General features: G+C 36.3%; 5 protein-coding genes and 1 long non-coding RNA gene across 6 annotated transcripts in view; 1 reads left to right on the top strand and 5 right to left on the bottom strand.

Annotated features, from left to right (window-relative positions):
* Window positions 1–20,369: 20,369 nt before the first annotated feature.
* Window positions 20,370–23,137, bottom strand: LOC104119459 (uncharacterized). Its single transcript, XM_009630976.4, has 2 exons — window positions 21,814–23,137; window positions 20,370–20,859 (listed from the first exon to the last, which is right to left on the bottom strand). The coding sequence occupies exons 1-2, from the start codon at window positions 22,252–22,254 to the stop codon at window positions 20,737–20,739; spliced, it is 564 nt and encodes a 187-aa protein (XP_009629271.1). The 5' UTR covers window positions 22,255–23,137; the 3' UTR covers window positions 20,370–20,736.
* LOC104119460 (meiosis-specific protein ASY1-like) lies at window positions 22,716–28,622 on the bottom strand. The gene is made up of 13 exons (XM_070194080.1): window positions 28,608–28,622; window positions 25,360–25,488; window positions 25,168–25,278; window positions 25,008–25,059; window positions 24,878–24,910; window positions 24,681–24,805; window positions 24,582–24,594; window positions 24,317–24,391; window positions 24,094–24,203; window positions 23,599–23,749; window positions 23,290–23,504; window positions 23,014–23,098; window positions 22,716–22,903 (listed from the first exon to the last, which is right to left on the bottom strand). Exons 1-13 carry the CDS (start codon window positions 28,620–28,622, stop codon window positions 22,716–22,718), a joined length of 1,302 nt encoding a protein of 433 aa, XP_070050181.1.
* Window positions 28,623–29,407: 785 nt separating this feature from the next.
* LOC138891413 (uncharacterized) lies at window positions 29,408–36,402 on the bottom strand. Its single transcript, XR_011414222.1, has 3 exons — window positions 36,257–36,402; window positions 29,567–29,691; window positions 29,408–29,464 (listed from the first exon to the last, which is right to left on the bottom strand). It is a non-coding gene; the product is annotated as an uncharacterized lncRNA (long non-coding RNA).
* A 10,223-nt stretch (window positions 36,403–46,625) lies between these two features.
* On the bottom strand, window positions 46,626–47,201 carry LOC138905558 (uncharacterized). The gene has a single exon (XM_070194079.1). It carries the CDS (start codon window positions 47,199–47,201, stop codon window positions 46,626–46,628), a length of 576 nt encoding a protein of 191 aa, XP_070050180.1.
* Window positions 47,202–49,906: 2,705 nt separating this feature from the next.
* Window positions 49,907–52,555, bottom strand: LOC104085383 (mitochondrial outer membrane protein porin of 34 kDa). The gene is made up of 6 exons (XM_009589395.4): window positions 52,388–52,555; window positions 52,086–52,153; window positions 51,284–51,394; window positions 50,961–51,047; window positions 50,665–50,873; window positions 49,907–50,443 (listed from the first exon to the last, which is right to left on the bottom strand). The coding sequence occupies exons 1-6, from the start codon at window positions 52,434–52,436 to the stop codon at window positions 50,137–50,139; spliced, it is 831 nt and encodes a 276-aa protein (XP_009587690.1). The 5' UTR covers window positions 52,437–52,555; the 3' UTR covers window positions 49,907–50,136.
* Window positions 52,556–61,317: 8,762 nt separating this feature from the next.
* LOC104085382 (probable pectate lyase P59) overlaps window positions 61,318–63,739 on the top strand; it is a 2,859-nt gene continuing 437 nt past the window's right edge. The window contains exons 1-4 of the mRNA XM_009589394.4: window positions 61,318–61,669; window positions 62,104–62,357; window positions 62,448–62,597; window positions 62,699–63,210. Of these exons, the coding sequence (XP_009587689.1) occupies window positions 61,470–61,669; window positions 62,104–62,357; window positions 62,448–62,597; window positions 62,699–63,210 (1,116 nt within the window). The 5' untranslated portion in view covers window positions 61,318–61,469. The remainder of the gene's footprint in view (window positions 61,670–62,103; window positions 62,358–62,447; window positions 62,598–62,698; window positions 63,211–63,739) is intronic.

Here is a 63,739-nt window from a genome sequence, read left to right as displayed (position 1 = left end):
CTCGGCAGTAGATAGATGCATCTATGGATCGTGCCGCACGTCCCTCGGTAGTGTACACGTCACTCTGGATCGGGCCGTACGACCTCGGCATAAATCGTGCTTAATAATAAAAAAAATTACACGATGCTTTGACATCTTATTGCAGCTTGTGAAGATAAATGAATTATTGGGAATTATTAATTATGAAAGAATTATTTATTTCTTCTTGTTAAGGAAATTATTGTTATTTACATAAACCATGTTTATTTAAAAGTATTTATCTTAATGTTATGACCCATAGTGAGTGTCGAAGTCGACCTCTCGTCACTACCTCTTCGAGATTAGACTTGATACTTACTGGGTACATACTGTTTATGTACTCATGCTACACTTGCTGCACTTTTTGTGCAGGATCTGAGACAGGTGCTTCAGGTGGTCCTTCCGGCGCGCACCCCCGATATCCCGAGGCCTAGTGGTGAGCTGCTTCCTGAGTTGTTCTGCAACCCTAGAGTCTCTCTCTCTTTGTATTTGTGTTCTGTCTATTATGTTCAGACAGTACTTGAAAATTTTGTATAATCTGCTAGATGTTCATACACTTGTGACACCGGGTCTTGGCACATACACTAGTAGAATTATGGTCTTGAAATTATTATTTTGGTTTTTTATCTATTTAGACTTTCTATTTTTCTTAAATCTTGCAAGTAAGGAAAGTTCAATTACTCAAAATTTTATTAAAGGAGGAAATATATGTTTAATTCACTAGTTGGTTTGCCTAGCGGTGATGTTGGGCGCCATCATAATCTATAGGTGAAATTAGGCCGTGACACTTTCATTGACCTTATGAGTGAACTAGTTGACCCAAATATCAACTTACCTGGTTATTTCTATAAGGCAAAGAGATTGGTTTCTAAGTTAGGACTTTCTTCGATGAGAATTGATTGTTGTGAAGATGGTTGCATGTTATATTATAAAGATGATGCAAATTTATAATGTTGTAAATTCTGCGAAAAGTCTCGTTTCAAGTGGCTTTCCAGCGGGAATATGGTCACTGTGAAGGCGATGCATTATTTACCTCTTATACGTAGGTTAAAGAGGTTATATGCGTCGATGAGTTCTGCTTCTCATATGAGATGACACTTTGAAAATAGAAGACCACCTGGTGTTATGTGTCATCCTTCAGATGGAGAAGCTTGGAAGCACTTTGATAGGACATATCCAGATTATGCTAGTGAACCAAGGAACATTTGTTTAGGTTTGTGTGCGGATGGCTTCACGCCTTTTTCTATATTCGCGACACCATATTCATGATGGCCTATCTTTCTTACACCTTATAATCTACCACCTGAGTTGTGTATGACTAGTCCATATATATTTTAAAATTGTATTATCCCCGGTCCATGTAATTCAAAAAGTTTGATTGATGTATATTTGCAACCTTTGATTGATGAGTTAAAACAGTTGTGGTATGATGGTGTTGAAACATATGACATATCAACAAAGCAGAATTTCAAATTGCGTGCTAATTTAATGTGGACTATTAATGATTTTCCTGCGTATGAAATGTTGTTTGGGTAGATGACTGTTGGGAAGATAGCTTGTCCTTACTGCATGAAAAATGGTAAAGCGTTCACTTTGAAACATGGCTGAAAGCAATCATGGTTTGATTGTCACCGTCAGTTCTTGCCTGATGATCATGAGTTTAGAAGGATGAAAAATGCATTAAAAAAGAATAAAGTCGAATATGATTCGCCACCTCCGATACTTTCAGGTGAGGAAATTTGGGAAAGAGTCCAGAACTTCAGTAAAGTTACTGAGGCTCCACCTTCTAGATTCCCCGGATATGGTGTTACTCATAATTGGACGAAACAGAGTATATTTTGGGATTTGCCTTATTGGAAGGATAATCTTCTCCGGCACAACCTTGATGTCATGCATATTGAGAAGAATTATTTTGACAATTTGTTCAACACAGTGATGGATGTTAAAGGTAAGACAAAAGATAACCTGAAGGCTAGAATGAACTTACAAGAATATTGCAAGCGACCTGAAAATTATACTTGCAGACATCGAACAATGGTAATGTGTTCAAGCCCAAAGCAAGTTACACATTAACTTTGGAGGAAAGACGACAAATTTTTGATTAGGTTACGAAATATAAGATGCCTGAGGGTTATGCGTCGAATCTGAAAAAGAGAATAGATATGGAGGTAGGGAAATTGAGCCATTTGAAAAGTCATGACTGTCATGTTTTTATGGAGACCTTAGTGCCTATTGCATTTTGTGGTTTGCCTGAAAGAATCTGGAAACCCATCACAAAGACTAGTTTATTTTTCAAAGACTTGTGTTCTACCACCTTAAGGGAAGAAAACCTACTTCGGATGGATCAGAACATTCGTGCAACTTCTAGTAAGATGGAAAAAATATTTTTATGTGGTTTCTTTGATGTGATGGAACACGTTCCAATCCACCTTGTACACGAGACACAACTTGGAAGGCCTGTTCAATGCAGATGGATGTATCCCTTTGAGAGGTAATATTATAAGTTTGATGTAATATTCTATTTTATTTGAATGTTCTTGGGTAACATGACATTATGTAGGACAATTGGCAAATGCCAACAATTTGTTAAGCAGAGGAATAGGATTGAAGGATCTATATGCGAAGCCTATCTTGCAAAGAAAACTGCACATTTTTGTTCTTATTATTTTGAGAGTAACGTACCATGTTCTAAGAATAGGCCCAATAGGCACACTGTAGAATGTGTGAATGATCCATTATATCCACCAATGTCCATATTCAATCAACTAGGCCGATGTTCTAAGGATGTTAGAAAGAGAAGTTTGAGTGATATGGAGTATATGTCAGCTACAATTCATATGTTGCTAAATTGTCACGAAGTTGTACCATTTATTAAGTAAGTATTGATTTATTATCAAAATGTAAAGTTTACTGTGATTACATATTGATGCAACTACTAAAAATATTTGATGTGTCACAGTCACTTCGTGGGTCAATTTGGCCATGATACTGTATATACGAGTTTTGATAAGTGGCTCAAATAGTTTGTAAGTTTATCCTGATAATGTTCTTCTAAAATTCTCGCTATATATATATATATATATATATATATATATATATATATATATATATATATATATATATATATATATATATATATATATATATATTTGGTTATGCTAACTTATAATTTTTTAACACTATGTAGGTAAATAATCCAAATAATGGTATAAATCAATTTTTGAAAGATATATCTTGGGGACCTGGACACAATAATGTCTAAGTACTTAGTGAATGATTATAAGTTTCATATAGAGGATTGCTCTAAAAATACAAATAGCAACAACAACAGGGTGTGGGTTCAAGGTGGTGATGGCAACCAAATTGGAGATATTGATTATTATGGTGTGGTCACAGAAATATTACAACTAGAATATAAAGGTTGGCCATATAAGAAATTGATATTCTTTAGATGCAAGTGGTTTGACCCAAATCCAAGAAGAGGTACAAGAGTACACCACCAATACAACATAATTGAGGTTAATCATATGAGGGAGTATGATCGCTATGATCCTTTTATAATTGCACATAACGTTAGACAAGTGTATTATGCTCCTTATCCATTGCGGCGGAATAAGTCTGATTGGTGGGTTGTAATCAAAAGTAAGCCTGTAGGTAGGATGGAAGTCGAAAATGTGTTAGATGTTGCATATCAAAACGATATCTCAAGTGTTCACCAAACAGTGGACGATCAGTTAGAAAATGATTTGGAACATCCTGAACGTATATTGGAAGAAGTTGATATAAATGAAGTAACAATTATAGAAAATGAGGAGGAAGAATCATCTGATGAAATTCAAACAAGTGAGGACGAGGAATTCTCGGACGAGGAACAATACGTCGACGAGGATTAAAAAGTTGATTTTTTAAAGCACTCCCATATTATAACTAGTTTCTTATATGTTTCAATCTAAATATGTATTATATTATGTAGATGGCAGGCAAGGGTCAAGGTAACAATGACCCTACTAATTCTCGGGGTCGAGAAAAGGCTAGGAAGGGAAAGAGGAGGGTAGAATCTGGGGATAATAATACTCCCTATTTTCCACCCTCTTCAGAGATGCCTATGTATTATCCTCCACCACACCGCTATACTGAGCTGCTACAACATCACGAGGCCTACACCTTCATCTAAACACTAGGTCTTCCATCACAGGGCCATAGGACTATACGTCCGACATACAATCGAGCTGCCTCAACACCACACGGATCGCATCCCTACATATCACAGCCACATGGATCGCAACCATCCATATCACAGCCACTCGGGTCATATCCATCAGTATCACAGCCATATGGATCGTATCCAGCTATGTCGCAGTCACATGGATCCCAACCATCTTCATCATCGACTCCATCTATTTTAGGACTTCGCCTGCGAGACCATAGCTCTGAGCCCCTTACACCATCTACACATGCCTCTGATACAAATGCTGAGGATGATGATCCAGAGGTAGTGCATTATTATTGCTATGGCAGGATCATCATAGTCCCTGAGGGTAACGAGTAAGAGTTATTTGTTAGTTTTGCGTTTATTTTTTATAATGTTTTTACTAATATATTCATATATTTTTATTGTTAAATTGCAGGTTCAGGCCGAGTAAGAAGACTATGAATATAATCACCAATGCGATCAAAAAGCTTTATGATGTCCCTTATGCGACTTGGACTGATTTCCCATACTCGCAGAAGGAGCAAATTTTCAATCAGTTTAAGGTATAAATGTTCTTTTAAGCAGTTTAATAATTTATATTATGATGTTTCCATCCAATATTTAACTTTTGAAATGCAGAGAAAGTGTGTATGGGAAGACCGCTATAGCAAGGAAGTGGCTCAAAGTTTTATCATAAAGCCCGCAAGAAATTATCGGATCATTTCTCGGATGGTAGAAAGAAGAACAAGAGGCCTGACTGGTGTCTGCAGTATTTATGAGATGATTTGTTAAGGCAATGGCAGACCGAGGATTTCTTACAGAAGAGCGAAAAAGGAAAGAAAGCTCGCTCATCCGAGAAAGGAGGCTCCTTGCACACTGGGGTGCTATCAGCATCGGGACAATAAGAAAAAGATTGGTAATTACTTAAATTATTTTACTTTTCTAAGTATATCAATTCTATTTATTAACTAAATTAATTTATTTTCAGGAAAAGAAGTATGGGCATCCAATGAGCCATCATAAGCTATTCAAGGAAACGCATATTTTAAAGAGGATGAAAGAGGGGGATGGAGATAGGTGGGTCAAAGAACGGGCAGGGACTGCATATGTAAGCTTTCAATTTTTTTTAAGTGTTATAATTTACTTTTATAAGAATTTTTAAATACTAATTTAATTTAAAATAATATAGGGTCGCTACCAAAGTAACATGGAGGAATTCATTCGTAGTCAGCCAGATGGTGAATCGGGTGAGCCAACCCAACCTTCGAACGGGGATGCTGAAAGAATATGGTTGGAGGCTGTTGGCGGTCCAAAAAAGGGGAAGGTATACGGGCTTCCTAAGAAACAATTCCATCGCTATAGGTGTGGAATGTAAGGAATAAGGACTTCCTCACAAGGCGAGGAACTTAAAAGGGAGAGCCTCTCGGCTATACGAGAGACAGTGGCAAAGCTTACATCCGAGATAGAAGCGGCCAAGGAAAGAGAAAGGCTTAGAGATGCTCAATTCCTTGGTATGCAAGCTCAGATCAGAACTCTCCTTTCTACTAGAGATTTTCCATTGCCCCGGTCTCGTGAGTCATCGCCAGAGGCTCGGTGCTACGACCCAAAATCTCACCTGTCGTGATGGCGCCTATCTCAATACTAGGTAAGCCGACAATCTCAATAAACCACCATATCTTTTAAGTCTGAAACATAATAAATTAAATTCAATGGAAGAAATCTCACAAATACAGATATAAACACTCCTAAAACTCGATGTTACTAAGTACATGAACATCTAATATGAATACAAAGTCTGACTGATAAAACATTGTCTGAAAGTATAGAACAGTACAATAATTGAAGGAAAGAGAGACAAGGTCAGCGGATGCCAAGTAGTTACCTTGATAGTCTCCAACTGGTAACACACTGAGGTCTAACAGTCGCCGTGTCCGGAAGCACCTGGATCTCCACACGAGGTGCAAAGTGTAGTATGAGTACAACCAACTCAATAAGTAACAAGACTAACCTCTGGGCTGAAAGTAGTGACAAGCTCCGCAGGTACAGTCCAATACATAAATAATGGTACAGAAATGTAGGCACACTTTCAAGTTCAACAGTTAAACTCAGTACAAGCAAAATAGATCAATACTGTATGATATGAGGAATGCGACATCTCAATGGAAAGACCTTATATACTACTGATCACTAATCATTCGGTCACTCGGTACTGTTTATGGCCAATCCAGCCCAGGGATATTTCATCCCGTATATATACACACATCGACTGACAGTCAGTCACTCAGTACCATATAAGGTCAATCCAGCCCTGGGAAATTTATTCCCAAATATAAATGATACGGACAAGATCCATGTCGAGGGAAATTCATCACAATATAAATAAGTAAGGCAAGTCCATGCCCTGAGAAGTCCATCCTGAATATATAATCATCTACGCTCACTGGGGGTGTGTACAGACTCCGGAGGGGCTCCTTCAGCCCAAGCATGATATAAAGCCGTTATGGCTTACTGCAGGCGGGCAAACCCGATCCATAAATATCCTCACAATGGATGAACATGATTGAGTATGAAATATATTTTTTTAAAACAATTAAATTTAACAGCAACACAACCCTGTGGGTCCCAAAATATCGGCACGTAGCCTAATCATGATCTTTAATACGAGTCTTAGCTCAATTTCCTAACACATGGAGAATATACGAATAATAACATGATTCTTTAATTTTACAACTTCACAGGTTTTATTCAAGTCATAATTTCTATGGTGCACGTCCACACACTCGTCACCTATCGTGTGCGTCACCTCCAAACAATTTATATTACACCAAATTCGGGGATTCATACTCTCACTACTAAGTTTAGAAGTGTTACTTACCTCAAATCGTATAATTTCTTACTCCACTATGCCTTTGCCTAGCGAATCGACCTCCAAACTCCTCGAATCTAGTCGTAAATAATTTGATTCAGTCAACACAAATTATAGGAATCATTTCCATATGAAAATACTAATTTTTCCAATAAAATCCGAAATTCAACTCAAAAATCGTCCGTGGAGCCCACGTCTCGAAATCCGAAGAAACTCTCAAAATCCGACAACTCATTCAACCACGAGTCCAATCATACTAGTTTCACTCAAATCCGACTCCGAATCGACATCCAAATCTCAAAAATTCATTTTATGAAAGTTTTACAATTTTTCTCCAAGTTTTCATCTCAAAATAATAATTAAATGATGAAAACAATGATATATTCGTGTATATTGACCAAATCCGAGTTAGAATCACTTACCCCGATGTTTTCCTTGAAAATCTCTCTAAAATTGCCTCTTCCCGTGCTCCAATTTGTCAAAAATGGAAAATGAGATGAAGTCCCATTTTCAAAACTAAAAGTTTCTGTCCAGGCGTTCCCCCGGTCGCGGACGCGTGCCCCAGGTTGCGTTGAAGGAAACTAGATACAGGCATCAGAAAAATTCCAGCAACTGTTTAAGTCCAAATTTCGATCCGTTAACCATCTGAAACTCACCCGAGGCCCCCTGGACCTCAACTAAATACACCAAAAAATTCTAAAATATCATACAAACTTAGTCGAAGCCTCAAATCATATCAAACAATGCTAAAATCACAAATCACACCCCAATTCAAGCTTAACGAAACTAACGAATTCCAACTTCTACATTCGATGCCGAAACCTATAAATTCAATTCCGATTGACCTCATATTTTGCACACAAGTCATAAATAACATAAGGGAGCTATAAAAATTTTCAGAACTGGATTCTGACTCCGATATCAAAAAGTCAACTCCCCGGTCAAACTTCCAAACTTAAATTTTTATTTTAGCCATTTCAAGCCTAATTTAGCTACGGGCTTCCAAATAATTTTTCGGACACGCTTCTAAATCCAAAATCATCATACAGAGCTATTGGAATCATCAAAACTCTATTCCGAGATTGTTTATACATAAGTCAATATCCGGTCAACCTTTTCAACTTAAATTTTCAACCTTAAGATTAAGTGTCTCAATTCATTCAGAAATCTCTCCGGACTTGAACCAATTACCCGACAAGTTACATAACAACTGTAAGGAACAAACTGAGCAGTAAATAGGGGAACGAGGCTGAAATACTCAAAATAACCGACCGGGTCGTTACACTCGGCATCCACATGATCGTTCCTTCCGTCCTCCCCGTGATCGTTCCTCCCGTCCGACCTGTGATTGTTCCTCCTGTCCGACCTGTGATCGTTCTTCCCATCCTCCTATACCGTCTTGTAGATGAAAGTTCATCAGATGGTGATGATGTTGTAGAAAACATCCCTTGGTCAATACTTTAATATACTTTGAACTAGACTAATAGAACTAGTTTTGAATTAGATTGAACAATTTTGAACTTGTTGTAATTACTTAATTTTTGCTTGGTTTTGGATTGTGATGTTTAATTGAACTTTAATTTGTTAGTTTTAAAGTATTAATTGGATGTTTGGTTGTTGTTGTTGTTGTTGTTGGATGTTTGGTTGGATTTGTGGTGAATTAGGGGTTGTATGTGGTAAATTGGTGGTTATTAGATGTGAATTGGAGGTATTGATATATTGTTTTTATTTGGCAAGTGGTGTAGCTACCAAAACATGCATTTTCTGCCTAAATTAATCCCATAAAACCGACCAACCTTGGTCGGTAACTAATAAAAAAAATTAAATTACAAATTACCGATCAATGTTGGTCGGTTAATGCACATTGAATTTCCAGAAATTCACCATTACCGACCAACTTTAGTCGGTAAGTTGCCTGCACTGTCCTGTTTACCGACCAACATTGGTCGGTATTGTTAAATTTTAATTATTTATAAAAAATATATTTTTCAATACCGACCAACATTGGTCGGTAAGCAAAATTAATAAATTTAAAACACCGAACAAGTTTGGTCGGTAAAATTAAATTATTAAAATAAAATTCCGACTAATGTTGGTCGGTAAGTCAATTAAATTGTCAGATGGTCGTGTAGAGCATACCGACCAATGTTGGTCAGTAATTTCCGACCGTCTTTGGTCGGTATGCTCTTCCGACATTCAAAATATCGACCACACGTTAATGATTGCGTTTTGGACGGTTATTGGCTATTACCGACTTTGGTCGGTTTTTGTGGACGTTTTTTCCCGGATTTCTAGTAATGAAACTTTCACATACATTTCAATTTCACTTAAAGGGAATCATTAACTAAAAGCAAATTAAACTTTTAAAATGACCTTTAGAAAATATTTGCGAAGACCTAAGTCATCACTATAAAAGTCGGGCTCATAAATCTTATGACGTTATATGTTTGCATGTCTAAGTTGCTCCGACACGGCAGTTTGGTTGTCGCACCCGTGTCGACACGATACTAGTATGAGTATGGATATGAGACCTGAGTCTCTTGAATCAAAATTTATAATATTTTGATCCGGACTCCGCAATGGATGGTGGATCGCGCACGTTCTGGTGAAATTACTGGAAAGGAGTAGCAAAAAGAATCAATCACGTTCAGGATTTAAACAGAACGACCTGAAATTGAATGAGATTCCTATATGGACTTTTTCCAACTATTAATTACACATGGCGAAGTAACAAAACGATGTCGTATGCTGGTTCGGGAAACGTGTGAGTTGGTAAAGCTTTGTTTACGATCTATAATGAGAAATAAGAGAAGGCTGATAAAGAGGCAGTGGAATCTGATATCCCTCACTTCCACGTTCCCGCTTATTATTGTTATTATTATTATTATATATTTACTACTGCATAATGATAAATGGGGGTGGGCTTGGTGGGTTGAATGCAATGCTTGAAGTTGAAAAGCAAATACAATACGTAAGGCCAAAGCCCAAGACTTCCTGATCTCAAGCAACAGTGTACTTAACTTTTTTTAATTCTTCCACATGACATGGAAAAGGGGCCATCTAAACTAGACTTGTATTTATCTGTTAAATGAACTGATAAGGAAGGGGCAGGTAATGTGAACTTTTCTAATCGTGTCAGAAATTCCACTCGCATACTGTCCATAAATACCCGCATTTTGCACAATGTACATTCATTTAATGTAACAAATAGGCAAAAATGCAGTGATAGCACTGTCGTGTATACAAGTAAACTCCTTTCCAGAAAAGTTGCTCATCCGCTAATTTAGGAATGAAAGAGGAACAAGCAGATATAACGTAGCGTTCCTAATAACCAAGCTGATAAAAGATGAATAAGAAAGCAAAGGGCATACGTTGCTTAAAAAGCATAGCAGTAGAACAACAATCATCTCCTCGTCTTCAGAAAATTATAGTATTCCCAACCTTCTTCATTTTAACTTCAAATTGCTGGCCTGCTAATAGCCTAACAGTACCATTACAAGAAGCCCTTTTAACCATAGCTATCAGCAATCTCTCCTAAAGCTTTTACTCCTGTGATACATTTCATCATCATCCAACCCGTAGCTGGCAAATGTGGCGCTGATAATGCAACCAAAGTACATTTAATGCTGTATATTAGCTAATTGGTGTTGTTGTCCTGTTTCCATCCTTTTTCTTTTTTCTTTTTTTCTCTTCTAAACACAAACTATTTGAGAAAGTAATATTTTGCATTTGTAAAACCCAAGCCTCTCCCGCTTGCATTCCCTGGTTTATGATGCATGTATGGACCACAAAACCGATTAAACTTCATACCCGTGGAGGATTTTCATGAGATTCTCATCAATTAAAGGATGGTAAACACCAACAACTGCAGCACCTCGCAATCTCAATAACTTCGTTCTAGTTCCTGTTGAAGGATCTACCATGACAATGTAACCTACCTGCAAACCTCCAAACATCACATTCGCCTAGAAAAGTTTATGTGGAATTTATGATAGGCATAACACTTAATTCAGTAAGTTTATGATCTAAAAAAAGATAGTAAACCTACAACAAATCTAGGATACACTAGTCAAGCTACTGTTTTAGTTTTAAGCTTTAGGTCCTCAGAAGTATTAATCTGCCCCCATTGAAGTGTCTTAATTTTTAGTTTAGGTTGTCACAAAATCAACTCCACTTTCATGGAGACTTTTTCTCTCATTTGTCAATACATTTTCGTCGTGCTATAATCAAACAGAGAATATTAGAACCACTTTTATTCTAAAAATAGTCAAAATTATTCAAAAAATTAACTTTACCTCAGCTTTCGGACACCCTTTCATTCAACTAAGACAGAATCCAATTTTCCCCTTAATAGTCGTGTCCAAAACAATTCAGACACCTAATTCAGAACGGACAGAGTACAATTTTGAAGAATAGCAATACACACCATCCAGAAAGTGTCTAATTTGTTATAAGTTATACAGAGAGCAATCACAGCAAACACTCAAAAGAAGCTTAGACCTCATTGAACTTGTTCCTTACATTGCCACCTCTCCTGCCACACTCAGGGTACAAATACAGTTGATTTGAACTAACCCAGCATTCTTTCATAGGTTAAAAGGAAATTTAGCACAATAACGTCAAGAACATGAGATTTCAGATATAGTTTCCTCCATTTGCAAGACCAACATTGCACGAAAAAACTGCAAAAGCATCAGAACAGACCAATATTATCTGTGTCCTAAGTCACTTCTAAAATGGTTGATATGCAAGAAAATGAGAAGTGAACGCCAAACGGAAGAAAAAAAAAAGCAGATGTTACCATAACATCTGACGACAGTTTCATCACCTCTCTTGAAAAACGGTCACTTTTAGCCCATACAAGGCAATTCTTATGGCCTGTATTGTTGACATGTAAAAATTTTAAAAAAGAGAGAGAGCACACCACAAACCTCAGTCACATGAGAAAACATACATTTAAGTTGCAATAGAATAAAAGCTCCGAGGGGTCAATTCATTATTTGGTCCTTTACAAAATATGATTTTGCTTCGAGGATATTTCAAATTGTCATTTTGATTTATAACCCTTGTGGGACCTATAGGCTATCCAAGTCAGCATTTGTGATTGTGTTGGAAAATTGGTGCAAATTAAAGGGCCTCATTGTAATTAAAATATTATTAAACCATATGCCTAGGAAAAAGAAGCCAGCGATGAAAAAGAAGCCAGCGAATTTCCTCCATCAATGATCAATCCAAGCTTCCCAAAACTTCTATTACGTAAAAAATAGCTGCATTGAGTTCATAAATGTCTGAGTAAGTAATACATTACTTCAACTTTTGTTTTTTTGATTATTTTATGAAATATTTTGAGAAGGAGGACTCAAGGAAGAAGATGAACCAGAAACGAGATTTGATTGCTGAAGTAGGAGATTTGTATATTAACACTTAGGAGATAATAGTACAAAATGTAGGAGATTTGTGTTTCGAAGTAAAGATGAACCAGAAAAGAGATTTGATAGTGTAAGCAGGAGATTTATATAGTAAAACATAGGAGATCTTAGTAGAAAATATAAGAGATACTTATATAGTAAAACGTAGGAGATCTTAATACAAAATGCATGAGATTCGTTTGCTGAAATGCAGGAGATATTAGTAGAAACCATAGGAGATATTTATGTTATCTTAGGAGATTTGATATATAAAGCATACGAGATCTGCATATTAAATGTAGGAGGTTGCTATTATAAAATGCAAGAGATTGGTATTAATTGACTTTTATTTTTGTTTATGGGTGATCAATATATGTAGATATCAATGGGTGATTTGACTATTTGCATTGAGTTTGAGTCTAAGGAGAAGAAAATTGTTAGGGTGATTCATTGTCGTCAAGGAGTACGTTATAATGATTTGGTAGAAGTAATATGCCAGCGATGCAAGATAACTTGTAATCCGAAAAATATTATTATGAGTTACAAACTAATGGTTTTGGATAAAACATGGCAAGAGACTCTGTATGCTCCAATAGAGGATGATTTTGATTTAAAGTCCTATTTGACAATTGTTGATGAACGAGGTGCTAGGCCAACATTGAAAGTTTGTTTACATGAGGATGCAGATGAAATTAAAAAGACAAGTGTAGTAAATTATGGAAGTAGTGATACACAAGTTATTGTGGAAAACAATGATTGTAATATGATCCAAGAGCATTATTGTCCTATTTTAGTGGAAGAAGAGGAACCAATGGATAAGATTGACAAACTTCCATTGGAGCATAACGTAACCCCCACTTACCAAGTTCATGATTCTGGAAATATTTATTCAGAATGAGGTTGTTTTAAAGAGGGAGAGAATATTGGAATGCCATTTTTGGAACGATCAAGTGCTATGGAAAATATGGCTTGGGAGGATAGCTTTAAAACCATGTCGAACAACGAGTGTTGCAATGAAGGTACATTTAGTGATCGTTCTGATCTTCATATGGGAAAAATATTTGAAAGCAAAAAGGAAGTTTTGAGGAAGCTAAAAATAATTGATGTGTCTGCAAAGTTTCAGTTCAAGACAAAGAAGTCTAGTCCTTCATTGTTTTTTGTTAAATGCATTGTTGAGGAGTGCACTTGGCGTGTGCGTGTTGTGAAGTTAGCTAATTCGTCATGCTTTGTCGTTAAAAATTATTGTGGCGAGCATAATTGTGGGATAAAAAGTACAGCAAAGTACCATAAACAAGCTTCCTATGATGTAGTTGCTGAAATGATGCGCAAAACTTTTTGATTCATTAGGACAAGGACCAACACCAAAAGAGGTAAAATCATTGGTGCATAATAAAATTGGATGTGAAGTTAGTTACTGGAAAGCTTGGAATGCAAAACATGAAGCCTTGCCAATCATAAGAGGGAGACCAGAAAAAGGCTATTCATTATTACCGGGGTACTTACATGTGTTGGAGCAAACAAACCCGGGTTCGAGGACAGACTCAGTGTTGGATGAACATAACAAATTCAAATATTTCTTTCTTGCTTATGGGACAACTATAGAAGGATTTTCTCATAACGAAAGAAAGATAATGCGCATATTATGGTCTTAATCTCTTATGAATAACTAATGATCTCTTATGAACATGACATTAATCTCTTACGACCATGAGTAGATATATCAAGTTATATTTAGTGGTCACCCTTTATTATATTTATTATTTTTAATTAAAAAGTAATTTATCGTAATAAAACGTCTAAATTTAGTTGATAGTAAGTGCAATCATGCTTGTTAAGTAATTATTCATAATAACTCCAAGTTAAAACGAAAGGAAGATAATGCATATATTATGGTCTTAATCTCTTATGAACAACTAATGATATCTTATGAACATGATATTGATCTTTTTCGACCATGAGTAGATCTCTCAAGTTATATTTAGTGGTCACCCTTTATTATGTTTATTATTTTTTAATTAAATTTTTTTTATCATAATGAAACGTCTAAATTTAGTTGATAGTAAGTGCAATCATGCTTGTTAAGTAATTATTCATAATAATTTCAAGTTAAAATGAAAGAAAGATAATGTGCATATTATGGTCTTAGTCTCTTATGAACAACTAATGATCTCTTACGACCATGAGTAGATCTCTCAAGTTATATTTAGTGGTCACCCTTTATTATATTTATTGTTTTTTAATTAAAAAGTAATTTATCGCAATGAAATGTCTTAATTTAGTTGATAGTAAGTGCAATCATGCTTGTTAAGTAATTATTCATAATAACTCTAAGTTACAACTAAAGAAAGACAATACGTATATTATGGTCTTAATCTATTATATATAACTAATGATACCTTACGACCATGATATAGATTTTTGTAGTAAACTGTAGGAGATATTAATATAAAATGCAGGAGATTCTTCTGCTGCAATGTAGGAGATATTCTGTTCACGCAAGAGATTGATATATAAAGCATAAGAGATCTCTTACGACTAAATGTTAGATCTCTTTCACATGAGATAAAAAAATGCAAGATACTAATGAACTTAACAAAAGAGACTTTAGAATAAAGCATACAAGAATATATATCACGACCCGAAATTTTCCAACGACGGGATCGTGATGGCGCCTAACATTTCACTTGATAGGCAAGCCAACGTTAGAGAATCATTAAACCAATTCCTTATATCCATTCAGTAAATAACAATAATTAACTAAGATGAAATATAATAAGTACGGAATATTATAAAAATATATTAATTAATACCACCCGGATCTGGAATCACAATTCACGAGCATTCTAGCATTACTACAAGTAATAGTCTGAAAGAAATACAACTGTCTGAATGAAAGAAAACAGTAGGACATAAAAGATAGACGGGGACTTCAAGGTCTGTGAACGTCGACAGATCTACCTTGAGTCTCCGGACAGCGGACAAATAGCAAAATCTCGATCAACCTGAGCCGGTACCAAAATCTGCACAGAAAGTACAGAGTGCAGCATCAGTACAACCGACCCCATGTACTGGTAAGTGTCGAGCCTAACCTCGGCGAAGTAGTGACGAGGCTAGGACAAGACACCCACATATAACCTGAACAGTATAATCATGCTAGTGGCAACAACAGTTTATAAAGAATTAATGCAGAAATAATGGGAAGGGAACGTACAGTGGGGGAATATAATATAAAGAGTGAGAATAATGAAAAGACAGAATTAAACTGAAAATCCTTAAACGAATTGAGCAAATAAAATAGCAAAGGAAAACTGCATGGCATCACCCTTCGTGCTTTTACTCTCAACCTCACTAAATAAATAAATAGAATGGCACGGCATCACCCTTCGTGCATTAAACATCTCATAATATGTATGGCATCACCCTTCGTGCTTTATCACTCACAAATCATGGCACGACATTACCCTTCGTGCATTAACACTCACATATCACGGCACGACATCATCCTTCGTGCTTTACACTCCTCTTCACAAATCACAGAATCAATAACGGATAGATAGGAGTATTATAATAAAACCAGTATTTTACCCATAATCAATAGTACCATGTAACCTCAATCTCGAATCAATATTCGAAAGTTACCAAATCTTAGTGAAACCAGATATAAGTCACCCAATATTTTAAATAACCCGCTAAGTATGAATATTAGAATTTAAGGCTACAAAATAGACAAGAATAGAATTTCACTCGCATGCTATGACTCGACAACGATGCATAGATGCTCGTCACCTCACCTATACATCGTATTTAACAACCAAACACGTAGCGAATAAACACATAATACCTATTCCCTAAAGCCAAAGTTAGACACGACACTAATCTCGATTCGCAGGCCACTAACTGCTCAAGTATTGCTTTTCCCTTAGAATTCACCTCCAACTCACTCGTATCTAGTCACAAATAGCTTAATACCATCAATTATCGCTAAAGGAATCAACTTTAATGAATAATTACAGATTTACTAAATTTTCTCAAAAAAAGTCAAAAACCGACCCCGAGCTCGCTTGGTCCAAACTCGAGGTTCGGACCAAACTCCGTTTACCCCATTTACCCCCAAGCCCGAATATGTCATTAGTTCCGGAATTCCACCCCAAATTGAGGTCTAAATTCCAAAATTTACAAAATTCCCAATTCTCCTAAAATCCCTAGTTTCTACTCTTAAAGAACAAGATTTAGGCCTAGAAATCTAGTGGGTGTTGATGAAAATTGAAAGGAATGAGTTTACGAACACGAACCTATAATTTGGTGTTGAATTCCCACTTCAAAAATCGCCCAAGGTTGAGTTCAAGTAAAGAAAAGGTGAAATTTTGAACAAATCTCGTCTTTGAAGTCTGTTTTAAAACACTGAACATGCCTTCATCGCGTTCGTGAGAGGCCTGTCGCGATCGCGATACACAGCGGCCTAAGGCCTTCGAGTTTGCGAGTCTTTCTACGCATTTGCGTAAGGCAGCTCCCCCCAAGCCTTCGCGTTCGCGACCCAATAGTCGCGTTCGCGTAGAAGAACATGACCCCCCTCCCCCAGGTCCCTTAAACTATCGCGTTCGCGGGAGACTGATCGTGTTCGCGAAGGGTACCACCCCCAATACTTCGTGTTCGCGAAGAAGAAAATTCCTCTGCCCCCATTTTACCTTTCGCAATCGCGACACTACCTACGGGAACACGAAGAAGGGCACACCAGAACAACTGCTGCAGGCAAAATCTCAGATTTTCTAAGTGCAAATCACCCCGTAGCCTATCCGAAACTCAGCCGAGCCCTAGGGGCTCCAAGACAATCATGCGCACAAGTATAACAATATCATACGGACTTGCTCGTGCGATCAAATCGCCAAAATAACACCTAAAACTATGGATTTAGCATCAAAATCAATGAAATTCTCAAGAACACTTAAAGTTACTATTTTCTCAACCGAAGGTCCGAATCACGTCATTTAAACTCCGTTTCTCATCAAATTTCACAAACATAGTTCAAATATTATAACAAACCTGTACCGGGCTCCGGAACCAAAATACAGGCTCGATACCATCAAAATCAAGCATTAAGCATATACTTTAAAATCATTAATTTTTTGAAATTCAATTTTAGTCAAAAATTTATTTCTCGGGTTATGGATCTCGGAATTCGATTCCGGGCATACGCCCAAATCCCATAATTCGATACGGACCCGCCGAGACCATCAAAATACGGATCTGGGACCGTTTACTAAAAATATTGACCGAAATCAAATAAAATCAACTTTTTAAGGCATAAATTCTTGTTTTCATCAATTTTCAACATAAAGCTTTCTGGAAATATGTCCGGACTGTGCATGCAAATCGAGGAGGATAAATATAAGATTTCTAAGGCTTAAGAGAGCAGATTTGAGGTCTAAAATATAAGATGACCTTTTGAGTCATCACAATGTATGTGTGTGTGTGTGTGTGTGTGTATATATATATATATATATATATATATATATATATATATATAACATGGGAGATCATTAGATTCTAAACATTTAAACATTTGACAGCAATTGGATGGTTCAAAATATTTGCACAGTAAGTAACAACGACAATAACAGCAACCCAGTAAAATCCCACTAGTGGGGTATGTGGAGGGTAGTGTGTAAGCAAACCTTACCCTTACCCCGAAGAGGTAGAGAAGCTATTTCCGAAAGACCCTCAGCTCAAGAGGGCAAAAGGAAAAAAGGGTAACTATTTCCATAGTACTCTTTCTCAGTCGACGACGCTTGCACGATTGCCTTTTCATTTCAGCTTCTCTATGTTTCCTTTATGGTCGTCCATCACTTGTCTAAGAGGGGCTCCTAAGTTTGGCTGGACGTCTAATATCCCTTGAAACTTTAGTATCATGTATCTTCACCAAATAATTCAAACTTTTTTGAATATCATCCAAAGATTTTTCCACCTTTTCTGAATGTATCTTTAAATACTCCTCAACCTTGCCTAATCGCTCCTCAAAACCATTTTTAATATCAGCTTTACTACGAGAATGCAATCCATCAAAACTAGAAGCCAGCCTATTAAAACCAAAAGCAGCAGTACCAGAAATACTAAAATCATTCAGACTATAACCCATTATAGGTGTCTCATGTGCACATTATTCTTTTTCCGGTAGAGGACTTGCATGGAGACGATTCTTTTCATTAATCACTTCCCTCTGCTCAGCAACATCTTCATTAATCACATGTGTTTGTTCAAGCTCATGTTATTGGATTTGCCCTTATTGTTGCTGCTCATCTATGCCATCAAGAGGACCTAAGACCTCTATTTTATTCGACTCTCTTACTAACTCATCAATAGTTCCGTCTTCCTCGTCCACCAATTCTTCAAAGCACTTTACGCATTTGCTTTTAGATTTTTTCTTAGATGTCTTCATTATTGGAATGCAATGCACTTGTGATACAATACCACAAATTAATATTAGTAATAATTTCTCTATCCGTTAACTTATTTAATATTAGTAATATTTTATCAGTAACAAAACCATACCTCATTTTTACTTATCAACTTATCGTACCAATCATAACTCAAGTGCTGTAGAGTTTTTTTCCGAATTCCATTGAACGATTTGGGGTATTGCATTATCCAAAGCCAAAGACTCCTTTCCAAGATTAGATCCAAACACAACTATTGCTTCATAAGCCCATACATATCAAGGGAAACATATGTATATTGCTATTAAATTAGAAGATGTTATAAGAAAATAATAACGCTTAATTAACAATGAAACTTACAAGAAAAGCAGCAGCGAAACCTCCAATAGTGTAAGATTGTGGATTCTTCTTTTTTTGAAATACTTGTTTCTACCTTTTTTATTTCGCTCTGTTGCCTTATGATGAAGATCCTTTCTTAAACTTTTAAGTGTGAGATTAAAGAACACTCGACCCCAAGAATATGATACAAAGAATGTTGGATTGCTCACCCATGCTAGGTAGTCCTCTGACACTTGCTTAACATCGTATACAGCTAACACTACTAGAAATTCGGTAAAAATCGACCAAAAAAACCGATCAACTTTGGTCGGTAATGGTCAATAACCGTCCAAAATACGACCATTTATGTGTGGACAGTATTTTAGCGGTCGGAAAGGCATACCGACCAAAGTTGGTCGGAAATTACCGACCAACTTTGGTCGGTCAATTAAATTCAAAAAACAAATATTGCAATAAAAAGATTCTACCATCTGAAAATTATGTAATCAAAAGATTCACCATCTGGAATCGAATCGGAGTTTGTACTGTGGAAGGATACTATTCTATCACTAGACCATTGATGCATTTTATTTTAAGACTGTCTTTTATTTGATTTATACTCTTTAATTGTATTTTCGCACGAAAATAACCGACCAAAGTTGGTCAGTTTTATTAAAAAATAAAATTACCAACCAAAGCTAGTCGATTTTTTAAAATGACCGGCCGAATTAACCGACCAATTTTGATCGATTTTTTAATATTAGTTTTTATTTATTTTAATTGAAAAATCGATCAAAGTTGGTCGGTTTCTTGAAAAATAAATTTCGCGGGACTCAAAAATAGTTTCCCGCATTTTTGCGCCAAAGAAAACTGACCAAAGTTGGTTGGCTTCGTAAAACAAAATTAAAAAATAAAATATTTTGAAAAACCGACCAAATTTGGTTTATTTTTTGGCCGGTTTTTTGACCGACCAAAGTTGGTCGGTCGACCTTGGTCGATTTTTACGAAATTTCTAGTAGTGTAATAAGATTGAGTGGATAATGTATAAGACAGCAACACCTTATTTCTCTACTGCAGCGAATGTCTTTATTCTAGATCTTATAACCTGTAAAAGATCTTCACCAACCAAACTATCCTTCTCATCTTCCCCCTCTAACCCCTCTAATGAAGAACAATATTTCTTCACCTTTTTTACAAAATCCAAACTATCCTGGTAAACTTGCATTGACTGGCTCTCACTTGGAAGAGGGCCACAATTTAATCCAGTAACAAGGCAAAATTCCTTCATCCCAAAGAGAATAGGTTTATTGCAAATCAAAAATCGCATTTCATTTTCTCTCTCTGTCTTAATTTCCCTTAGCAACAAATAATGACACAAGAGGCCGTGAAAGCAATTCTTCCAGCAATCAACATTTATGTCAACAACTTGATCTAGAAAGGCTTTACGTAAAAAAGGAAGTACTTCATTGGGCTCCGTCCAAATAATAGAATTTTTCAAACTCTCTATAGCATATCTATCCTACACCTAACTGTCACTCTACCCGGAAAATAACCAGTTTCGTCTTGAATTGTTTTAAGATTGTATCTCAACTTCACAGATGCAGGTGGATCATCATGCAAGTTTTCCTACATATTCAATTGCATATTAGCAAAAACTTTTAACTAGTTACAGTAAAAACTTTAAAACAATTAATTAGATAAAACTTTAAACTAGTTATATAAGAGATCTTACAGCAAAACATAAAATATCATTAACTTTAAACATAAAAGATATTAGAATAAACATAAGAGATCATATATAAACTTTAAACTAGTTATATAAGAGATCTTACAACACTTTTAACTAGTTACAGTAAAAACTTTAAAATAGTAAATTAGCAAAAACTTTAAACTAGTTATAGAAGAGATCTTACAAAGAAACATAAGAGATCTAAACTAGTTATATAAGAGATCTTACAGCAAAATATAATAGATCAGTAACTTTAAACACAAGAGATATTAGAATAAACATAAGAGATCATATATAAACTTTAGACTAGTTATATAAGAGATCTTACAATACTTTTAACTAGTACAGTAAATTAACAAAAACTTTAAATTAGTTATATAAGAGATCTTACAGCGAAACATAAGAGATCTAAACTAGTTATATAAGAGATCTTACCGCAAAATATTAGAGATCATTAACTTTAAACACGAGAGAAATTAGAATAAATATAAGAGATCATATATAAACTTTAAACTAGTTATATAAGAGATCTTACAGCAAAACATAAGAGATCATTAACTTTAAACACAAGAGATATTAGAATAAACATAAGCGATCATATATATATATATATATATATATATATATACACACACACTTTCTAATACAATGATTAGAAATTTAAGACATTTAAACATTTGAGAAATATTATTAACTTCAAACGTAAAATACAAATGTAGAAGAAAAATAACAATCACTTCGATACAGAGTCCTGGAGCTATATTTGTGTTTCGAGCAGCAAAATCGACATTATTTGTGTTTCATTTTCCCCAGCTTCGACAAATTCGAGTGGAACAAAAAAATTGAGTTACCTCATTTTTCCCAGCTTGGACATTATTTGTGTTTCGAGCAGCAAATTCTTGCTCATCCATCACTTCCACCTCCTCTGCACCATCTTTCTCTGACTTGTCCCCGTCATCATCTTCTGTTGTTTGTTCCTCGTCAGTTTTCTCCTCTGCATTATCTTTCTCTGACTCGTCCCCATCGTCATCTTCCGTTGTTTGTTCCTCATCAGTTTCCTCCTCAGCACTATCTTTCTCTGACTCATCCTTATCGTCATTTTTCATTGCTTCTTCATTGTCAGTCTCCTCCTCTGGCGTTTCCTCGTCACCTTCCTGTGACTCAACCTCATCTGCACTGGACACTGACCCAGAAGCAGTTTCATTCGGAACATCTTCCATCGCCATCGATCTCTTGTGATTTAAATATAAGAGATCATATATAAACTTTAAACTAGTTATATAAGAGATCATATATAAACTTTAAAATAGTTATATAAGAGATCTTACAACAAAACATAAGAGATCATTAACTTTAAACACAAGAGATATTAGAATAAACATAAGCGATCATATATATATATATATATATATATATATATACACACACACTTTCTAATGATGAATAACATATTATACACACACCATTTTTGCCAGATGGCACGCACGCGTGTGTTTAACAAACAAAATGAGCGCCTCAAACCTATGCATTATCTGCCTAAATTCTTATATAAGCACACGTGTCTAAATCTTATTTCCCCCCCTTATTTTCTTAATTTAATAGTTAAAGTAAAAGAAAAAGATGTCTGGGCCCTTCTTCCCCATTTGGAGCCCCTGCCGTCCCGGAATCCGACGAAAACTGCAGCTCCCTTTTCTTTCACACGCCTCCCCATCTCCTCCCCTTTCATCTCCTTTAAGTAGATCTCGGCCATAACTTATAACGCCGGTGACGATCTCCGTTGCCAGGTCATTACTTCGACTATCAGTTCATGGCCGACGTGCTCAAATGTTCTTCGGATGGGTGGAGCTCTCAGATCTTTCCGACAAGTTGGTGGTTCTTCATTCAGATCTGGTCTCGTTTGGTTAAAAAAGGTAAACGACGACGACCTCCATTTTTCGGCCACTGTTACAGTGGCAACACTCATTGATTAAAATGGTGTTTCCATAGCAAAGAAAACAAATAAAACCCAGAAACCAAAAAATAGTGAAAAAGTTTTAGAGAAACAAAAATACTGGTAAAGAAGAATAAAGATGATGAAAAAAATGGGTCTTCAAAGAAAGAGAAGAATCTAATTATGGTGGTGCTTCTGTTTTTCTTCTGAAAGAGAAAGAGACGAGGAAAGAGAAACTGGTCAAGAGAAATTTAAGTGTTTTATTTTTATAAAAAAATTATTAACAAGTGCCACAATCTTATTGGTGCGTGACATTACATATATTCTAAAAAATTGGTCAAAAAAAAGTGGTATGTACTAGACACAATTTTGAAAGGTGTGTAACCGGAGTAAGTACTATGGGAAGTTCTGAATAGTTGGAGTTATTACCTGAATTGTTCATGTCCACATCCTGACCAATGAACATAGTAAAAAAATAAGTTAAAACTTTGGCAGTGCATAAGCTATTGAACTCATATAACCTCGTGATTATTACCATGACATCTTGCTCTAAGACCTTCTTAACCTCAACCAGCTTTTTCTCAGTCAAGTCAGAGTGGATCACACGCTTGCCTGCAATAACAAAAGCAATCCAGCAAATGATGGTAACTGCTATTTATATCTTTCTCCTCCGTGCAAAGCCAAAAATGCAGTTTGCCAGTGGTACCTAGCCTGCGGTTGCTCCCAGCCTCAACAAAGCCATCTTGTGTCATTTTATCTATTAGCTTCTTCACAGTAGTTCGATTTGCCTCTCCTCCTAGTTTACTTTGAAGATTGCTAATAGTTACATAGTTCAGGGGAAGAGCATGATACAAAGCCTGAAACAAGACATTGCCATTACAAACATGCTTTCTGGGAATTAAGCATGTAAATTCAATACAGCTCATAACAAAAACTTTTCAATTAGTAAAATAGAAAACTGGTATATGCACTCCTCTTATAACTTTGAGAACTTCAGTTAACTAAATGAGAATACTAAACCTCTCTCAGTCGGTCCAGAGTTTCAAAATCCATGCGTGTATATACAGATAGATTCACAAAGTGAATAGATGAAAAAATACTGATCAAAGCAGCTTCATGTAACATGAAAATGCATTTGGAGAAGGATAGAGTGCACCCACTTAGATATCATCAGGACAATGTCGAATATGAAAAGTCTCACCTTCATGTACATGTAATCTTTACCCTTGTCATGCTGCGATTGGTTGCTTCTTGGGTATTGTTGGCCGTCAATTTCTTCTTTCACAATGCCGAACTCATAGTTGAATTTCTACAATTGAGTATTTAGTTGGAAATAGTGGTATTCCAAAAAGGATATATTACGATCAAATGAAGGAAATATATATGGAAACTATTAACCAGTAAAGGAAAAATTAACAAACCGTTTTGCTTGTTAATAATGCAACAGTCAGTGCCAACACTTGAAAGAATGCCTTCCTTAACAAGCTTTTCCATAATTTCTGAAATCAAAATGAAAGGAAAAAGAAACTGTAGAACTACTTAAATTTGATAGTAAAGATGCTTTATTCATCTTAGCTTTTTCTAATAGTTTTTTGGGCCAAAATTTTAGGCACTGGATGAAGATTATTTGAACAATCTCCTTTATGAAGCGTAGGTTTAGCATGCCCTCATTAGAGGTCCTTCCATTACCTTCAACCAAGACCTGCAACCAGGATGGCATATTAGGTAAACTGGTCAGTTGTGGGAGAAACAGGCACTTTACATGACTACCAGCACCAGAGTTTTTACCTCTGAGATGTCAGGGAAATGAGAGAGAACATCAGTCACTTTAATTCTGTCAAGGTGGTATGAGTTGATCCACTCCTTTAACCTATCAAATTGTTGTTCATCTTCTGCTGGATCCTGAGTATCATCTGAAAATTCAAGTAGCACATTAGAGGTACTTGGCACTGTGTCCAGCAAGAAGTTGGCAGTAGTAACAGTACCTTCATCAGCCATATTACCATTATCCTGAGCATCTTGCTTCTCTGTGAAGAGATCATTTCTTAGTTAGACTTATGTGATTCAGAAATACTGAGGTAGGAAATGTTTAAACAATCCACCAAGTGTAGACACATGTATTATCAATTGGTGCAACTATGTATTGGTCATCATCAGAGTGACTGAACTGAAATATATCATCATCTCGCAGACTTTAGTCCGTGCAAACAAATTTAAGAGGATAGTAAGTGCAGTCAAGCTTTACATAGGATTGAGGAGAGAAATAATGTTCTACCTCACTATCAAATTCACTGTCATCTCCCTGGAAGGAATCAGCTCCCAAGCTCACACTATTATCTTGATTATCGTCCTTCTCATCCTCACAAGGATCAAGCACGCTCTTAACCTGTGCAATACCCATATAATGTTTACTGATTGAACATTAAACTTAAAACTATTAACTCCTTCCTGCAATAAATGGCAATACCTTCAGAGCTAACACAAAATGCTTGATGTTGACACCGTCAACCTCCATTTTTAAAGGACTTTTAGCCCATGGATTAACAGCCTCCTCTTCAGTGCAGCTTCTAAAGAAAGGAGGCTCATAATCAGCAGGCTGCACAACCAGCAATTCTGTTATGAACCTTCATGTGTGTAACGACCCGGCTGGTCATTTTGAGAATTTAAGTCTCGTTCGGCGGCATAAGGTCTTGAAAAGTTTCGTATTATGTGTATTGACTTGCGTGCATGGTTGAATTCAGTTACCGGATGATTCGGAGTCAAATCGGAAGGAAGATTCAAGTTTTGGAAGCTTAAGCGGTAAGAGTTGATCGGAATTTGACTTTTTGTGTAAACGGCTCCGGAATGGATTTTGGATGATTCCAATAGCTTAGAATGGTGATTTTGGACTTAGGCGTGTGTCTGGATTTGGAGTTGGAGGTCCGTAGGATAATTTGGAGCATTTCGGCGAAAGTTGGAAAAGTTGAAGGATTTGAAAGTTCATAAGTTCGATTCTTGGCGCGATTTGTAGTTTCAGCGTTGTTTGATGTGATTTGAGACCTCGAGTGAGTTCGTGTTAGGTTATGGAACCTGTTGGTATGTTTAAATGGGGTTCCGGGGACCTCGGGTGAGTTTCGGATGGGCTACGGGCCATTTTCTCCTATTTTTGGACTGTTGTTTTCTGTCATCTGGTTTCCTTAATCACGTCCGCGTCACTTTCTCCGCGTTCGCATAGTGTAATTTTGGAGGATGAATTATTTATTCTTCACGTTCGCATAACTCATTCCACGATCGCGGAAGCCAGCCTTCCCTTTCTTCGCGTTCGCATCCGCTCCATCGCGTTCGCGTAGTAGAAACTAGGAGTTGGGAGCTAGTGACCATTTCCTCTACGCGTTCGCATTATTCTATCCGCGAACGCATAAGTGTGCTTTCCCCTCCTTCTCGTTCGCGTGCCACCTCACGCGTTCGCATAGCCCAGTTCCTGGGCCATTATTTTCCTTCTTTGCGATCGCATATGCTTGTTCGTGATCGCACAACACCAATTCTGGGCAGTAGCCATTTTCTCTTCGCGATCGCAACTCCTCTTCCGTGATCGCGATGTACAAACACCTGGGCAGCAGAATATATTTTCCAAATCGAGGGTTATGCCATTTTTATCATATCTTGACTTGTAGAGCTCGATTTTGAGCGATTCTTTGTGGGTTTTTCAAGCAAATCGATTGGGTAAGTGTTCTTCACCTAGAATTTATTATATTCCATGATCTTATCTTTATTTTTATCATTTAATTAGTGTTTTTGAGTGAGGAAAATGAGGATTTTTGAAGAAAAATCTCAAAATGAAAAATCATGTTTTGAGGGACGAATTGGTATCGGAATTTGACAATTTTAGTATGGTTGAACTCGTATCGGAATGGGTGTTCGGATTTTGTAAAAATTTATCGAGTTCCGAGGTGCGGGCCCGGGGTAGACTTTTGGGTCGATTTTTAGATTTCGATAAAGATTGAGGCTTTATGATTCGGAATAGTTTTTTATGAGTTTTATTTGTGCTTTGAAGTTATTTTGGTTAGATTTGAGCAGTCGGAGGCCATTTCACCCGAGAAGTTTATTTTTGAGTATCGGTCTGTCTTTTTTGAGATAAGTATCTTGCCTAACTTCGTGTGGGGGAACTACCCCTTAGGATTTGAGTCTTCTATGCTAATTGTAGTCCGTGTACGCGAGGTGACGAGTACGTGCTCGGACTTATTTGTGAAAAATTAACCTTTTAGGTTTCTTAGGTCCTTGTATTCACTGATTATGTAGTTGTTATGTTATGAATACGTCTCTTAATTACTAGTTTCACCTCTACCTGTTTTAATTAGAATTAATTGCTTCATGATCCACTTTTGTTGCTTATTTGATTCTTTAGTGCCTTAACTGAAATTGTTATCTCTTCTATTGCCATGTTATCATTTTCTAACTGCTTATCTTTATTTGAAGTTATAATTATCTTTTCTATAATTGTTCACCCTTAATTGAGGCTAAGATTATCTTTCTGCTGCTTATCCTTGTTGAATTTGTTGTATCTCTTTCCTAGTTGCCTAACCTTAAAAGAAGTTACATATCCTATAATTTAGTTGACTATCCTTATTTGGAATTATTCGACTTGTGTTAGCTCCCTCATTGTCGAACTGTATATTGTGGACCGTTGTTACATAGTATTTCCTTTCTTGTTGAGTTGTTCTTATCATGACTAGCATTTTCTATTGTGGCTAATCCTTGTGACATAGTTCCTCCATTTCTTTGAGTTCTGAAATCTTTGAGTTGACTTAATTATCGTACCCTTGCATTATTGTTATTGTTGTCGTTGTACTTTCTTTCTGATGCACGAGGCTTCTGCCGTGCGGTTGTTGTTATTGTGATGCACGAGGTTTCTGCCGCGCGGTTATTGTTATTGTGATGCACGAGATTCTGTTGTGCGGGTGTTATTGGGTTACACGAGATTTCTGCCGTGCTATTGTTAATATTGATATTTGCACATGCGGCGTGACAATGCGGGCTATATATATGTGGGTTGCGCACGTGGCGAGACAAAGTGGGAATATTATTATGCACGTGTGGCGAGACAAGGTGGGCATTTACTTTACTATTGCACACGTGGCGAGACAAGGTGGGTTGTATCAGGGATTGATTTGTGATGACTTGCGATAGCCTGGGGATATTCTTGTTGTTGATATTTGTGTAGTGGTGCACTTACCTGTGTGAGTTCTATCTTGTAAAAAAATTATAGGAAAACATTCTACGTGCTGTCCATTCCTTTTTTTTTTATACTTACTAGCTGGCATAACTATGTTAGGACACTTGCACAAGCATATACGCAGTTAAGCACTCTTATCGGTTAAAGAGGATTCTTGATATTGTTGAGTATAGATGTACATCCTTGTTTAATTGCCTTCTATGTGAGAATGAGTCTATTTGGCACGTGAGTCGTCAGTGCGGTTATAAATTATAATGAGAGCACAGGATGCTAAGTGTTAGGGTTCAGGAATTGGGACACGTGAGTTGTAAATATTCTGAGGTTCGGTACCTCGTGGAGGTTATTGGCTAAAACCCGGTGTGAAAGCGGTCGTTTTGTTGAGTTGTTATTTGCCTTTCATTTATTTGTGATCACCGGATTTAGAACGTATTTCCGTACATCTACTATGTCATTATTATGGTACTCTGTTGATAGTTATTGTCTTCCTTTCTTACTGAAATTACCGTATTATTTGCCATTTCGCGTGGTCGTTATGTAAATATCATACTCTATTATTCTTATACTTGTTCGGGTTGTTTAGTCCAGTAGGTGTCTTGATTGTACCTCATCACTACTCCACTGAGGTTAGTCTTAATACTTGCTGGGTACCGTCGTGGTGTACTCATATTGCACTTCTGCATATTTTTGTGCAGATCCAGGTATTTTCGAATCCAGTTGATCATTAGCTAGTTGTGCGGATTGTTGCTGTGGAGACTCAAGATAAACCTGTTGCTGCGTTCGCAGGTTTCGGAGTCACCTTCTGATTTGTATTCACACTGTTTACTTTATTTCAAGCAGTCGTATTTAGAAAATTGTAGCAAACTCTGTAGAGCTTATGACTTGTACTATGGATTTTGGGAATTGTAAATTTTGTAGAGATTTCTATTTCAAAAATTGTTAGATGTTATTTAATTATTGTTGTTATTCAGTAAATATTAGGTTTACCTAGTCCCTAAGACTAGGTGCCATCTCGATACCCGACGGAGGGAAAAATGAGGTCGTGACAATGTGACCAAAAGATTGACAAACCAAGTGACATTTGCGACTAAAATGTTAAAATGGTAAGATTATTGGAAGTTAGGGAAGGACAAAAGAAGTTGAGTGAAGGGCTTACAGTAAAATCGTCATAATAAAGAGCTTCATCAGTATCGTTCGCTGAAAAAAAGTAAAATTAGAAAATAGAAACAAGATAAATTTTTCAAAATAAATGAATCAGCGATGATTAATGAATGACGAAGCATGTCTTAATGAATAACATAAAGCTTTATCCAAAGTTCTCATCAGCTGAATCAATGTACGGATCATTTTACAAGCAGAACTCCTGAAAGGGTGCTACTTCTTAACTCAACGATTCTAGCTATCCAAAATCAACTAGCATAAGACAAAACAATAAAAAGGAATTTCATCATATCAATATAATTACCTCATCTGATTAGGTGTAATTTCAGTGGTTGAGTTACACTTGAATGTTCCTCCTTTCTTCATTCCAATGCGATTGACATTCAATTGACACTTCTTGGCTGTCAGAGTTTGAGTAAGAGAAAGAAACTGCAAGTAGAGAACCAGAAGCATCAGTTATCCTCAAGCTCCAAGATTGAGTTTCAGAAATGATATAAAATTAACGTAGAACAGCTATTATTTAGCTTTTTCATTATTTCAAGCCATACTACTCTTAAGAGTCCGGAACCAAATCTTTTGGAGTCAAAGAACCAAAATATGTGGAAAAACAATATAGTTGTTATAAAATCTTGAATTATGGTGGATGTCCATAACCACCAAATGAGTAATCCTCACTACTCTTCTCCATTATCTCCATAACTTTCACTACTATAATACTTATGGAATTATGATTGTAAATTCATAACCTACCCGTGATCTTCCTCCGTGATCTCAAATGCTTAATGACATATTTCTTCATTTTTCATGCCTATATAAAGGCCTTGTAATAGATGGAAAGATCACACAATTGAAGAAGAAAATCTCTTCCTTCTCTCTATCTCTCTATATCTCTTAGCTTGTTTTTCCTTGTTATATATTGTGACTTTAAGCTATATTTTATAATACGTTATCAGCACGATTGTTCTCTGCGACAATCCTTCTCAACTTTTAGGAAATGTGTCGCAACAAAGTTGATATGTTTTTGTATTACCATAGCGAAGTAACACTGTAGCTTCTGATGTGTAAGCCTGTTGGATTTCGTATGGACAGTGAGACAAATGTTCTATGGATTATCTTTTTTTTGGTAAGTGGTTCATCATTCCAAGGTATGCTCCTAAGTATATAATTTTTGTGCTTACTTAAATACCAATTGGAAGGGTTAATATATAACAATATAAATGTCTTCTGGTCATATACGTATCATACTTGAGCAATATTTTCGATATAGCTACAACTCAAATATTTATTTCATTCATATTAGATGATTCATAGTCATACATAAAGTATATCTATCTAGATGGTTTATTTTTACTTACAGTACTAAATTATTTTATGAAATAATAAAACATATGTGGTTTATCATCTATCTTGAAGGATTTATCATGTAATAGTTCTTTAAGTTGAATGTCTTGCATTAGAAAATATCCTTGAACTATAACTTAGTTACACGACATATATGGTTGCCAAAGTGAGGTAATATTTTCAAATGTTCTTCGGTAAGAGTTAGGTATGTAACCAATTTATTTTACTTTGATTTGGCAAATGGGATATAGTTATATCATTACAATGATTTTGTAATCAACCAAACGTATGAATTATCTTTTTGCTGATTTTAGTATAATTGGCTTTTGCTATAAGTATTTAAGTATTTTATATGTGATTATTTTAAGATTGATATACCCACGTTTGTTAAGAGAAAAAAGGCATCTGATTCCGCTAGTCTTATGTTAGTTTGCATTTGAATTTCACGGACTTTTACACTTGTTGGATTGAACAAGTGTGTTAGACTCATTCATTATTTGTCTCATTTTTTTTATGGGTAATGAAATGTTAATGCATGATATAGTAGTACTATATCTAAACTATATGTTTTGATAGATTTACATATAGTATATTAGTACAATAAGTGTACTACACCAAATTTTTCATTGATGATAGTTCTTATCAAATTAAAATGTTGAATCATTTCTATATGGAAAGCATATAGTAAGTAGATAGTAGATAGTTGACAGAGATTTGTCCACTATTTGTTTTGATTCCCTGATTGACTTAAAGGTTCTGCTATTTTTCTTTGTTTTTTTAGAGAGCATAATACTTAATTTCCACAAAAGTGCATGGTAACTAGTAGTACTATTATTCTATTTGATACATCATTTTTCCTTAATGTTCTGGTCATATCACTTTCATCTTGAAGTAGGCTTATAGCAATTTGCAGCAAAGACCACATGTAAATTTTTAATATTATTTTGTATTTTCATATATCTGTTTGACACTAATTACTTAGCTGATTTGAGTAAACGAAAGTTTATTGTTGAGAATTATATACAAATGATATTATGAAGAGTTTAACTCAAGAGGTAAGCATTTCCTCTGTATTTGAAATTATTTTTGTCTTTTACTATTAATGATATCAACTTCAATGAGTTCAAGTTGCAATGCACCATGAGGGTAAGACATCGGGTTCAAGTCCTAATGCTCCATGATGATAAGAGTTGGGTTTGAGTCTCAATTCATTATGGCCTAACATGCCTTTATATTGGTAAGGCATTGGGTTTGAGTCTCAATATACCATATTGATGATATAATGATGACTAAAGAAAAATAATATATTTTTCATAAAAAGATATGAAGCGTGTCCCACTTGATTTGCTCCATTCTTGAAGTGAATGTGGTAGCGGTACATAATAAGTCTAAACGGAGACAAGTGATTAACGAATGAATGTAGGCGTGCCAAAGACCAAAATAATAATAGTCATCATTATGGTAATTGTAATAAGGAGAACAATAAGGGTTTTCAGGATAATCCTTTAAAAGTGAAGAAAATGTGTATCAATATGGTCTGTAAATATAGGCACATTAAGATGATTATGGTCCATTCTTTGAAAATGTGACTTGTGATAAGCATTGTAAATGCAGACCCATTCTTGAAAGTGAATGTGAAAATATATATGTGATATAAATTATGCACAAGAATGTATTTATGCATGATTGAATCAATACTACAACTCACATATACGGGAGGTTTGAGAGAAGGAAAGATAATGAATATTATTGTATAGTTACATAAATATGTTATTGGTCGCGTACATGCGGTATGCCAAAAATATTTTGCCATGTCTTATAAAAGGTTATTAAAGATAAAATTAAAGCAAGAAATAATTTTGTTTATGATGATTTTGACCATGACAATCATTATGATATGATTTTATCCGTGAAGGAGACATTCAACATATGGATAGTGTGACAAAAGATCTTATAGTACAAAATCAATTAAGAGCTCCGAAAAGGCTAATTTGTTACGACCCAGATGGGTAAAATTATTCATGACATTAATATTGTAGTAAGTCTCAAAAAAAACTTTTTGAGTTTCAAATGTACAAGCCAAAGTGGTTGGCATATTGAGACTATAAATGAAAGGAAGATTGAATATCTGCAAATTACTATAATCATACCGGGTAAATATAAAAGGTTGCCCGACTTTTCTTCTATTTGTATGACTCAAGTATAAGCATGATGATTGAATCACATGCCACAAGTAAACTAGAGGTTTACTAAAATAAATATTAGTTGACATGACCGGTTGGCCATCCCGGTTCAATTATGATGCAAAAATTAATCGAGAATTCACGTATATTGAAGAAATAGAAGATTCTTCAAGAATTCTCTTGTGCTGCTTATTCTCATGATATACTAGTTAAGGTTGGGATTGAATCCCTTGATTTCTGGAATGAATAAAAGATGATAAATATACGGGCCCAGTTACCTGCCATGTGGACCGTTTACTATTATATAATTTTAATAAATACATCTATTGTATGGTTACATGTGCATTTGTTATAAACTTGCAGTTTGACTTTTGCAAGGTTGCTTGCTCAAATTATTAGAGCACAGTTCCAAAATATAAATTATGGTGATTTATCTTGATAATGCTGGTTTAAATCCAAGTTGGTTTAGCAGAAATTGTATACCTCTAATTATAGCTAAACCATTGGTTATGAGAATAAAACTCCCAAAACGAAATTTGGTATGAGATGTATTATTTAATATGCAGCCGCACTTGTATGCATCTAGCCAAGTTATGAAAAGTTCTCCCTATCACAATCGGTTCAGGGTCAGGAACCAAATAATTTTCATCTAAAAATATGGATGTACTATATGATTTAATTATGCCACCACAATGCACAAAGATGGATTCCCAAAGAAGGTTGGAAAATATGTTGGTGATCCCAACATTAGGGGGAGAAAATGGGCAGCTGAGAAAGTGATACATGGAATGAATTATTATGAATACATATCGATTCTCGTACAAGAAAATATGACCTTAAAGTTCAAATGATAATTCATTTGCAAATTATTGCCAGACGCATTTGATGACCCAAAGCTAAATGTCATATATCAGCTACTAATGCTCCAAATAGAATAAAGTCCATGGGGGACAGAGTCTATAGCACGCAAGAAGTGTAACAGACTAATCGGTTCTAAAGATAAAACTCCTTGAAAAAGGAGAGGAGCAAATGATAAAGATGGTCATACTAAGGAGGCAAGTGTTTTATAAGAGCACCATCACATAACATTTTATAAGACCTCATGGGAGAGGCTCATGTACCTGAAAATAATGAGATCTCGATAAGTTATGTCTTTATTGAGTGATGATGGAACCGATGCAAAATTATCGTCGACAATGTTGTTAATATAATGTAGCGCTCAATTTTATTAATATTGACGAGGATCTTGAGCTCAAATCTGTCATGAAATTTGGACAGATAAATGATTGGCCAAATAAAAAATACCCAATAAAAATTGACTTCACATGAAAAATGTGAAGTTGGACGGATAGTCCCAACACCTGAAAGTATAAAGCCAGTGATGGTATAAATGTGTTCTTGTGCGAAAAAGGTTAAGTCGATAGACATAAAGACGACTTGTGACACAAGAAGACTTGTAAATATTCTGACATTGATTATATAGAGACATGTTCTCCTATGGTGGATGTAGTCATTTCAAGTTTTAATCTGGCAATACATGAAAAACTTGATATGCGTATAATAGAAATCATTAAAGGGTTTAAGTTGTTCTGAAGCATATTAAGATTCCCAAGAAATTTATTAAATAAAACTTCAGCAAATTCTTATGTGAATTAGAGCGATCACGGCGTACATGATTTGTTTTTGTGTCTAGTGCAATTGATGCACTAATGTATCTTGCTAGAACTATGAGCATAACAATATGCAAACAAGATATAGTTTTATTCCTATATGAAGATATTGGAATACTATTAGGATTATATTGCAAAAGGAATCCTTGATATAGATTTGTTTATTCTAACAAATATTACCAAAGTTTTGTTGGTTATGCAAATGCAGGCATTTTCTGAAGTTCGTTCTTCAAACAATCTATTTGTATGTGAGGGTACTGTCATATTATTATTTCACAAGGCAATCAATTGTTGATACTTATTCAACAATGTCAATATACTAGCAACTGATAAATCAAGTCACTCAACACATAACCGGTGTGCGATTTTACTTTGAAAAAAAGACTCCAATAATAGTAAAGATGATGATGTTTGTTTATCTCAATTTAAAAAAGGATATATTGAAGGAGACAGAATAAATCATATATTTCATCAAAGTTCATTATTAGACACAATCTTCACCGAACGGTGAAATAGATGTTTAATGAATTTGTTCGCTTGATAATTTTGTGATTCTATTCAACGAAGCATGATCAACCTCAATATTTGAGAAGTTGGTATAGTGGATCGGAACACATCATCTAGGTGAAATAAATTGATGTTTTCATCAGGGGAAGGCAAATACGCGTTGTACTTTTTTTTTTCCTTAGCTACGATTTTATCCCACTGGGTTTTCCTGGCAAGGTTTTTAACGAGGCAGCAAGCAATGCATATTACATGATATGTGTACTCTTTTTTCTAGCAAGGTTTTAACGAGACACATTATCTATGGACATTCAAGGGGGAGTGTTATAAAATCTTGAATTATGATGGATGTCCATAACCACCAAAGGAGTAATGCTCACTACTCTTCTCCATTATCTTCTTAACTTTCACTACTATAATACTTATGGAATTATGATTGTAATTCCATAACATCCCCGTGATCTTCCTCCATGATCTCAAATGCTTAATGACATATTTCTTCACTTTTCATGCCTATATAAAGGCCTTGTAATAGATGAAAAGACCACACAATTGAAGAAGAAAATCTCTTCCTTCTCTATATATCTCTTAACTTGTTTTTCCTTGTTATATATTGTTACTTTGAGCTATATTTTATAACAATAGTGATATTTTTATATAGGCGCTATACCTTAATGGCCATTTGCACGTTACGGTATAGAGCTCTTTAAAAAGGCGCTATATTTGAATCCACATGGTGCAGGAAAAGCAGATAAATAGAATTTAATGTACCAAAAAAGGAGTAGATTGCCGGGTGGTGCAATGGTTAAAGGCTAGGTATGAAGTTGGTTTTGTCCTTGAGGTCCAGGGTTCGATTCCTTCCGCGAGCATTATTTTGTTTTCTTATTTCGATTAATAAGGAATCGAACCTTGGACCTCAAGGCCAAAACCAACTTTATACCTAACCTTTAATCATTGAACCACCCAACACTCTACTCCTCTTTTGATACATTAAATTTTATTTATCTGTTTTTTCTGTGCCATGTGGATTTAAATATAGCGCCTTTTTAAAGGGCACTATACCTTAACGGGCAAACGGCCGTTAAGGTATAGCGCCCTTTAAAAGAGAGTTATATATAAAAAGGTCACTATATTTTTTTTCACATATTTTGGTTCTTTGAGTGCAAAAGAATCACATTTTCGTTCCGGACACTAATTCTTAAATGCTGAAGTACTTAGCCCGTGACATCATTAATCAATTCAAAAATATGACTGTAATTACAGTCCAAATCAAACCATCTTATCATGTTGTCATACATGCATATTCCTCGATCATTGGTCCATCTATTGTTTCGCACACGCAGAACAAGAGTGTTTTAAGATATTTCTTCTGCAATGCATCATAAACACCTACAAGCAACAAAGAAATGTAAAGAACTGATAGAGAAGAATATAAAACTTAACACAAAGTAGAATCCAGAACTGATAGAGAACTGGTTATTTTGGACAAGTGTGACGAAAATATGTATTTAAAAAAATAGTAATATTTTTATATATAGCGCTCTTTTAAAGAGCGCTATGCTTTAACGGAGTTTTGACCGTTAAAGTATAACGCTCTTTAAAAGAGCGCTATATATGTGTGTGTGTGTATGTATATATATATATATATATATATATATATATATATATATATATATATATATATATATATATACGCCAGTATATAACCGCGCTATACCTATTTTGTGGGCCCACCAATAAGTCTCCTGCGTTTAACTGACATAGCAATAATTCAAATAGGTATAGCGCTCTTTAAAAGAGCGCTATACCTAAAAAAATTCAGCCTACCGAGCTAGGCATTGCCTTATTTAAAGGCGTTAGGATTTTACAAAAATCCATTCAAAAATATTCCTAACTCTCGTTCAAATTTTTCTTCTTGTTAAATTCTCAAGCATTTTTTCATAATGTCTGAAGAGCGAAAAGTAAGGGTTTCATTATATTTGGGGAGGGGGGGGTGAAGTTGTGGTGGCGAATAGCTCTGTGAGCTATCGTTTATCTCCACAGTGTCATGTTAAGTTGCCACTTATAATGGAGTACGATAGATTGGTATCGTTGTTATGTAATAAAATGAGTGTGAGAAAACGTTCGGTGAACCTTAAAGTAACCGGAAGATATCCGTATTCGATTACTCCGCAAGGGGTTTCTTGTTACGCTGAGTTTAACATCGACGATGATGAAACTTTGAGGAATTTTTTGAGGACTTCGGATGAATACCGGGAATTTCTTGTGATAAAAATGTTGGAAATCGAAGACGTTCGCAATAATGAGGTTGCGCATAGTAGGGATAACCCTCAGTCATCGGGTGGTTATTCTGGAGCAGTTTTTGCTGGACAAGTTCCGGATAAAAGAGTTTGCCCTGATTTAAACTTATCACCATGGGCGAATGACGAGCGAGGAAATAATTTCTCTCCTGCTTTACATAATCTACAAGACGAGTGGTAAACTTCAATTTTCATTAGTGTTACGATGTATATTTTTGTTGTATTGAATTTGTATTAACACTCATATATTCCACATGGGGTACCGGCCAGATATGACTTTTACAAGTTATGAACCCACACCCAATTGGAATATGCGTAGTTCTGGTGTGTTGGATCATGGTGGTCCATCCGGAAGTCATCACCAACATGATAATGTCCATCAAGGAATGTCAACACGTTACGACTTGTAAGTGAAGTGATACAGCTATATGGAAAGTATTTATTAATTTCAGTAGTTTATTACTTTGTTGTTTGTGTAGTGAAAACGAGCAAGTTGAACCATCTGTCCTCACTCAATTGCCCGAAGACGACATATTAAATCGGGATCTGGCAGATGCACAGAGTGAGGAAGAGAACAGTGATTATGACAACAATGCCGATGATTCCGGAGACGACACACCCTTCCCTCGTGAGGATGGTGACGAGGAGGAAGAGAATGAAGGACCTGATTTGACGAGGGAGTATGCTCCACCCCCCGTTAGACCAAGAGTGTACGAGTCCCAAGTGCCGTTTCATTCAAGGAAGATTACCTACCTTGATAACTTGCCAAGTATGCCAGATGTGGATGCTCTCACAAAGGATTTTGATAAAATTCGGACAGCAATGTGGGATGATTCTAGACCAACGGTGCTGGCAAAGGGCATACTTTTTCCTGATAAAGTGCGCTTAAGCAGGGCAGCAAAAATGTACAGCGTAAAAGAGTGTCGTGAACTGACGGTATGGGAGTCAAGTCCGGATGTATACAAAGTTGTTTGTCGTAAATGGTTTACGGGTTGTCATTGGATATTGCATGCGAGCAAGAAGAACACAGGTCTGTGGAAAGTGGGTAAATATATTCCCACTCACATATGTGAAATGGACATATTCAATGGGAATCACTACAACTTGAATATTGACTTGATTTCTCTTGTCCTTATTCCACACCTTGAAGCGTCCATAAGGTATAAAATCAAAGAGTGCATTACATCAGTCCACCAGGAATATGGTCATACCATTACTAAAAGAAAGGTATTTTTCGAGTACATCCGGAGGTAATGGTGATAGAGGTGGCTGTAACTGCAGGAACCGCTCCCAGGCCCAAACTTAACATACAAAGTTGACGTAAAGTTTAAGAAAAAATTTGACTAGATAGAATTGGAAGGAATGAGCAGAGTATTCGAATATGTTGTTATTTGTAGAAGCGGAAAAAATTCACATACGTCATGTTGGGTGCCCATGCTCGCCCAGCACAGATGCCTATACAAGTAGGCGAGAACAGCACCACCCCAGCTGTACTGGGGTAAATCATCTAGCAACTGAAGATGATAAAGAAATCGCAAGCTGACTAGGTTCCCCGAAGTGTTCGGGAACAAGACCCCCCCCCCCCCAAACAGAAGGAGCAGAAGCAACCTCGTATACCGGTGAATATGCAAATCATCTGTCTCCCCGGTGATGTCGGGGAGCAATATCTCCAAATGCTGTCGAATAGCTGTCAAACTCATGCGACTGGCCCCTGAGCGTGCAGTCTCATCCTGTGGCTTGAAACCAGTGAGCTGCTGCAGCATGTCCAAATACTGCCCACGCGTCATCTCTCTCATGGCCTGAGGCAGTGCAACGGGCAGTCCATCAACAGGCATCCCATATAAAACCTCCATGTCCTGCAGCGTGATGGTGGCCTCGCCAATGGGCAGGTGGAAAGTGTGCGTCTCCGGTCGTCACCGCTCTATCAGGGACGTGATCAAAGACCAGTCGAGTTGCAGCCGCCCGATCTTCAAAATCCTGTAGAAGCCCGTATCCCGCAGGCGCTGGACTACACGGGGATGGAGATCTCTGTCCTTCATAAAATTCCACATATCGTCCACTCTCCTGGCGTGGAGAGTCTGGGCCCGTAACTCTCCCTCCCATACGTAGGCGGACCTATGATCGCCCTATAGCACTAATAGCTCATCGGATACATAGGCGGCACATCCATGTCGTCTACTGTAAATTAAACAACATTAATTGTATGTTTGATCTGTAAATTAAATAATTATTTTTTATAATTATACAATATTTAATTGGATAGAGTATATATCTATGGGTTCCAGGCTCGATATTTGATGTCCAGTAGGACCAAGCTATCTTGAGTTCTTGTATGTGTCAATTTTATTATTTTCGTAATTTTGTATGTTTGTTTTGTAAATTAAATAATTAATTTTTATCATATTGGTATTGGACAGAGTATATACCTATGGGTTCCACGCTCGATATTTGAGGCCCAGTAGCACCAAGCTATCCTGAATTCTTGTGTGTGTCAATTTTAATATTTTTATAATTTTGTATATTTATTTTATAAATTAAATAATTAATTTTTATCATATTGGCATTGGACAGAGTATATACCTATGGGTTTCAGGCTCGATATTTGAGGCTCAGCAGCACCAAGCTATCCTGAATTCTGTATGTGTCAATTTTAATATTTTCATAATTTTGTATATTTTTTTTATAAATTAAATAATTAATTTTTATCATATTTAATTGGACAGAGTATATACCTATGGGTTCCAGGCTCGATATTTGATGCCCAGTAGGACCAAGCTATCTTGAATTCTTGTATGTGTGTCAATTTTATTATTTTCGTAATTTTGTATGTTTGTTTTGTAAATTAAATAATTAATTTTTATTATATTGGCATTGGATAGAGTATATACCTATGGGTTCCAGGCTCAATATTTGAGGCTTAGTAGCATCAAGCTATCTTGAATTCTTGTGTGTGTCAATTTTAATATTTTCATAATTTTGTATGTTTGTTTTGTAAATTAAATAATTAATTTTTATCATATTGGCATTGGACAGAGTATATACCTATGGGTTCCACGCTCGATATTTGAGGCTCGGCAGCACCAAGCTATCTTGAATTCTTGTGTGTGTCAATTTTAATATTTTCATAATTTTGTATGTTTATTTTATAAATTAAATAATTAATTTTTATCATATTTAATTGGATAGAGTATATACCTACGGGTTCCAGGCTCGATATTTGAGGCCCAGTAGTACCAAGCTATCCTAAATTCTTGTGTGTGTCAATTTTAATTTTATTTTCATAATTTTGTATGTTTATTTTGTAAATTAAATAATTAATTTTTATCATATTTAATTGGACAGAGTATATACCTATGAGTTTCAGGCTCGATATTTGAGGCTCAGCAGCACCAAGCTATCCTGAATTCTTGTGTGTATCAATTTGTATGTTTATTTTATAAATTAAATAATTAATTTTTATCATATTTAATTGGACATAGTATATACCTATGGGTTCCAGGCTCGATATTTGAGGCCCGGTAGCACCAAGCTATCCTGAATTCTTGTGTGTATCAATTTTAATATTTTCATAATTTTGTATGTTTGTTTTGTAAATTAAATAATTAATTTTTATCATATTTAATTGGACAGAGTATATATACCTATGGGTTCCATGCTCGATATTTGAGGCTCAGTAGCACCAAGCTATCCTGAATTCTTGTGTGTGTCAATTTTAATATTTTCATAATTTTGTATGTTTATTTTTTAAATTAAATAATTAATTTTTATCATATTTAATTGGATAGAGTATATACCTATGGGTTCCAGGCTCGATATTTGAGGCCCAGTAGCAGCAAGCTATCCTGAATTCTAGTGTGTGTCAATTTAAATATTTTCATAATTTTGTATGTTTGTTTTGTAAATTAAATAATTAATTTTTATTATATTTAATTGGACAGAGTTTGTGTTTGATCTATCAGTATAAAAAATACTTAAACTACAAGGATTCTACGCTAAAAGGCTCTACATTTTACTATGCTAAAAGGGCACTAGTCTTTAAGCAAATAAATAATCTAAACTAGATAAAAATAACAAATACATATTAGTCACAAAACAAATACAAAATACTAATATCTTAGTCCGGATAAAAATAATATACTAGTTTAATCGTAAAAAAAAAAATACAAAACAACATGGAAACACATTCAAAACAATTAATATGCATTATTATACGAGTTTCGACATAAACTAAATCGGAATATCTCGATTTATGTTTTTTAGAAAGTCGATGAATTAAAAATTTGAGCCCGAAACGAGAAAACCACAATAATAGAAGGCTTGACTAGGATGTGGGATCTACAATCTTATCTTTTTGTGTGACGGGTAGGTCCATTACAATTTTTTTAGAAGTAAATTTTAAGGTATGATAGCTTGCGCAACGCGGAGTGCGTGATATAGTGGCTTAAACAGTAATTTTGGAGAAAAGGCAGGGGTTCTAAATTTTTAGTTTTTTCTTTTAAGAGATAGGGTTCTTCGATCTAAAAATAATTAAGGATAATGCGTTAAATTCAGTCCTTACTTTTCTTCTTTATCATAATGGTTTATTTATGTTAAAGCAAATCAATTTACTAATCAGTTTTAGTTTACTTGAATATATCACTCATGCATGTCTAACAAAGTAACTTAATTATTGAATATTTGTATAACCGTAAAACGGTACAGTTGAATTTATACGTGGTTTCTAGACAAGTGAATTACTTTGATCTTGAAATAATTAAATAATTAAATAATTAAAGAAATGCACATTATATCTCGTTTTTACTTTTCACGCTAGGAAATTGATTGACTCTTTCTCCATTTTTCCTGAAACAAGGTCTACCTGCAAGCTCGGTTGTCGTCCCCGAGGTGGACGTGTTGGCTGATCATGTTGACGCGGTGAGGTTGCTTCAGGAAGCACTTACTCGAACAAGTGTCTCTGACCCTGCTTCGGGCACAAGTGTTTCTTCACGGTGCCCCCTGCCGGAGAACAAGCAACCAAAAAGAAGGCGTTCCTCTACGACCGGAGGGAAAAATAAGAGGGCAAAGAATGATGCGCTCGAGTCGTCTCCGGAAGTCGTGGTGACGATCCCTCCACCCGGGCCGGCCATTGATACCGTGATGATTGACGGTGATGTAGAAGCTAGCGAGAAAGGAGCTTCTCTACATAGAAGACAACGACCTTCCTCAACTCAACAGACCGCCCAATCCGTTGAGTTAGTTACACCAGTTGTGGACGACGTCTTGGCACTCTAGGGGGTATGAAATGGTGGAAAATGACAACTCCCGCTTCAGTGTCCCAGTCGTTGCGCCCGGTATTTTGGGGCTGAGTACCGGGTCCCTTCCGTCCTGGGCTAACGAGCAACCAACAACCAGCACTGCTTTTGTTGCAGCTATTTCTCACTCTTCAACTCCATCAGTTTCATCTCCATCTTCACCAACACCAGCAACTACTACATCATTTTCACCTTCATAAACTCTTCCATCAACAACTACTACATCATCTCCACCAGTCGCATCTGCCCGAGAAGAGGGTGTCCTCCTCCCCTAGTCCCCAGTTCATGGAAATATGGAGCAAAACTGTGCTCCCCCCTCAGAAGATCTGCAAAGGGGGAGGAGTGTTACTCTCTCGGTCTCCACCGAATTCAATTTGATATCCCGGACGGTGGAACTTGCTAACTATCTGAAGCCTTTGGTTTCAGAGAAAGATTGGGAAAAGATACATGCTCTCTCTGGAGAGTGCTTGTTGAACAATGCCATGCACAACGCCGCAGCAGTACATTCCTTACTTCCTTTGTTATTCCTTTGGCTTTTGTTTGAAAATATCCTAAGTTTGCCTTTCTTGCTTTGTTGGCCAACTTTATTTCTTTCGAGGGCCTCCAAAGGTTGATTTGGGAAAAGGAAGAACTTACCTACGCACGGGATCAACTTTTGACCGAGCAGAAGCAAACTGTCGCTCGCCTCTCAGAATTGGAAGCCATTATATTGGATTCTCGTTTATAGCAAAGCGAGCAAGAAGTGGTAACCCTTAGCCAAGATATTGGCCCACTGAGGGTTAAATTTGACGAATCTATGGCCAAATGGGCTGAAATCCATAGTGTCGTTCTTGCTGCAACCAACCGCGAGGTTGCCTCCACTGAAAGATTGACCATCTTAGAGGCAGTCTTGGACTCCAAAACTGAAGGGCTTGCTGCTGCGGGGGTGAAACATGCCCAATTGGAGGAGAAGTGTAGGAAAATTTTCGAGCATAATAGGCTCTTTATTTTAACTGTTTGTGACATTGATGTTAGCCTCAGATCCGTTAGATCCGCCCGGGAAAACCTTTTTGCCGAGGTAACCCAACTCAAATAAGAACTTAAGCACTGAACGACTTCCCTCGTTGTTGAGAAAACTTACGTTATGTACAGCATGAGGAGAAAAACCTTGGAAGAGGCCAAAACTTATATCATTGATTTTGATGCTAAAATTGCTAAGGCCCGTGAGCTTGAGTTGGCTGCTAAAAGTGGTCTCCCGGCAGAGCCTGATGCTTCCGGTTCTTCTGGTTCCGGTTCTGAAACTTCAGGAACTAAAGAGGAAGCGGGAGGTGAAGATGTTGAAGGCCAAACTGGCGAGGGCCAAAATATTGAGCCGTCAGCGGACCTACCCAATTCCCCTGGGGGCACGGACACTTTTCTTCCTCCGGGTTCCGGAGATGCAACAGTTTAGCTTTTCTTTTCTTTTCTTTTCTTTTTCCAACTATTGTATCTGGGCCATTTTGGCATGTTATTGTAAATAAAAACATCCTTTTGCTCAAGTATTGTTTGAGTCATTCTTTCGTTTGAAAATTTATGCAAGTTCTAATATTTGCATTATCTTCTTTTTGCTTAAAAGTTTTGCGCAAGTTTTACTATTTGTGTCTTATTATGTGAAGTCTTAGGTGTATTTTTCCCCGAAAGTATTTAGATTCCGGGCATAAGTTCTATCGAAATCAACCCTTTAACATGAGGGTTTTCATAAGAGAGGGCCCTTTTATGTTTATGGTGCTCTTGAAGAGGACGCCTCATGTTCATATCTCTTCATGGACTTCTCGCATAACATAATTTGCTTCGGATGCTCCCAAACATCGGGCCAACGGGCCTTGGAAAGATTTTTTGTACAATTGTCCTCCTTTAAAGTTGTACCGTGCTGCTTTGACATGTAGCACCGGAGACGCCTTGGAATCATAGGGCAATTTCCCGTGTTCGAGATAATCGATGATCTCATTCCTCCAGTCCCCGACCAAATTAGTAGTATTTACCTCATAATAGCTATCTTCATCCAGGACCGAGTGCATAAGTTATACTACCGTTTCGGACTCTGATCCCTTCATTTCCGTTGATAATTCGAGGTTAGCTAGCATATCCCCTTCTGCATTTTCATCCCTCGGGATGTGAATAATCGACCACTCCCGAAATTGAGCCAGCAGATCCTGTACCTTGACCACGTATTGTTGCATGCGCTCTTCTTTGGTTTCAAAGATCCCGTAGACCTGATTTACCACCAACTATGAGTCGCACTTGATTTCTGTGACCTCAGAATCTAGTCCCACGCCAGTTCAAGTCCAGCAATCAAAGCCTCATACTTTGCCTCATTGTTAGTTAAAGGGACCGTTCTGATGGCTTGCTTTAGGATTTCTCCCGAAGGCATGGTTAATATTATGCCAAGACCGTACCTTTTTACGTTGGAGGCTCCGTCCGTGAATAAAGTCCAAACTCTCGATGTCGATTATAACACCATAACTACCTCTTTGGTTGCTATAGGCAGCAATCCCTGACTAAAATCAGCCACAAAGTTAGCCAAGACTTGTGACTTAATCGCAGTACTTGATTTATATTCTATGTCGAATTCACTCATTTCGGCGGTCCATTTTGCCAGCCTACCCGAGAGTTCGGGTTTGTGAAGGATATTTCGCAGGGTAAATGTGGTCACCACAACTATCGGGTGACATTGGAAGTAGGGCCTCAACTTCCGAGCGACGAGTACGAGAGCTAAGGGCAACTTCTCCAAGTGCGGGTAGCGAGTTTCTGCTCCCGTTAAAATTTTACTAACGTAATAAATGAGAAATTACGTACCTTCATCCTCTCGGACCAAAACTACGCTTACCGCTACTTCCGAGACTGCGAGGTAGACCAACAATATTTCACCTTCCTTTGGTTTTGAAAGTAATTGAGGGCTTGACAAGTACCTTTTCAAATCTCTCAAAGTCTGTTGGCATTCTGGGGTCCATTACAAGTTGTTTTTCTTCTTAATTAGTGCGAAGAAACGGTGGCATTTCTCTGATGACCGAGAAATGAATCTGCTCAAAGAGGCCAATCTCCCTGTGAGCCTTTGGACTTCTTTCACGCTTGACATCTGATCTGGAATGTCTTCGATGGCCTTGATCTTATCGGGATTTACTTCGATCTCCCTTTGTAATACCATAAATCCTAGGAACTTACCGGAGCTGACCCCGAACGCGAATTTCTCGGGGTTAAGCTTCATGTTATGCTTCCTTAAGCTGTCAAATATTTCTTGCAGATGCTTAAGGTGATCACATGTATTCAAAGACTTAACGAACATATCGTCTATATAAACTTCCACAGTTTTCCTTATTTATTTTTTAAACATCTTATTTACGAGCCTCTGATAAGTGGATCCGGCGTTTTTCAAACCGAAGGGCATCATATTATAGCAATATATGCCGAAATTCATTATAAACGAAGTCTTTTCCTGATCCTTCGGGTACAGTTGTACCCAGAATAAGCATCGAGGAAACTCATTAACTCATGCCCGGTCGTAGCATCAATCATTTAATAGATGTTTGGCAGTGGGAACGAGTCTTTTAGGCACGCCTTATTCAAGTCTTTATAATCTACACACATGCAAAATTTATTGTTCTTCTTAGGAACTATTACTACATTAGCTAGCCAGTCTAGATACTTTACCTCTCAGATCAAACCGATATCGAGTAAGCGAGTTACCTCTTCTTTAACGAATTTGTTCCTGGCCTCCGCAATAGGGCATTTCTTTTATCTCCAGACTTAGCTCGTGTACGACCCCCTCCGTTGGGATACCTGTCATGTCCGCATGTGACCAAGAAAAACAATCGGCATTAAATTTAATAAATTCAATAAGCCAGACCTGAGCTCGAGGTGCAGTCATGTCCCCAAGTGGAATTTCCTTTATAAGAACTCTTCAAACAATGCAACTTGCTCGAGCTCTTCCGTTGTAGATTTTGTTGCATTCGTCTCTTCTGGTGCCTGGAAATACCTTGGCACCTGATAAGATTCTGACGCCTCTACCTCCATGCTAACTTCATTCGATTCAGGAGCGGGCGCCGGTTCCTGTAGTTGCTATGCTGCATGTTCCTTCCCATTGCTACTGGATATCGAAATTGCATTCATCTCCATTGTCGCCGGTTGGTCGCCCCTTATCTGTTTAATTCCTTCGGGCGTTGGGAATTTCAGCAACTGATGATATGTTGACGGTACAACTCCCATCTCGTGCAACCACTGTCTTCCCAGAAGAATATTATATCCCATGTCACCATCCACCACTTCAAAAAGAGTCATTTTCATCACCCATTCAGCGTTCGTGGGCAAAAAAATCTCTCCTCGGGTTGTCACGCTCGCAAGGTTGAATCCGACGAGGAGTTTTGTGGCCGGAATGATGCTTCTGGTAAGTGTAGCTTGATCCAATACTCTCCATTTTATGATATTGTCTGAACTTCCTGGATCCACTAGAACACGTTTAATCTTAAAGTCTAGCACATTTAAAGAAACCGTGCTTCTTTGATGTTTCTCATGGCTGACGTTGAAATTGTATTCTGACAGCCTGGGGCAGGAAGGATCCCGCATACCTGACACTTCGTTATCCTGTAATGATCTATTTTTCCTACCGCAATCAGTCCTTCTGTCGGTGGTGAACATGTCTGCTGACCAGAAGCCTCTGTCGCGGCCTCCGTTCCGTTCGTAGGGAAAAAACCGTCCCCTCGAAGATCGTCTGTCTGTGTCGAAATCGTCTTTTGATTTTTCTCTGTTCTTCTCCCATCCTTTTTCGAACTAGGAGATGCCAACCTGATCATCTTCGATCCTTATCCTTGACTCGTACCGGTTGTGGAAATCGGCCCAAGTCGTTGCTTAAAATTCAAGCAAGCTTTCCTTCAGTTTTCGGGAAGCGTCTGAACTTCTTGGATTCAGACCCTTTGTGAATGTTTCATCCGCCCATTCATCCGGAACAGCCGGGAGTAACATTCTCTCCCTTTGGAACCGGGTAACAAACTCTCGCAGCAACTCGAATTCTCCTTGTGCACTTCTGAATATGTCGGCCTTTCAGGCCTGCACTTTTCTGGACCCAGCATGAGCCTTAATAAAAGAATCAGCGAGCATCTCAAAGGAATCTATGGAATGCTCGGGTAACAGCGAATACCACATCAAGGCTCTCCTCGTGAGAGTCTCTCCAAATTTCTTCATCAAAACATATTCAATCTCGTGAGGAGCTAAATCATTCCCCTTCACTGCCGTTGTATAGGTGGTAATATGCTCCTGAGGATATGAAGTTCCCTCATACTTTGGCATATCAGGCATTTTAAACCTTCGGGATTAATTCTGGTACCGTGCTTGGCTTGTATGACAACTGAGTATACTTCTTTGAGTCCGTACCTTTTAGCATCGGTGGTGCTCCCGGAATTTAGTCCATGCGGGCGTTCACTTCCCTTATAAACCGTAAGAGTTCATTGTTGAAGGGGTCGTTTTCGTTATTGGGGTCGGATCTGCTCCCCCCAGCCCCATCGGAGCTAACTTCGCCTCTCGGGGTATTGTTGTCGACCCTCTGCGTTGTTTGATTCGCGGGAGCGCCGGGAGGAACTAGACCTCGTCTATTCGCGTTACTTGAAGCCCCCGACAACACCTGCTTCAACTTCATCATAACTTTATCCTGTCGTGTGAGGTGGCCTAGGATGATCGCTTGTTGTTCTTGTAGGACCCTTACTGCATCAATAACATGCTCCTCTTCAGCATCATCAGAAGTTGCTTCCCGAACAATTCGTGGGTACTGCGTGTCCTGGACCGACGTGGCATCATTTCCCTCATTGTGGGTGTCACTGACTGAATCCTCGAGATGAGGTTGGTCTCCTTGAACTTCAGGATTGTGTGTTGTTAACACCATTATCTGTCATATCTTATGATTAGTTGCTAAGATAAATAGCTAAAACACGTTAGTAAAAAAGGCAAGGGTCAGCTTAATTACACGACTGTCTATGAGGGCCATTGAAGAAGGTGTAACAGTGAGCATAAATTCTCTGTAACGGGCAGTGCACTAAATGCTGTGGAATATTCTCCATTAAATGCTACCGGGCGGAGGGTATTTATTGCATCTTTATGAGCGTTATTCTTTCCGGTGACAGACGGGACAATTGCCTTCGGTTTTAGCTATCCCCGTCTTAAGTTCCACATGTCCCTCTTTTGGACGGCCACGTAGCATAGCATATTTTACCCTATACAATATCCACTAATACGGACTTAATAACGGGTTTGGATTTTTATAATTTTTTATCTCCATTAATAAACTAATCAAGAAGTATATTGACACTTATTAATGGAAAAAATTTGCAAATATTTGAAGAAATGCTAGCGTTCAGAAATAGATCCAGTTTCAGACCAAACTTATTGAGAATATCCTCCAACCACATTGCTTCGTTATGGCACCATTACAAGATAAATGTGAATTACATAAATTAACCAACTATAGAAAACCAGCCTCTCGCAAACTGGAATACCTTTTCCGCCTGAAATCGGAATGCCTGGGAAAAAAAACGTCTACCACATCAGTATAACAAAGTAAAGAATGACATATTCTGAACAGAAACAGACTGCCCGCAAAAGCACATACAAGTAGTCAAGAAGTAGTTGATATGCCAATGATCAATTATTGACAAATAAGAGAAAAGATGAGGCGATGGTCACCGAGGCACGGCCTCTAGTGTCGAGGTATTCTACCTTAGCACTGAGGCGTAAACACTGTTGAAAACTATTAATTAACGTGTTAATTAACCAAGAATCTATGATCTCAATGTTCGGAGACTTACCATGAAAGCTGAACCGAAAAAACTACTTGAATGCCTTTTATACAGAATATTGTTTCGACTAAGTGATATGCATTCACTCTAATTATTAAGTGATAAAATTAAATAAATTGGCTTTACGTGAATACCATTGGCAAATAAGTATACCACTGCAAGTAAAACCCTTGCCGTGAGGAAGGCTAAAAATAAGACTAGAATAACCTTAAAAATAAAGGATGCAACTACAAGTGAAAAACTCCCTACTAGTATGCTTGTCATCATAATCTCTGGCATCCCTGTTTGAAAGCAAATTATTTCTCAAAACCTTAGAATTAGTACATACAACAGTAAAACAAACACACAGCAGCAACGTCAGAATGGCAAGAAAGAAATAGAAAGAGCATCGACCATTGGCATCGCCTCCTAAGTAACATTTTAAACATCAATTGCTCAGCAAAACAGATCCATTAGAGCAATTTATGGCTTGATATGAGTTTTATTTGACTGCAGCCATTAAATGATACAGTCTCAACAGTTTCTGAGCTGCAAAACAAACATGTACTGGTAAAAAAATATTCAAAATTGGCAGTTGATTATGACAATCTCAGGAGAAAAATCTAAAGTCTTAGAATAAAGGGTACCCATCATCATTTTTGAAAAGGGTTAATAAGAATGTATGAACTTAGAACGAAGGCATAGGTTCAAGCAACCACCTAAATTTATTTTTACAGAGCAAAAAACACCACAGAACAAGTCTTCAAATTGCAGCAATGCCTCATGTCTATGGATTTAAGATAACAAGTCTATGGCTTGAGAGCCAAAGCAAGTCCAAACTTGGCACCCTTGTCAACAGATTTAGTGTCCACTTCTCCTGAAATGGTGAAAAGAGACTTTGGACGCCACTCATGTTGAAGCAGAGCACTAGCCTTGCCAAAGTTGTTAACCCTTGCCTTCACACTGGTCAAAGGATCCAATCGATGCTGAGTGCCAACGGTGATGGTGTTCTCATTGGTGGAGAAGCAATGGTTCACCTCAGCCCCAACAGCAGTACTTGTGAAAGGGCTGACGGAGTGGTAGTAAGATGCACTCAGATTATCTCCCTTGTCATTCCTGGGTTGTCATAATACATGCACATTAAAGAACAAGCTTCTATGAACTGAAATAAGTAACCCCATAAAAGTACTCCGAACAATGCAACCTATGATCATTTTTGCAACGATTTTCTAATAGCTTAGGCTAATGAATTAACATTCAACTTGTACACCTAAGTTGGCATTTAGAAAATGCCGAATTTCAAGCAGACACATGCTACAGTAATGTAAATCACTCACAGATTCAAAGAAGCAACAAGGTCAGCATTTGTGAAGCTCAAACCGGCATTGCATTTGGTGAAATCTCCTGTTTTGGAGTCAAAGGATACATCAGTTCCAAGAGCAAGAATGTTGGTACCGACAACACCAGAAAAGTTAACAATGGGGTTTGCTGTTAACCCAACACTGGTGCTTATCCCAGCATACTCGTGCAAATATTGAACTTCCAACTGTCAAGATCAATACAAAATTCAGAACACACGACACTTCTCTTCGTTTAATAAATATATATGATTCCATATGATATTGCTAGTTACCTTTCCAGACCTTTGATCAGGAACTCTAAAGCTTAAAATTGTCTTCAACCCAGGAGCAGCGTCATCAACAGTAATGGTTGTGAAGAGCTAGCATAAATACATCATCAAGTCAGATCAACTGCTTTGTCAATATACATATCTTAAAAAGAAAAGGGCAAACATATTATGCTTAAATACTACATCCCAAGCAGCGAAGACTGAAGAATGAAACAGTAAACGGAAACCAATCTACAATTAAACAAAAGTTTTTTTGCATTCGCTCTCTAGTTACAGGTTAGTTAGAGATAAAAAAAAATGACAAAGGAGCAAACAGCAGTACTCACGTTGGAATTTGTGTCTACTTTAATGTCTGTTGTAATATTCTTGTTCTTCAACTGAGTGTTAACATCAGCCAAAAACAGATCACCTTTCTTCGTTCCTGATGAAGTAATAGCCTGTGGAAGGATACAAAAGGTTAACTTGCCGAACAATCCTAACAGCAGGAGAACGAACTAGATAAAAAATAAAAGCGAGTCAATGAGAAACAATGCAGCAGAAATTTGCATTTGTAATCCAAAGGCAGTACAGCAAATAATCAAACAGATTTTTGTGGCAACAAAAAGAAGAGAGAGCAATCAGCCTAAAGCAAAATAATTGTCATTACTAACTTCCTATCAATCCATAAAAATGAGGTCAAATTACCAATCTGGATAAAACATTCGCCAATCCAAAAGTTTCACACGCATAGAGAATGGGTAAATATATCGAACATGGTGTTCCGAACAACTAATATACTAATGGAACCAAATCCGAAGACTTTTACATGCATTAAACCATCAAAAAGATGTACTAATGTCTAAGTGTACACATAAAATGCTCGTACTTTCTCGGTCCCATTGTACATAATGACTTACGAATAATATTAGTTGAGGTCAATTTGTGAGATAATAATATTATTTGTGGAACAGACCAAAATGCAAAAACTGTCCTTCATTAAGTTGATAAAGGAGAACAAATTCCTTTATATTGAACAGCCACAGTCAATTGTGATGAATTAAACAATACACAAGGAGATTAGGAGATTGAAATTAAAAGAGCTAAATAAGCAAATAAACAGATCCGCAAGAGAAAGGAGGATAAACTCACAACTCCGGTGGGAGAGTAGGTGGTAATAGTGAACTTGTGGTCACTCTGGTAGTCCTTGTACAATAGATCTGATTATTCAATGCAATACACAAAAATAATATTACCAACAGAAGCAAGCGAAAATAAAAGTTGAAAACACAAAAATCAAATCAACACCGCATTTTATCTAACGAATAACAGCTCTAAATAAATAACACAAACAAAATCATTTCCCGTTTTGCATTTTCATAACTTGATAAAAATACATACATATGTTTAAACGTGAGAAATCAAAAATAAAATAGAAAGAAAGAGAGACGAACCTCGAGTCTTCTTGCCGATTTCAGTGTAAAGACCAGGTCCCTTGCCCATGATTAAAAGCTAAAATCGGAGTAACAAGAAGAAAAGAAGAAAATGCAAAGGAAGCTCTAGTTCTGGACTCTGTAGCTGCAGTAGAGGGTGCTGGGATTAGTATATAAGTGCTGCAATGCCCTAATTCTTTGGTCTCTTTTTGAACGGTGTGCTATTGCGTAGTGATCTCAGCCGTAGATTTGCAGCTTGGTAAGACAGTGCTTGCCGCTTAGGACCGTCGATTTTCTGCTTCGAGATGCGGACTTATGAGGAGGGTATTACGTTAGCATGTCAAATTACAATAAAATTTGAGAAATATATTACTTATAGTATAACAATTTGGAGATTGGTTTGCTCTTGTTTGTTTTTTTTTTACTTTTATTTTCATAATAATAAAAAAATTGTTGTATTTTAAAATGTTTATACTAGATATAATTTGTAACATTTCATTATCTTAAGAAAAATATGTTATGGCGCTATATTTATATGGAGCATAAATATAAGTGAATCAATACTAAAATATGTGTATTTGAATCATGTTTAAAATACTTATCTTTTAAAATATAATATATGTAAAATAATAGTGTATCTCATTTATTTATTAATTTGATTGAGTGGTGGGTACTTTTCTCCTAGTCCCTTTTTTCCCTTTCCAATATCATCGAATAAGATAGGAAAAAATGGATTGCCCATCAAAAAAGCATTTAGAAAATATATATATATATATATATATATATATATATATATATATATATATATAAAGGAGAATAGAATACTGTTCTGAAAAGATACAGTATCGTTCCAGCTATATGTATGGTGACCAATTTTTAGTTCCCAGTCTAGAGACTCTAGACCAAGCAAATGATAAGGTTCTTATTGGGCCAAAAAGATGTACTCGATCGATGTTGTCTATTGTTTGTGCTTTACGTAGTAGTAGATTTTATCAAATCAAATTTATAATTTAATAAATCCTTCCATTAGTAGATTAATTAAGAGCAAGTTTGGTCAAATTTTTGGGAGGTCAAAAGTACTTTTTAACAAAATGGAAGTAATATTTTAAGCAGAAACAGTTTTCTATTTTTGGGAAAAAAATACAAATTCTACTTTCTTTCAAGAAGTAGAATCAGAAGCAAAAAATAATTTTTTTCAAGACAAATTTATTCCATTCATTTATTCTCTTTTTCATTTTCGTCTTATTTTTATTCCTTCTTCTATTGCTTTTTAGAATAGTTTCTCTACTATAAATAGATCTCTTCTTTTATATAGTGATTTATGGATTAGATTTTTAATTTTATACTAAATGATGTATTTTAATATATTTAAATTATGATCGTAAATTATAAGTATTGCAAGATATTAAATATTATTGCTTTGGGTAATTATATGTAAATTATAAGATTAAAAACTTTAATATATAAAATTTATTTATGTTTTATATTTTTAAATAAATAAAATAAAAAGTTAAATTCTCTCTTTTAGATAATACTAATTATAAACTAACTATTTTGTCTTTTTCTGTAATTTGACACTCAAAAGTATTTTTAAAAAGATTGGCCAAACACAATTTGCTTATCAAATATTTCAAAAAGCACTTCTCAAATGAATTGATCGAACACCTTATTACTCTCCAAAAGTATTTTTTCGAAAACTATATTTAAACAAAAGCAATTTTCAAATAAACAATTTTTGGTAGCTGGCCAAACGAGCTCTAATATTTTTTTAATAGAATTCCAAGTCTAAAAAAGTTGAAAACAGAGGCCTTATTTTTTTAACATATCTTACCTCATTTACTGCTGGCGTCTCACATAACTACCGCTTAGCACTATAGTGGTAACACATTCAGTTGTAATTCCTCACACTAGTTAGTTGCAAGGTTACTAACTTTCTCTATTCTTCTGTATGTATTCTCCAAATTCACTACTCATAAATACATCCTTTTTTGCGAGTGTAACACATAGAGAGAGAGAACTACTACATACTTTGCCCTCCACGACACAGAATAACATTAGAAGTGACTCCTTTTGGCACATTGTCGATAGAGGACTAAAGTGATAAAGGGGAAATACATGTCAAGAAAGATACATCACTTTTGGTTTCTTCAACATCGATAATTATACCAATGTCTATACAAGCTTTAGCGGATAGAATTACCTCGTATAGGTTGCTGGTAAAATGTGGTAGATATTCCGTAAAATTAGTTGAGGTGTGCGCAAGCTGCCTCGGACACCACGATTATCAAATAAAAAAAATTATACTAATAGTTTAGATCAAACGTGAGGATCTATTCACTAGATTCACTAACCTTGAAACTAAAAGGACGTATTTGTAGGGAAAAAATTCGATATAATAACACAATGTCAAGTGCTTACTACTTAGTGGGCAATCACATTGCCCAACACCTATTATACAACTAGTTAATTTATCCGCGCTTCGCGCGGTCATTAAACAAATATTAGTGAGTTTATTAACAGCTTGTTAGGATGATTGTTACATATTGTTTTATAATGTATCATTATGTTGTTTCATGATATCACACACCAGCAATTTATTTGCAATATTATAAAGAAAAATTATAATACGGGGTAAATTATTATATAAAAAGGTAAGGTAAATAATAAAAAAAATTATTTAATAATAATGAAGGGTGAGATAAGAGAAAAAGATAAGGTAACGATGCGATCACACCAATCGGTTGTTACATAAAGTGGTACATTTCGTCGTTACGTAACGACGGATTTAACGATACGATATAATAAAATTTAAGTAACAATCAAAACAAACATCGTATTTAAAGTAGAAACGCGATATAATTCAATAGGTAACAATCATCCAAACAAGCTGCAAGTGATCATTTTATAAATTAGACCATATAGAAAAATAAGCAACATGACAATCACTTAAACTAATTTTCATCTACAAAAATTATATCTAAACTAATCAAATCTCCTTTTAAGTAAATCTGGGAAGTATTATAAATTAATAATGCCTTACTGAAAAAACTTCTATAATTATAGTAAATCACAACAAAATAGACATTTTTTCAATCGTTCCACACTTATCTAAAATTTCTCTAAAATAACCAAAACTACAAGCAGTAAAACGAAGGAAAAAGTCACATAACATTTTTCACCTAGTTCTCAGTAAGTGGCATTTGTGCTATCATTTTCAATTTGAATCTAATTAGATAACTATTTTCTCAATTATGAATGTACAAAAATAGCTTCTTTCTTTAGATAATCTTTTTCTACCATCTGCTTTCACATGTCACATCTAAACTTTTCTACTTTTTAGTTGATATATAGGAAATAATCATAGCTAAGGTTCAAGTAGAAGGAGTGGCAGTTGTTATTGGCTCAGGTGCCCAACCTGGGGATAGACAATTGTGTAATTGCTTTTAAAAAATAAAAACCGAATGTATAATCAAAAAATCCATACAAAACAATCAGACAGAAAAGCAAATTAAAACAAATAAAGCATTGAGTACTTTTGTTTTGTAGTTTCGTAACTACAGAATTTTTAAAGAGCGGTTCTCTCAATTTGAGGGAAAAACTTATCAAAAAGAAGAATCAATTGTATGAATAATAATATTTCTAATTATAAATTTTAATGGAAATTGGAATAGGATGTTAAATCGATTTTATTTAAACTCTGCTGCAAAATTAAGAGGCGAGTACTTGCGGCGTCGGCCATTTTTTCAGTTATATATTGTTTCCGTGGAAGTTTAAGAGGCCAAAAAATTAAAGGAAGCCAAACATTGCTAAATGAATTTTAGAAAAATCTTGTTCGTATTTTTCTCATCATTTAGAAATCGAATGCCAATTGCCAAGTGCAACAACTATTAACCAGCGCATTTAATAAATTGATACACTTATATAATAAAAAATAGTAATTTCACATCATTTCAAAAATAAAAAATAGTATCTTCACAGTATTTTAGAATTTCTTTCTACAGCTTTTACTTCTCATTTTAGCCACTAAGCAATGAAAGATATTATAACTAAACAAATATACCATATAGTGAGAGGCTTCACAAGCTTCACGTTCCCGTTTCGAAATTGGTTAAGACCATAGTATTCTTTCTTGCCTTATTTTTCTTCTAATAAAATACATATAGTAGAAAAATGGTAATCCTATAAAGTCAAATCATAAAATTGTATTTCTAGATTCCCATTGTGCTTGATAGATAACAGAAAGACCGTTGCAAAAGGGTTAGAATAGCAGATAACTTCTCAAAACCATGTGACTTAGAAGGTTTTCTTGCAACCCCGTGGTATCAAAATTCTTATTCAATTTGCTAACTCTAAAATTCATTCTGTCTTAGTTATACTATTATCAGCACTATAACCAAAACAAACATTTCCCTGCCTTCCAATATTAGTTTTCTAACATAAATTTTAATCTGGAAAGTACCTTAATTGTAACAAATAACACAACATAAATATTATTTTTAAGAAAAAAAACTCACCTTCAGAGCTTGTAATGTGTAATATCCATATCTGCTTGATTTGAAGAAACTCTTGAGAAAAACTACTCATCCTTAAGATATAATTATACGTAATTGATTTTCAAGTTTTTCTTTAGTTGTAACTTGTAAGAAATAAAGTTTGTTCACTATCAAACAATCCTCCATATGATCTATATCTTCTTCTGTGTATTTTGTTTCTCACTTGCTAAGAAGGTCCATAGCATCTTTTCGGCTTCGTTACGCGGTTGGGTAGTTATTTTTCAGAGTTCGTTCTTCCTTATGTGTCATATTCAAGTTGTGGTAGCTTATTGCCTAAGAAGCTGTACTGGGTGAGACGAGGTAGTTGGACCTGAAATCGGTGCGATCGGATTTATGTAAGGTATATTAAAGGGAAAATGTCAATATTCTATTCAGAATGAGGTAATGGTTCTTGTCAAGAGGAGGAACTCCGTGAGTTATTGATTTAACGGGTGGTTATGAGTTCATGCGCATCTCTTTCGTCATTGCAGTATTGTGAGGGTTGTGATCGGGCTTAGATGTGTTATAAGGTATACTATGGGCGTCGGGTCAGTGAATTTGCAGTTGTTGTGCTTGGAGGAGGTTACTATGGGCAAATGAGTTATGCGGTGCATTGTGTGATGTCAGCGTGGGTGCATGATCATGTGTGGGTTCGGCATGTGGAGATTAATACGATGTTCGTATGTTAGAATCAAGTCTTGTTGAGAAATTCGGAGGTTGAAATTTGATCCTATGGCTTATTGACTAAAAAAAGGGGGAGGATCTTCAGTCTGGCTTGAGCAAATATATTCACATGAGTTGTGGTGGCACAAGTAGGTGCACAAGGTGTTGAGCAGTGATTTTGAGGCAACTCCGGAATGATTCTTGGCATGTTCAAGCTCTAGCGGGTCGTTCGGCGGCTTGAGACCTTGAGTAGCTTCACTTCATATTTTATGACTTGTACGTGTGGTCAGAATTGAATTTCGAGAGGTTTGGAGTTGATTCGGATGGAAAATTCTCAATTCGGAAGCTTTAAGTTGGAAGAGTTGACCAAAGTTTGACTTTTGATTAAATGACCTCGGAATCGGGATTTGAAGTTTCCAATAGGTTCGTATGATGATTTCGAGCTTAGGCATATGTTCGGGTTAAGTATCGGATGGTCCATGAGCATTTCAACGCTTATTGTGGAAAGTTGGCAATTCAAAGCTTTTAGAATTTTTTAAATTTTGTTTGAAGTGGACTTTGGTGTTATCGATATCCGTTTGGGGTTCTCAGCCTTGGAATATGTTAGTATCATAATTTATGACTTGTACGTAAAGTTTGGCGTCATTTCGAAATGTTTAAGTGTTTTTCGGACGCGTTCGTCGAAGTTTAAATGTTTGAAAGTTAAAAGGAGGATTTGATCGTCGATCCATGGTTTGGGTGCTGTTTGATGTGATTTGAGGATTCGAGCAGGTTCGTGTTATATTTTAGGACTAGTTTGTGTAATTGGACGAGATACCGGGGCCCTTAGGTGTGTTTCAGATGTGTTTGGGTTGTGTCGCGCTCTTATTTGATGTTTCGGTGTCGTTTTTCTTGGGTATAAATGATACTATATTGAGAAAATGACCTTTTTATTTGTGATAGATTGAACCATTAGATCCGTATCATAATTACGGAGTCATTGCAATAAGAATCATCGAATTCCGATGTCGAATGAGAGAGTTATGCACATTTCCGTGTCGGAAAAGATTGGTGGTGTTGCTCGTGCTGAGGTATCACAATTGCGAACATTTGTCTTGGTTCGCATAGATTTTTGCCTTGATTCGCAATTGCGACCATTTATTCGCAAATGCGAAGTTTTTAGATTTTTTCCTTGGTTCACAATTGCGAACACTTGTCCGCGATTGCGAGGGTCCGCAAATACAAACCCTGTGTCGCAAATGCGACATCTGCACCTGGTAAAAGGGTTGGGAGACAGGATTTTGGAGACGTCCCTCATTTTTGGAACCCTAGGCTCGGTAGGAGGCGATTTTGAAGATGGATTTTCATCTATAATCTTTGGGTAAGTAATTTCGTTCAATTTTCAACTATTTTACATGGATTATATACAAATTTTAACATGCAATTGATGGAAATTATGGGATTTTTGAAGAAAAACCTAAAAATCATATTTTTAGATTTTGATCACGAAATTGGACATGGAATTTGGAATAAAGTATATATTTGAGTTCGTGATATTATGGGTAAAGTTTATCTTCAATTTTTTTTGAAATCTGGGTACGTGAGCCCGATGGTTGACTTTATTGACTTTTCGAGCGGAGTTGAAAATTATTATAAATTGATTAATTATAAGCATTAGAGTATATTTTAATTTATTTGCACATTGTTTGACTAGTTTCGGATTGTTTGGCTTTGAGTCGATGTGTTAGAGAGGCATTGGAGCTGGTTATGGAACTTCGGAGCGTGGTAAGTCTCCTGTCTAACTCTATGAGGGGAAATTTACCCCATAGGTATTATATTCTTTTGTGCTACATGTTGTGGGAGCTATGCACGTATGAGGTGACGAGTGTCCGTGCGTATGCTAGGATTCCTGATTTGTCCGGGTAGACTTAGGTTTACGTCATGCTTTAATTGTACTATTTGAGTTATCCTTGCCTGTTTAATTCCTTTATGTTGTGTTATGACTTGATACTAGGCTTGCATAGAGTGATAGACTCACCATTGAGAGCTTTGACGAGCTACTTGATTAGCCGCGGCATAATTATGCTTCCCTTACGAATTTCTCTCGCGTTGTGCGTTTTCATCGAAAAGCTTCTTTAAATTTCATAATTCACACGTATATTCGTGAGTGGGATCAAGGATCCATTAAAGCTTCTTATTCTTATTGGATCGGGTCGTTCGCCTCGGCAGGATTATGTACCACACTCTTATGGGATCAGGCCGTTCGCCTCGGCAGTATTATATTCTTATGGGATCGGGCCGTTCGCGTAGGCAGCATCATATTCTTATGAGATCGGGCCGTTCGCCTCGGCAACATCATATTCTAATGGGATCAGGTCGTTCGCCTCGACATTTTCTATAAATCCTCTTATGGGATCGGGTCGTTCGCCTCGGCAGCATCGTGCATAATATTTGATAAGAAGCTGTCGTATCCGTGAGTTTTTCTGATTTGAGTTGTGACGACCTATCTGGTGGGAACCATTTTACATATATACTCCGGTTGAGGAAGTGACCTATAATTAAGAGCTTGAGTTTACTGTACAGAGGAGGATTGTACCACGTACCTATATTTGTTTATACTGTTTATTTACCCTGCCTCATATTTGTTTACTTCCTACTGTATTTGATTTATTGGACCACTAATAAGTATCGATGTCGACCCCTCGTCACTACTTCTTCGGGGTTAGACTAGATACTTACTGGGTACGCGTTGATTTCCGTACCCATGCTATACTTGCTGCACTTATTGTGCATGTATATATATATGTCTGATGGTCTTTGGGGCACAAAGGCGCGGCTATTGGGGGGACTTTACGGTGAGCTGCATTTTATATTACGACCCGCAACATACAGAGTCTCCATCTTAATTAGTTACATTATCCTATCTATTTTGTACTCCACACATATGTTGTATTGTTATTGTACCTTCTAGTAGATGCTCATGCACTTATGATACCGGGTTTTGGGGGTTACTAGTGGATGTTCATTATTGTAGTTCATATTATTATTATTATTATCATTTCACCTTGTAATTTATATTTTATACGGGATTTGGTAAAGAAAATCATAGGTTTCTACAAGTACCAGATTTCACTCTATTTATTTAATAGGATTTATGATTTTAAAAATAACGAAATGAGTAATTAAGTTGATAATTCACCGTTGGCTTGCCTGATGGCGACGTTGGGCTCTATCACAACCTATAATGGATTTTGGATCGTGACAGGGCAAAACGCTCTTATATTTATGATCCCTTCCCAGCATGAAGATTTTGACCGGCCATCTCTTCTTCTAAGTTTCATTATTCTATAGAGGGTTAAATTTAATCCATGAATTAAGGCATATGTCCTTCATGTTTAATATTGAATAGAATTTAAATACTTGAAAATTATATAAAAGTACTTGAGAAATGGTCAAAGGAACTTTTTTTAAAACTTTCTAAATAGTAATGGTGTCGCATAAAATGAAAAAGAAAATAGATATTCAATCTTTCAATCACACCTTGCTAAATATTACTAGTAAATGTTGTAATTTCAAACTTTGGCGGACAGTCATCGCCTTATCAGCATCTTTGGACCAGAGGTAACTAAGGAAAACTGAAAAATGAACTAGTGTTTGTGGTTCACTTCAGTAAATAATGGATGTGAGCATTTTGCGATAATTCTATGTCCAATGTCCCTAGAAGTCTTCCTATTTAAGCAATATTTTACCAGAATCCAAAAGAAAATTTTATCTTTTCTCTGTTAAGACAGAGAGGTTTAACGGAGATTTAAAAAAAAAGTTGTGGTTGGTCAAGCTAGGGTCTGAACCTCCACTGAGCCAACGGTTCGACCCCGACCGGCCACCATTAACACAACAAAAAGCAAAAAGCTATTAATTAATAAATAAAAATGAAAGGATCTAAGGTTACGCATTCGTTCTTCGTTCTATTTTTCATATTTGCCGCAATAATTCCAAGTTTCTTGGCTCATATTGGAGAGTTCGACGAAGTGTGGAGGAGGAGAGCCGAGGAAGCCAGAAAGGTTGCTCTCCAAACTTATGAGAGCGAACCTGAAAATGTCACGTTAGCATTTAACAAACAAGTCCGTGAGTATGTCAAGTTCCTCTTTCTCTCTGAAATATAATTATGTATATTGTATGGCATCACCTTCTATATTTAAAATTTTTATAACTTTAACTCTCCATTTGGCCCTTAATATTTCTATAACCACATAAATATTATGGCATATTTAAAATTATAAATTCTATTGGTACTTTTTGTATGTGACAAAAAACTTCTTTTTTTTTTCTCTTAAACTTAGTACACGGTCAAATATTCATATAAAAGTCCAAGAATGTGGATCTGACGACATCAATTCAGGCTTTTAGTATGAAAAATTGAACCATTAATCAAGTTAATTACGTTCAATATAATTTCTTGGGTTGTTTATGGTTCAACTTTCATGCAACCACTCCTGAAATTTTCTCTCATGTTTAAGCAAAAGAAAGATCCTTATGCTGCTAAGATTTGTCCTCTTCATGCAGTGCTATGAAGGAATTAAGTGAAGTAATACCAAAGAATGACACAAGAAGGGAGCTAGGTACCAAAAAATACACGGGCCCTTGTATGGTCACAAATCCAATTGATAAGTGCTGGAGATGTGACCCTAATTGGGCAGACAACAGGAAAAAGCTAGCAGATTGTGCAATGGGCTTTGGATCCAAGGCCACTGGCGGAAAGGCCGGCAGGTTCTATGTCGTCAATGATCCTTCAGATGATTATACCGACCCAAAACCAGGTATTATATTGTCTGATCATCTTATTTAATAGTTTAAACTATTAGAAAAAATACACTTTTATTTAATTGATTATATCTGCAATACAATAGGAACCCTACGTCATGCTGTTATTCAAAAGGAGCCATTGTGGATCATATTTGACAGAGGAATGACAATTAGGCTACACCAGGAGTTGATCATGCAGAGTGATAAAACTATCGATGCTCGTGGGGCTAACGTTCACATTTCTGGTGGCGCTGGTATATATTATACTTGAATTGTGGATTATCACATTTAAAGTTTAAATTGTTTGAAAGGAAACACTTTTTATTACCTATATATTCATGTTATATCTCGACAGGTATCATGATCCAGTATACAAAAAACGTGATTATCCATGGCCTACACATTCATGACATTGTCCAAGGAAATGGTGGAATGGTTAGAGATGCAGTGGACCATATTGGACTACGCACAATGAGTGATGGAGATGGCATTTCCATATTTGGTGCGTCCAATATTTGGATTGATCATGTGTCGATGTGGAATTGCTATGATGGAATTATTGATGCTGTTGAAGGATCCACTGGTATCACCATATCTAACGGCCATTTCACAGATCATAATGAGGTGATGTTGTTTGGTGCAAGTGATAGTTCTTCAATAGATCAACAAATGCAAATTACACTAGCATTCAATCATTTTGGAAAGAGATTGGTGCAGAGAATGCCCAGGTGCAGATGGGGATACATTCATGTTGTTAATAATGATTATACTCACTGGAATATGTATGCTATTGGTGGTAGTAAAAATCCTACCATTATTAGCCAGGGTAATCGTTTCATTGCTCCTCCTGACATCTTCAAGAAGCAGGTAATTTATCTCCTTTATTTGTTTGTTTATTTGTTCATTTTCAAAACTTTTGATCCTTTATGAGCACGGTGGATTTAAGATTTTTATAACATGAGCGCACCACTAGAGATAGGAGAAAAAGTAAATATTATGTGGGAATTGTACCACTAAAGAAAGGAGAAAAAATAAAGTATAAAGTGGGAATTGATCCCTACTCGAGTCTATTCAATCAAGTGCACCATTTAACGTTTTTGGATCATGGGTGTCAACAGATAATATTAGATCAATTCTAGAAAATATGTACATAAAATACCTAATTTGACGAAAAGATTACGGGTTCACGTGCCCCATATATTGAGATGTAAATCCGCCCTTGTAATTAAGAGTTACAACCAAGGAGTGTGGTGGAATTATTCACTCTCAAACAAAGATCTTGAATTGGAATACTAATTATGAAGCACCCTTGGTGAAGCCCTTTATTTTGAGGCCATTGTTTGAATTCAGTTCAGATTAGCCCACTGCGCTAACAGGGACAAAATTTAAGAATTGG

The sequence above is a fragment of the Nicotiana tomentosiformis genome, chromosome 2 (assembly GCF_000390325.3).
Source record: "Nicotiana tomentosiformis chromosome 2, ASM39032v3, whole genome shotgun sequence".
NCBI classification, from domain to species: Eukaryota; Viridiplantae; Streptophyta; class Magnoliopsida; order Solanales; family Solanaceae; genus Nicotiana; species Nicotiana tomentosiformis.
Note: the sequence above shows the minus strand (reverse complement) of the source record. Positions and strands in the feature narration are given on the sequence as shown.

Excerpts from the sequence above, each read along its gene's own strand:
- LOC104119459 (XM_009630976.4), bottom strand. The coding sequence starts at position 22,254 with ATGATCTCTTATATAACTAGTTTAAAGTTTATATATGATCTCTTATAT. Across the intron at positions 20,860-21,813 it reads TCCAAGCTGGGAAAAATGAG|GAAAACTTGCATGATGATCC; the intron begins GTAACTCAATTT and ends TTGAATATGTAG.
- LOC104119460 (XM_070194080.1), bottom strand. Across the intron at positions 25,279-25,359 it reads ATTTTGTGTTAGCTCTGAAG|GTTAAGAGCGTGCTTGATCC; the intron begins GTATTGCCATTT and ends GGTATTGCACAG. Across the intron at positions 25,060-25,167 it reads ACAGTGAATTTGATAGTGAG|TTCAGTCACTCTGATGATGA; the intron begins GTAGAACATTAT and ends GATATATTTCAG.
- LOC138905558 (XM_070194079.1), bottom strand. The coding sequence starts at position 47,201 with ATGTTCACCACCGACAGAAGGACTGATTGCGGTAGGAAAAATAGATCA.
- LOC104085383 (XM_009589395.4), bottom strand. The coding sequence starts at position 52,436 with ATGGGCAAGGGACCTGGTCTTTACACTGAAATCGGCAAGAAGACTCGA. Across the intron at positions 51,048-51,283 it reads AAGTAGACACAAATTCCAAC|CTCTTCACAACCATTACTGT; the intron begins GTGAGTACTGCT and ends TATTTATGCTAG. Across the intron at positions 50,874-50,960 it reads CTGATCAAAGGTCTGGAAAG|TTGGAAGTTCAATATTTGCA; the intron begins GTAACTAGCAAT and ends TGATCTTGACAG.